The sequence below is a fragment of the Xyrauchen texanus genome, chromosome 28 (genome assembly GCF_025860055.1).
Source record: "Xyrauchen texanus isolate HMW12.3.18 chromosome 28, RBS_HiC_50CHRs, whole genome shotgun sequence".
NCBI lineage: Eukaryota > Metazoa > Chordata > Actinopteri > Cypriniformes > Catostomidae > Xyrauchen > Xyrauchen texanus.
In genome coordinates, this window is record NC_068303.1 from 32,387,529 (window position 1) to 32,459,617 (window position 72,089).

The following is a 72,089-nucleotide window of genomic DNA, read 5'->3' on the forward strand; positions in this document are numbered from 1 at the left end:
TTTGTGCATGGGTGTGGGGGTTCTAGCCACAAATCAAAATAATCCATTTAGAAAGGTGACTAGCAACTTCCTGGTCCAGGTTCAATTACTGTAGCAGGTTTTATGGGTTTTGTTCACATGTCTTTTGTTTTGTTTTTTCTCCCTTGTTAATGTTTCATTTTCCTGTCTTGGTGATTGTGTCCAGGTGTGTCATGATAATAAGTCTGGTTACCCCATTAGTTTATATACCCTCTTGTTTGCCACAGTATTTGTCAGGTCTTGTCTATGTTCGTGAAGCTCATTTAATGATTTATGCTTTGGTCCTCAACCTTCTGCTTTCTAAGGCCATGACTACACCAATTGAGTTTTTGTTTCCAGTTTCCTTACATCATCATTTTCCAAAGTACATGTACAGTTATGGTAAAGTCTCCAAAGTCTCCGTTTGCAGTGGAGGAAAATACCACTCAAGTGTAAGCATAGTAAAATCGCTAAAATACATTTTTACACAAATGGATTGTGGACATGGCCTAACACTTTGACGCTGAATGTGCACTCTTTCTTCACAGCATGTCATCAGCTGGGTTGCTTGTTGGTTGCGTAGCAGCAAGTATGCTGATCAGTTAGGACCTACAGTTTAACCACTTGGGTGATGACACATGACTTAAATCAACAATTGTTTGGCTGCAGCAAGGCAAGGATGGTGGTGGAGGAAGATGATTTGATGCATGGTAGAGACAGCTCTTTACTGAATACCTTGACAAATATAATCCCTAGAGCATAGATCCAAATGCCAAATCAATGTGCATACTGTATTCACAGTCATGATAGAAGATGTTTTGTCGCTAGTCTCTGTATCATTATTTAGACTGGTGTAATACTTTTGAAGTGCTTAGAGATCTGGCACTTATTTCCAATTCCACCCAAGTGTGTAATTGATCTGAGGGTAAGTATGGATTGTCCTGGTTCCTCTATTTGTACCACAGATGTTGGACTACTTGTGTGGCCTGTAATTAGAATAAATGGTAACACTTTACAATAAGGTTCAATTCATTTACATTAGTTAATGCATTAGGTATGATGAACTAACAATGAACAATATATATTTTTACAGCATTTATTAAAGGGATAGATCACTCAAAAATGAAAATTATATTATCATTTACTCACCCTCATGCCATCCCAGATGTGCATGACTTTCTTTCTTCTGCAGAACACAATTTAAGCTTTTTACAAGAATTTCTCAGCTCTGTAGGTCAGTACAATGCAAGTGAATGGGTGCCAATATGTTGATGCTACAAAAAGCACATAAAGTCAGCATAAAAGTAATCCATAAGACTCCAGTGGTTAAATCCATATTTTCAGAAGTGATATGATAGGTGTAGAAGAGAAACAGATCAATGTTTAAGTCAATTTTTGCTAGAGATTCTCTCCCTGCCCAGTAGGGGACATATGGATTAAGAATGCGATTAGTGGCCAACCCACTCTACCACCTGAGCCACAGCCGCAAATTTATAGTAAACAAAGGACTGATATATTGATCTGTTTCTCACCCTCACCTATCATATCACTTCTGAAGACATGGATTTAACCACTGGAGTCATATGGATTACTTTTATGCAGACAAATGTGATTTGTGAGCTTCAAAATATTGTCTCCCATTCATTTGCATTGTATGAACCTACATATTCTTGTAAAAATCTTAAGTTGCATTCTGGTGAAGAAAGAAATTCATACACATCCAGGATGGCATGAGGGTGAGTAAATGATGAGACAATTTAAATTTTTGGGTGAACTATTGCTTTAAGCTTTGTTAATGTTAGTTATTAAAAATGCAATTGTTCACTGTTAATTAATGTTAGTTTGTAACTAGTTTGTGCATTTTTTTTACTATGTTGAAATTAACAGTAACCAAGAAATAAATGCTGTAAAAGTATTGTTCATTGTTAGTTCATTTTAACTAATGTTGATAACTTACCTCCTGAGTCCCGAGTGTGACTGCTATGTGAATTCTCCATTCCCCTTTTTGATTTGAAACTAGCAGCCCCTAAGAAGCATGAAACAATTTCTTTTTTTAGACCAAATAGCTTTCCTAAAAATGTATGTCAACATACTGTATGTGGACAGTGGGACTACGCAGTGAAATATTAAATAATACCAAGCTATCATTTTTTTTTTTATCAAATTGTTTATTATTATTTATTATTATATTCCAGTGTTGCTTATTCATGTTGAGACATTACAGACATTACATTAGAAATGAGCATAAATAATTCTGTTTCAAAGTGAAGGCCAACATCTTCCAATCACTGCCAACCATGTTAAAATAAAATAAAATGTTGCATTATAAAATTCTGAATCTATGTACTGATTATCATTGTCCCATCTCTGCCAAACATGTTGACAATGTGATAGTACACAGTGAGTATAGTATATTATAAGGAAAATGTGACTATTGTCGTATTGGCATATCGTTTGACTCAAGCAGGTTTTAATGTAAAAACGTAATGAGTTTCCATACTAGATGTTGTTTTGTTTGCAGTTTCTCCCAAAGACAAAATCAGCTGAGATTGATGCCATGTGGTTTTGTCACATTACTCTGTGCGTTGAAATTTTAAGCCTTTAATGGCACCCTAGAGTCTCCTGGACAGAGATCAGTCAGGTTTAAATTCAATTGAATTATACATAGGCTATAGCAAAGCCAAAACGTAATGTCCACACATGTGGACGTGGGTCCCAGGAGGCTTATGTTAACAAAGTAAACTTTATTGTATAGTGTTACCAAATTAATTTACCCAATATGTGTATACAGGCTTTCCAGAATTCTATTCTGGACACATTTTAAACACAGGACTTCACAAGAGCACAGTATATGTAAGAAATTATGTTTGTTGGCTGACTCAACAACAAAATAAAATCAACAACGAAAATAATTTTTACCAAACAGATAGCCACTGTTTGAACTAGCAAGGGGCAGATCCATGTGTAATAATGGTTGTTTTAACTCTTTATTTTTTTTATTATTTATTATAATTTGTCTGTTAAAACAATTGTTCATTGTGATTGAGACGCTGAATCATTTCAGCACCTTGGATAGTTACACACATACAGTCTTGACTGGAGCTGACTGATGAGTTTGTTTACATAAAAAACAGGACTTTTATTTAATCACAAAGTGAGTAGACAGACGGAATGGTAAATGTTATTTTGATTATTCTTTTAAACTTCCTTTAAACTCTGTAATTACTGATGCTGTAATGCATGTAGTGTAATTCTAAGGGAAAACAGGAAAAAGTGATCCAACACTCCAACATTCTGGCCTTCATCTATGAGGTTCTTAAATTCATTTAAAAGCAGTGATATAGACCTATTTAAATTGGAAATATACCCTCAGCTCTATAAAAAGTGAGGACTTCGGATGGTGTTGTAGTGTAACAGAGACAACTCAACCACCTATGAAAACCCTAGAAACAGAAATATGAATCCATTTATCATTACATTATCTCCAGCACCATCTGCTGGACATTTTTAAGAAGGCTAGTGGAACATATTTTAAGAGAAATCTATATGTTGCCTTCTTGTGCCTTAATATATGCCTTCAGGAAGTGCAAGCAAATATCCCTATTTCAAACCACACTGAGGCAGCAATGGTAACTTGGGATATACTGTCTCTTACTCTCTAGAAAGTTTTATTTTTGTTTTTATGGAGTGCACATTGACCACATATATTTAAAAGGACTTGTTCAGAATGTATAGGTTGAGACTGTAGCTAGTTGTCATACAGGGAATTTCTCACAAGGGCTTAATCTAAAACTACTAAAAATAATATTTCAATTTCATATATTTTTTTAAGCTGTTGAATAAACAAGTGAATAAATACAATGAATCCACTCTGTCATACATTAAGGGCAAAGGTCAACTATATAATAAATCTATATTTTAACCAAAAGTTTGAACTATGTTCTCAGGAATTTCTCATAAATATTAGGTTGGGCAAGTTGTAACACTGTTATTGAGGTAGGTTGTCAAATATATTGTCAGATTAGGGATCATATAGGCGAGACCTTTGCTAGCTGTCACACGGGAAAATAGTGATAACTAGTTTTCACCAAACACTGTTAGTTCAAAACCCTCTTCAATTAGAATATGTTGGTCAATTCTACCCTCCAACGTACATTTTCACTATCATCATATTTTGTTATAGCGCTTGTACAAGTGAACATAGTTAAACCGCACTGGCAAACATTCAGGCAAGGGTCAACTACTGTATATTCTGAAGGCATATTTTTTTACCAGAAGGCTTGTTCAGGGAGTTGTCAGCACATTGGCACATTTATTTTAATATTCAATGTCATAAATATATTCAATTTAGCAATAACAATATTTATGGCCAAAATATTGTATAGATGATTTTGTATAATATCCATGCCATTTTTGTTGTTGCATGAATAATTTCTGCCTTTTTTGTATTTTTATGAAAAGCCTATAATATCGCTGTTTAATGCAAACATAAAGAGAGGAGTAGATTTTGTTTTGGTGGTTGTGACATGTGTAGAACAGATTTAATGGCAGGCTCCACTGTGAAAAATTGCTTCATATAATGTTTCCACTTGCCCAGCTATCGTGGCAAGTTGTCGCAAAAGGTCAACATGTTCAGTGATCTGCATCTTTTTTCCTGGCAATAAAGGTGAAAAAGTTTAAAGCTTTTTTTTTGTGGTCAAGAAATTAAGTGGCTATGCATACAATGACATGTAAAACTACCCTGAGAAACATGCTGTAACAAAGATTCATTTGTGGGGCAGATAAAGAGGAATGAGTCAGGTTTTATTAACAAAATAACAGAAATGGGTTTTATCTCCCCCATCTCTCACGGCGAACATAGAAATGGTAATTAGCAGCAATTCATCTAAGGTGGATGTCCTTACCGCTTTCTCTCTCCCCAGACAGGCCCTCAACCATGCCCTCACCTCCACATACCCCCACCACCCGAATCAGGCCGGGGGACCGTCCAGACTGCCTACCCTTCCCCAGTCTGTGGACCACCTCGATCTTAAATGGCTGGAGTGCCAGAAACCAACGGGTGATCCGGTCGTTGGCATTCCTTCATGCGGTGGAGCCATTGGAGCAGGGTGTGTTCCAAACCGAGGGTGAACACTCATCCCAACAAATAGTAGCGGCAAGTGAGGACCACCCACTTGATTGCGAACACTCCTTCTCTATGGTGCTGTACTTCATCTGTCTTATAGAGAGATTTGCCACATAGTGCAGCTTTTACCTGTGTGAAAGCCTGTTGGCATGGCTCTGTCTACTGGACCGGGTCTGGAGCTCCCTTTTTAGTGGGATAAGTCAGCGGGTTGGTGATGTCCGAATAATTAAGAACAAACATTTGATAATAGCCAGCCAGCTCAAAGAACTGTCTCAACTCCTTTTTGGTCTTAGGGCTCGAGCAGGTCACAATCACTGCGGTTTTATCAATTTGGGGTCGCACCTGCCCATGCCCCAAGTGGAACCCCAGACACCGTACCTCCACCCATCCAATTGAGCACTTCTTTGGGTTTGCAGTGTGTCCCGCTCATTGCAGCGACCTCAGAATGGCCCAGATGCTGCTTGTGCTGCTGCCAATCATTATTTAAAATAATGATATCAACAAGGACTCGGTCCATAAGATGCTGAAATGTAGCCGGAGCCCCAAACAAACCGAATGGAAGGGTCACAAATTGGTGTAATCCAAATGGTGTGGAGAAGGACCTTTTTTCAAGTGACATCAGTGTTATGAGGATCTGCCAGTAACCCTTTTTTAAGCCCAGTGTTGAGCAAAAGCAAGCCGTGCCCAACCGATTGAGCAGTTTGTCAGTACGATGCATTGGATTGACTTGCTTCTCATGAACTACGATTTATTCAAAGGGTCATATTACGCGTTAACGGCATTAAAAATAACAGTGTAAAACATAAAAGTTAGGTTAACTCAATTAATTTAGGTTTCTCTACACAAAGTATTTGGGTAGAGCCTACATTTTAATTTAATATCAAAGAAACTCATTTTCATTGTGTTGAACTAATGTCCACAATTTAATTGAAGTTAAAACAACATTTATTTCAGTGTACATCTAGATTAAGAAATCCAGTTATACAAGTATGTGTTTTTTCTAGCAATGGTTTTGTCATTTCAAAAATGTAGTTCAAACTAAATCCCCAAGATTTTAGCCATTTTTTTTTTTTTTTATTAAGATAAGTTTTAATAGTTCCATTTGTGGAAACTCTATACAGTATGACAACATGCACTATGAGCCCATAAATTACTGCTGTGCAACAATTTAGTTTTTGACAGTAATATTGTCACTCAATTTTTTAATCAATCAGCGATTGAGGCTATTGAACATTTCCACCGTTATTGCCCAGAAAACAAGATACAGTACATTCAGTTTTTGTAACACATTTTGAGACTATATCTGTACATTCTTTATTCTTTATCCTTTATTCTTTATTTGGATTATCATTAGCTTCCACAATGTTGCTAGTCTTATAGTTTCCAAACAAAAATGCACAACAAAAAATAAAAATATACACTCACAGAACACTTTATTAGGAACACCTGTACATCTACTTATTCATTCGATTATCTATCCAGCCAATCGTGTAGCAGCAGTGCAATGCATACAATCATGCAGATAGGGGTCAGGAGCTTCAGTTAATGTTCACATTGACCATCAGAATAGGGAAAAAATGTGATCTCAGTGATTTTGAATGTGGTATGATTGTTGCTGCTGATCTCCTGGGATTTTCACACACAACAGTCTCTAGTTTACTCAGAATGGTGCCATTCTCAATTTTGGAGACAGAAATGCCTTGTTGATGAGAGAGGTCAGTAGAGAATGGCCAGACTGATTTGAGCTGACAGAGGGTCTACAGTAACTCAGATAACCACTCTGTACAATTGTAGTGAGCTGAATAGCATCTCAGAATGCACTACACATCGCGACTTGGGCTACAACAGCAGAAGATCACGTCGGGAACTTTATTAGGACCAGAGTGTCCCTAATAAAGTGCTTAGTAGTGAGTGTATAAAAATACCAAAAAGAAAAAGAAAACTCCTGTAGTCAAAATACTTTTTTCACATTACGGTCATACTGTATGTTGAAAAGCACTGAAGAAAAATTTCAGTTTTAATAAATAGGCTACTAACACATATCTATGTTTAAAATGTATTAATGCCCAACAAAAAATATAATTCACAGGTAGTATAAAATTACATTGACATTTTATTGACATTTATGAAAAAAACACACTTAACTGTGACCACAGTTTAAAAACATATAAATATGACACATATATAAAAAAAAAGATCCTCCGCCCGGCCCCCCACCAGGGGATGGAGTGGTGTGCTTCTCAGCGCCTGTGCCTGCGGCTTTCTGGCTCCCTGGGTCGCCCATCTCAGCGACGCTTTGAAGTCATTCTTGGGTTCTTAGGTCAGTTTATTTATTTTTGTGTTTGTTTGTTATAATAGTATACAAGGTATATAAAATCTAGATCTAGACACTTTATTTGTATTTTTTGTTTTTGTTTAACACTTTGTTTGATCCAAGACACACTTTCATTGATTTATTTATATTGTGTGTGTGTGTGTGTGTGTGTGTGTGTGTGTGTGTGTCTTCTTTTTCCATTATTTTATTTTTCTTTGTGGAGAAATTTATTCAATGTGTGTTCTGTCATTCTAAACTTTCCAATTATCTGAATTGGGAGAATCATTTTTATGAATGTACATTGTCATTATTCACGCTTGTCTGAATGTGGATGGTCACCATGTGCTGCCAACTGACCCAAATAGTGCTTCTGCCACTGCCATGTCCAGCCAAGCATGTCCCTCCCGATCTCACCGCTACAGAGGTCAGACACCAAGGTCAAGCATCTGTCTGACTCCCACTACCCTTAGTCGGGTGACATCATCATTTAGAGACTCGCACAGAGCTGGTGGTGTATTTGGGAACAGATCATAACAATGGTATGGCATGCACACTCAGCCTTAGCAGTTTTACACACAACCATTCTGTTATTGATTTTATGACAGCATTTTACTGCATCTGTTTGGGAGAAGCATTCAGATCTAATATCATGTGACAGTAAATGGAAGAAGGAAGTAAATCTATAAATATCAGTGAGAACAAGGCTTAACATAATCAATATGGTTTGGACATACACTGCTTGGTGTGAGCTCTTTGATATTTGTTTGATTAGTGGATTAGCGCTATGCAATACTGACATTAAGTTGTATAGCATGAAAACGGCTTACGTTTTCATGCTATACAACTTAAAAACGGAGAAATGTTCCAACTTTACATTAGGTGTCTTTAACTACAATGTACTAGCATTAATATACATACAAACCAATGTACTTATTTCATAACTACATATTGTTCTGCAAAATTCGCACAAAATTCACATTTGCTGCTACTGAGGTTTAGGTACTGGTAGGTTTAGGTGTAGCGTTAGGGTTAGGATTAGGGTTAGGGGTAAGGATAATGGTATCACTCTAGATGTAATTAAATGTAGGTACTTTAAATGTAAGTACAATGCAACAAAACATATGTGCATAATAGGTACATTGTATCAAATAGTTAGTATCTAGCAGTTAACCACAGCTAATATAAAGTGTGTCCTGGAAAATTACTGAATCTTACAAAGGCACCAGTTTTTGCATTTCATTGCTGGTCAGCTGCCACTAGATGGAGGTACATGTACAATAAACACTGCTGGTATCTCACATCATACCACAGCACACACAAACACAAACTAACATGACAATCTCATCATGTGATTATGCCCATGCACATGTCAGAGGATAAAATTCATTGTTGCCCAAAGGCAAGTATTTAATGAGACAAAATATCCCAATTAACCTTTTTAAGAGTGCCATTTTCAAAAGATATGAATGTTGCCTCACTGTTTAAGACATTTATGGTCTGACCCGTCCACCGAAGAATTTTCCCCCTTTAGGCAAAAGATGTCGTATTTTTTTTAGTGTCGTTAATCTGTGCTTCCTCACAAGTGTAAGTTTACAAAGGACATATTAAGAACTTGACATTTTCATAAATGTGTGCCTTGTGTCTTTCAGCAGGTCGTCCAATATCAATCTAACACACCGGATGAATTTAATACACTTGAACAAAAGAATATTTGATTGACCGACTTTCTTTGAAAAGATTTGTTTAAGAAAACTAGTTATTTAAAAATGTGTTTCCCTACCAAGAAGCCACAAAATCTGTTGGGGTTTAGCATGTGACTGGCTTCAGTGAGCAAGTCTTGTGTCATGTTGATGATTAGCATGGTCCACAGAAGCCTCCATGACCCAGTCAGCCTCCTCATCATCATTATATATGACCGAGCAATGTTACCTTTGAATTGACAAATCAGGAGCTCATGAGATGTGACAGTACGTATATGCTACAGTCTGATAATGTTAATAAATACTGTATATCAGCATCTTTATGCATTTAATGACTGTATAAGTTGAACACCCTGCTGTAAGTGTTTCCATATTTGAAAATGTACTTCAGAAATATATTGAGCAGTCCAAAATATGTTTTTTTTATCTGTGCTTTGTATTTTTCGGTATCCATCTTGGTGCATTTCTCCCAGTACAGCACATTATTAAATTATTACTTCCAGGCTGATGTAGTAATAATCACAGCCAGACATCTGTGCTGTACTTTTTATCATGCAAACTGAACTGACAATAATACAAAAATATATATGTTTTCAGAGGATTCTGTGAAACTGTGAGACTCAATAAAACAATGTGTCTCATATTATCTTGTAATCTGATCTCCTGGCAAGACAAAGGTGGAGGAGGAGGAGGAGAAATATTCCAATTTAAAAGTATTTGTATTAATTGTTGTTTCACTAATAGACATATTGTTGTCATTGATGTTGTTATTGTATCATTATTTCCCAATGTTATAACTGTCATCTCAAAAGTAAAGTTTAACTGCATCCAAACCAGGATTTGATTTTTGAGATCCGCATTACCTATTACAGAGTACCTTTAGACTCTCTATCTAGTATAATGTGCACCCACTGCACTGATAATATAACAGAACAATTGTTTATCGACATATTCTGTGTACACTGGTGGCCAAAAGTTTGATGTACAGATTTTGATGTTTTGGAAAGAAATTGGTACTTTAATTCACCAAAGTGAATTCACCAAACTGATCACAAAGTATGGTCAGGACATTACTGATGTAAAAAAACAGCATCATCACTATTTGAAAAAAGTAATTTTTGATCAAATCTAGACAGGCCCCATTTCCAGCAGCCACTCCAACACCCTATCCTTGAGTAATCATGATAAATTGCTAATTTGGTACTAGAAAATCAATTGCCATTATATCAAACAATGCTGAAAGCTATTTGGTTCATTAAATGAAGCTTAACAATGTCTTTGTGTTTGTTTTTGAGTTGCCATAGTGTGCAATAGACTGTCTTAAGGTCAATATTAGGTCAAAAATGGCAAAAAAAGGAACAACTTTTTTTTCTAGAAACTTGTCAGTCAATCATTGTTTTCAGGAATGAAGGCTATAAAATGCTTGAAATTTACAAAAAATTTAAGTTTCATACAAAAGGTGTACACTACAGTCTTCAAAGACAAAGGACAACTGGCTCTAACAAGGACAGAAAGAGATGTGGAAGGCCAGATGTACAACTAAACAAGAGGATAAGTACATCAGAGTCTCTAGTTTGAGAAATAGACGCCTCACATGTACTCAGCTGACAGCTTTATTGAATTTTACCCGCTCAACACCAGTTTCATGTACAGTTAAGAGAAGACTCAGGGGTGCAGGCCTTATGGGAAGAATTGCAAAAAAAAAAAGCCACTTTTGAAACAGAAAAACAAAAAGAAAAGGTTAGAGGGGGCAAAGGAACACAGACATTGGACAGCAGATAATTGGAAAAGAGTGTTATGGATCTTAACCCCACTGAGCTTTTGTGGGATCAGCTAGACTGTAAGGTGCGTGAGAAGTGCCCGACAAGACAGCCACATCTATGGCAAGTGCTACAGGAAGTGTGGGTGAAATGTCACCTGAGTATCTGGACAAACTGACAGCTAGAGGATCTGCAAAACTGTCATTGCTGCACATGGAGGAACTCTTTGAAGTAGTTTAAGAAGTTCTGAACATTTTTTTCAAATTGTAATAGTAATTTTTCACGTATTAATGTCCTGACTATACTTTGTGATTAGTTGACTGCCACTTTGGTGAATAAAAGTACCAATTTCTTACCATAAGAGCAAAATATTTACATTATTCCAAACTTTTGACTGCCAGTGTTTTAAGTTCTACTTAAGAGAGACACTGTCCAAAAACGTGAAGTGCTGAAATGTGACCATATATTGCTGCTTGTCATTGCAACTTCATTATATTTGTGCATAACTTTAAAAACGTTTGTAATTTAGCTCGCTGGAAACATTAAAAAATATTTTCTTAAATGTACAACTTAATTTGCAATCGCTTTGTGCAGAACGATACATTTCTTTTACACAATCACTGTTTCATTCATCAAATGTGCATTTTAATATTTTGTTTTCAAAATTTGCTTAGTGGGTCGAGATTAAAACTTCCAGGATCAGTGAAGACAGCGGAAGACCTGTGTATGGTCCTGCTAATGACAATAAGCATTAATTGAATATAACGAGGTTCATCATGTTATTGCGGAGAGCAAAATAAGGAGATGCATTGACATCAATCAAAGGGAGATCTGCTCTTTTCTCCTAAAAGTTATATATATGGTAACTAGACAATATGTGCAGTACTACACAATGCGTGGTGCAGGCTAAAGCGCCCTAAGGTGTCACAGAGGAAGAGGAGATGAGAATGAGAAGCCAGTATACTGTATGGACGATTTTCATGCACAGCAGCAAGTTATTGATTTGTTTTTGTTGTAATTCAAGAAATGTACTTAAAAGAAATTAGATTACAACAATGAATTACTTTGTACATCAAATTACCAGTGTTGGATGTAATATAATTACAAAATAATTAGTTACTGTAATCTAATTACTTTTAGTATAAAAAGTGTAAAAAATGTGTAATCAGATTACAGTTACTGACTTTCAATTAATTTAGTTACTTTTAAGTACATTATAGGGTTATACTTATTTGTAATATATATTATTTATGTGAATACATTATACAAATGTGAGGTTCTAAGTGTATGACTTCTGTGTAACAGTGAACAAGAAAGAAATATAGACATTATTTTGAATTTGTTGAGCGGAAAAGTGTTTAACTTAAAACTTAAATATAAAGGAAAATAATTAGTAATGTGATTACATTCTCAATTAAGTAATTAGTAAAGTAATATGATTACAACTTTAGAGAAATAATAAGTATGTATTAATAGTAGTAATAGTATACAATAATAGTAGTAGTAATTTGTAGTGGATTACTATTTTCAAGTAATTTACCCAACACTGCAGATTACACTCAACATTGGAAATAACACAAGTGTACAGTAAGTATAGTAAATATGTACACCCTTTGCTTAGATTACAATTCTGTAGACTCTTGGCATTCTCTCAACTAACTTCATGAGATATCAACCTTCTTTTTTAATTAATAAAGACATTAGTCAGGATGGACGCCATTTTAAATTGTTTGCGATTGCAATTGAGGCTGTATGGGATAGAAGTACAGTCTGTTCAATGGGTTGTAAAATTGAATTGTTCTAGAGCACATATTACTATCATAACCCATTTTGCAGTTTTTGTCTACTTGAATTTTTTAACATGATGTATTGATGTTTTGGCAGCTAATCGATTGACACCAAGAAATTAAACTGTACACATATCCCTCACAGCCTCATTTTAATTTGTGAAAAATTCAATATAGAGTCTACCCTGTATATTGTATATGTACACTGGAAATGCTTTGAATTGACATGATTTAATCATGTGCATCAGCTCCACATGAATCAATTAAGTTACATCAACATATTTTTTCCTCTTGGTTTAGTTCACTAATTCTTTGCCAGAAAACATATTTTGGTCACGTAATTTCAACATAATGGAAAATAGTTGTTTTCAAATGACCCAATAATGTTGCCTCATAGTGTCCCTATCATGACTAATTTCTTCAGTCTTTCGTGACATTGCAAATTTATGTTATAAGGTTATGCTAGTTAACTGAATTTTAGTTAGCAAAAGCATACAGTATATAGCATACTAAATGCTAAGTAGTAATTGCTCCTTGTGTAACACTAACCCTTCCTCAACCTAAGCAAAATCTCTACTCTTCCACAAAATGGTAACCTGTGTAACAGAATCGGTTCTAAATCCCACAAACAGCTCAACATTTAACATCACATCTCCCCCTTTTCTCATGTTGCTCAAAAATGTATAAAATAACACTTAATTTCAACATGTTTACTCTTTACATCAAGTCCCCAGTTTATGTTCTGTCACCAAAGAGTATTCATGTAGACCCAACACAAAGGAATTAAGTAAACTTCTATTTTTTAAATTAAGTAGAATGAATGCAATAAAATTAAGTTTTGACAAAATGTTCGAGAATTGTGTTAACAAGCGGCAAAAACTACGTTTTGCGCATTTGTTGAACCTACTTGATTGGTTCACATTCACTCTGCATAAATTTGATCTAGTAGATTGCACATTGTAGAGAATTACATTAATCCAAAGTAGAGAAAATGAGTTTGGAGAGAAACACAATTTTGTTGTGTAGACCACAAATAATATGATTTAGTAAATTGGACAACCTCCGTTTTCCTGATTTTATTCAGTGTATATATCCGATGAGCTCACAGTAATTACAATTGTGCTTGTTTGGGTCGGTTGTGTCTTGATACAGCGCAGTGTCCTCTAGTGGATGAGAACTGAGGGGTGATTAATGTCTTCATTTCCTATTATTAAAGACCAGAGAGGGGATGCAGCCTGCAGATAGTCAACACACTATAAATCGCAGCAAAATGAGCGATCAAATAATCGCTCATCAGAAATGAAATCTCCACACAAACACACACACACATTTTGTCTTACATTCCCGGTCTCACTCAATGACAGGGTAATTACCACACAAAATTATAGTCTGTTTTATTGTATTTCACCTCCTTGTGTGATCCATTTTCCTAAACAAAACACAGAACAGCTTCACAATGGCCCTGAGACGGGTCTAACTTAAAATGTACTGCATGATCTACATGGGTCTACTATCGTTTTATCTTTTTACTGTCTCCCTCTCTCATTCACACACATACATTCAGCATATTAGCTTACAATCCCAAGAATGAGAGAGGGAGAAAGAAAGAGAAAGAGGGAGAGAGCGAGAGAGTTGAACTCTGCTCCTTTGTGCAGGGCCGATGGAGGGAAAGGACTAATCACACACACACACTAGATTGATTACAGTGATGATTAATAGGGTATATGGTTTTCATTAACAATTCGATTTATCACAGATCATGAGGCTGAATAATGGTAATGGTCTCCACTCCCTCATATCTCTCTGAGCAGATGAAAATCCGCCGCTTTCTCACTACTTTGTTCTGCCCCCCTTTTTACACGTGGAAGGATTAAATAAAACATCCCTTGTTCATTTTTCCCTAACATTTCAGCATCAACCCAGATTTTGGTTTCTTTTTTTCCTCCTTCCTGAATTTTGTGGTGTTCTTTACTGTGATTTAATAAACATATTTGTGGAGCGTGAGAAAGCATTCTGTTAATCGCAGATGTTCTTTTTTCTGTACACTCTTCCAGGTTGTTCTAGATACTTTATTACAGTGGTTCTCCATTGATCCATGTGACCCAATAATTGTATGTTTTAATCGGGTCATGGACAACAGCGAACATACAATGCTTGATATGGTAAATGGTCTGCACTTATATAGCTTCTTTAAAGTGCTTTACACTGTGTCTAATTCACCCCTTCACACACACATTCACACACCAATGATGGCACAGCGGCCATGCAAGGTGCTAGCCTACCATTGGGAGCAACTTGGGGTTCAGTGTCTTGCCCAAGGACACTTCGGCATGTGGAGTCATGTGGGCCAGGAATCGAACCACCAACCCTGCGATTAGTGGCCGACCCGCTCTACCACCTGAGCCACAGCCGCCCATATGGTTTCCATTTTTTTGTTGTTTAAATCAAAAACTGTGCATCTAGTCAAACTTTATGGTAATATGGCTTATACTAGAGATGCATCAACTTTTTGAAGGAGACGAGGGAGAGTCACCTGAATGGCACAGAAGTCATACAAATTAATATGACTCAACTCTTACAGTTTCATATGATTATGCCAACCCGCAGCCAACTACAAATCTGTGGTGCGTTCGCAAAAGCATAATTTGCCAACTATGGTCACAAGTTCCATCGTTACCAACATACAGTAGTTCAACGATTCAGTGTTCCCTGAAACCACAGCTCTTTATGTGTTTATGTAAATGTATAAGTGGCCATTATACTGTAATTTTTTGAAAAGTGCGCATGTGCATATGCTCAAGTGCGTTAGGGGAACGCCAAAGTCTAAAGTAATCCCTAATATTGCAACGCAATGCATCTGTCACATTACAAAGTGCATGCCGCTTTCGTGTCTTAAGCATCTATCTCGCATTAAACAGCTTTCTGGTGTAAGTATAAATGGGCTATTTGCCTAAAATTGTATTTTTTGTAGATGTTATTACTCCAGCCCCTGAGTAACGACATTAACGACAGCTCAACCAACGTGGTTCGAACTATGGATGTGCGACATAGTTTCTACGGTTACATGAAACAGTAGTGACTAGATAGTTAATGTCTAAAACGAAGCATCGTACCTTAGTGGTTACGCAGTGAGTTATGTCATAGTACGGGAAATGCACCCCTGTCTGTTTTCTCCATGATAGTGTGTTGGTGTGAAAGAAAATGTCTTTTCAGTGGAATTTCAGGGCTTCATCATTCAGAATTCTTTTCAGTTAATGAGAGTTAAAAAACGTTGAAAAATTATGAAATCTTACCGATTTAATGCAAGGTGCTAGCCTACCAATGGGAGCAACTTGGAGTTCAATGTCTTGCCCAAGGACACTTTGGCATGTGGAGTCATGTGTGCTGGGATTTAAACCACCAATCCTGCGATTAGTGGCCGACCTGCTCTACCACCTGAGCCACAATGTCCAGTGGATGTCCAATGTAAATATGTATCCCGCAGCAAACCCAGTTGAGAAGCTTCATTGTACATGCCTGTGACCCGTGCTGCTTTAAAGTTCTGCAGTCCTGGTGTAGAGATTTCCTTACAAGATTGCTGGTGTGTTCTGGGTCACCTGCAGATGAAAACAATGGAGGCCAAATCTGCAGCAATGTCATGAAAACATTATAATAAATATATGTATATTTTAAAGCATTATGGAACAAGATATAAAACGTTCTTGAATAAAGCCATCAAGGCTTTAATTTTCCTGGCACACTGTTTTTGTTTTTCTGGTTCTGGGTCTGGGTTAAGGCTTCTTTATGAGAGACTGGAGAGGATCTCTGTCTTGTGAGGTCAGGCTGTCAGCACATGCGCTGTAAGTCATTCAGTTGGAATGCACTCCCTATACTCCCCCAGTCCTCTACACATTGTGATGTTTGTACAGGGCTGCTCCTGTACTCTTCTTTAAGAAGACACACTGGATGTGCACACAATAATACACACACACACACACACACACACACACACACACACACACACACACACACACACACTGTGGCCTGTCAGCAAGACGAATGTGCTTTAAAAATCTTGTGCGGCAAGCCATGTGTAAGATACAGGTCACACTATATTGTCATACCTTCTGGATACCAATGCGGATTTGACATGCACATGCCATTAATGCATGCATATATGTGTACATGCTTGAATATGTACATATTTATCTGCAGCCACAAAGGAGAGAGGGAGATTGCCATCCTCTTCTGCCCTTCCTGACAACGCTAATGATTTTTAGGACAGCAGAGGATGAGGTTTGACTTTTGGCCAGACCAGACAAGTGTGTGCCTGTGTTGGGGGGGCTTGGCAGGGAATCATGAAACCTGGTTTTTGAGGATGCACACAGCCACAGGCCCAGAATATGGTAACTCATTACAGTTTAAAACAGCCTGGGTGACAGTATGAATCAGTAAGCATGCAGATCACTAGCTTACAGAGGATGGGTTTTGGGGTGGGGGTTCTTTTCATGCATACTGTAACCGAGGAGCAAAATACAAAGGAGGGGAGGAAGTTAAAGAGAAAGGAGAGTGGAAATGAAGTCAGAGTACCACGAAATAATGTGCATCGGAAGAAATTTGCCTCGGGCATGGCGCGCTCAGCCCGTGTCGGTATCATTAGCGTATTTATAATTCAAATGTATGCCTTCAATAATTCACGCGCGCTGCTTTTCAAACAGGGGCGCGCGAGATTATGGACAGGTTGATGAAAGGAAAGAAACTTTCCCATCTCTCCTGAAAAGTAAATAAACGAGCCCATCATCCCATATGCTCATCATCCCTTGCACTGGAACATTTAAGTGCACAATTACAATCATTCCGAAGTCTATTTAAAGTCTTGTTAAGCGTTCTCCAACATGTTTGTTTTTCTTTTTACGTATTTGCTATTTATTTATTATTATATGGTCGTATTTTACGTTCTTGTAAACGAATCACGTATTTGAGTGTATCTACGTTTGTGAAATTCAGCATTAATATAGCCTAATTCTTTTGCACTTTTTGCTTAAATCTGTTTGATTTAGCTGCCTTGAAGCTCTTGTGAGAGAATAAAATAGCCTATTTTCACTTTTTGCATGGTTGTCTATAAAGGCACATGCACCACCAGGTGGTGATAGAAGGTAAACTGACTTTGAAATTGATCGTTTGCACTGGAAAGCACAGCACACGTGAAACTGGAGCACAGTGGCAGGTTTGCAGGAGTCTCGCTGGATCTAAAGGACTGGGAGAGAAGTATCGCGCGGGTCAACCAAAGGTCAATACTTTTGAAATTAAAAGGGATTATCGTCATTATCAACATGAGTGAAGAACAATGACATTTAAAGGTAGATAAGTAAGCATGATGTTCAAAAATGTAATAAATAATTAAAGAATAAGAAAATAGTTTAGAAATTTCGCAAATGTTTTCTTTAATAGCCTATATTATTATTATTATTAATATTATTATTATTATTATTATTATTATTATTATTATTATTATTATTATTATAGATTGTTAATAACCTATTTCTCTTTTTACTTATGTTGATTTGATAGGTGGTGCTGAGTTTAAGGCCGTCTGTGTTAGGTGACCAGCATTCCGTTTTAAATTAAAGCAAAATAATGTAGCTATTGCGGTGAAGATGCACTGCATTTGTTCATAAGGCAATTTAATTGTAAGTCATTTGAATATTTATTTATTTATTTTTTATGAATGCCACGGCTATATAAATGACCCCGGAACTTAAACTTATTTTAAATATAAGATTGTATGCGTCTTGGGCGTCCAGGTGTTTTTAGAAATAAATGCCTTGCTTGAATTCATCCTTTAAATAATGAATAAAACGTGGATAAATAACATTTACCTTTGATGCACAGCAATCTAACAAATAAAATAAAATATTAGGTTACATTTAAAGGTTAAAAAATAACGAAGGCTGTAACTGTAAGAGAGAGAGAGTGCTGTTTTAAAATTCGTCACTAAGTCAAAGGTGTTTTTCCTTTCACCGTCTTTCACCGGTTGAAGTCTATAATTTAATACAACAAAAACAAATACATATAGTTTGTAACTATATATATATATATATATATATATATATATATATATATATATATATATATGGTTACTTTACACAAACACAACAGGATAAATGGCCAATCTATAATTGTAAGTAAATTAAATCTGTTAAAATTGAGTAAGATGCATTATTCTTTTCACATTCAACTGATCAAGTATTTTCTTCGCAGTTGATCTTGTTTCTTTTTTTAAGGGTTTAGCTCTAAATATGAAGAATGGTTTGCAGTGTTGACAGTGACGAAGAAGCATTTGTCATTTCTGCACAAAAGCGTGTTGAAAGATGAAGTGGAAACATTGCAAGCTGAACGCGGTCTACTGTTTTTGATGTACCACATATATGTAAAAAAATATTACTTACGCAGCTCCACACATTAATAAAAAGTATACAAACCAAAATATAAAGACAACCGCGTAATATCATTAAAGACTGAACGCAGAGGACAAGTTCGAAACTGAGTTTCAAGTTCTTTGGTTACTACATTAGTGAACAAGCTTGATTCGTGTGTGTGTGTGTGTGTGTGTGTGTGTGTGTGTGTGTGTGTGTGTGTGTGTGTGTGTGTGTGTGTGTGTGTGTGGGTCATATTTACAAATGCAATGAAATTATGAGAAAACAACAAACACGCTTATTTTTATAACATAATTTATTAATTAACTTATGAAGCTCAAGTTGCTATTCAACAAACTACTCTACTTTTAGAGTTTGTCGTGCAAATACATTTTCAAAGGCTCAGATGTTGTGATGCTCAGCAATTTGATGAAATAAGGTCCATTCCCAGTGCGACTCAGTGCACTGATCTGATTTCAGCACTTTTAAAAATAAAGACACTCCACCCCTAGTAACAAAACGCAGAGGTTGATTGTGCGTCATCCCAGCACGTATCCAATGTGAACACTCGTTGGCTGCTCGTGGTCATTGCACTCTGCTTTCTCTTGCTTTATGTAGGGGTGTCGGGCTGGTAACACCCACCACGCTTCCCAGGCTCAGTTATCATCAGGGGTTCAGTCCTTACAAGAACAACCTGCTCCGATCCCCAACAAAATTCCAGTTCAACGCGTGAGTCGCATAGAGGAACGATGAGATCCGGATAGTTTTTTCCATTCAGTTGACAGCATTACGCCGATGCCATGCCATACACGAACATCCCAGAATTTGGAAAGATTTTTCTGATTTGAAGAGGACTGTGAAGGGTAAACTGAATTGAATGAGACGACCCAAAAGAAGATTGGATGCACATATGTATATATAAGGTAACCGCGTCATCCTGTATTTGTTAGTCAATGCGTATTCGGCAAAACATCTTCCAAGTTTAAGCTGAAGAGGAAGCAATTAGAAACTCTTCTCAGGACCTGCACTATCATCTCAACGGATTACCGAGAGCACAGTCCTCTTAAACTGAATGCACAAAAGGAATTAAATCATTGAAATTGCTCCCTCGTTGGATAAGAACAGTTTGCACTTCAAATCAACAGAAGCTTCATATGCTGATGGCTCAAAGGGTACGTTCTCTATATTAAAACCACCGCGTAAACACTTTAACTTTACACATAAAGTTTGCTTAGATTTTGTTTTCTCCCAGATATTTACTTTTAAGTGTCCAGTAGGCTATTGGGGAAATGTATATGTTTTGAGTTGTGCCATATCTGTGTATGATGCAGTACGAAGACCTTGCCCACTATGGTGGCGGTATGGACGGAGTTGGGGTTCCGACGTCGATGTACGGGGACCCTCACGCGCCCCGGCCCCTGCCGCAGGTTCACCACTTAAACCACGGGCCACCGCCACATGCCAACCAACACTACGGGGCTCATGTACCACACAGCATCATGCCCAGCAGCATGGGCTCAGCTGGCAACGATGCACTTAAAAGAGACAAGGACCAAATATATGGGTACTTCATTGATTTAGAGTGCACTTCACGTAGTCCACAAACACAGGCTATATAGACAACTCATATTCACCGATGTGTTTAAACATTCAACTTCTATATTAATAAACGTGGTTTAGAGGCTACATGCATGGTCCAAATATATTTGTACTTTCTTGTAATCAAGAACTAGCTAAACATAGGCTATACACTTATTTAGGCAAACATCTATAGCTACTGAATTCGCCAGTATTTACGAGTGGTGTGCAGTATTATTAAACCTTCAATTAAAAAGAATAGCCTATTACCAAACGATTATTCGCTTTCAGTCACAGTTCTGCACTTGCACAGTTGCAACAATTATGTGGCCGACAGGGATATGAAAGTAAAACTCCATTCCATTCGTTTGTGGTTCTTTTCTTGAAGGCACCCGTTATTTCCTCTGCTGGCGCTGGTGTTTGAGAAGTGTGAGCTGGCCACATGCACGCCGAGAGAACCCGGTGTCGCTGGAGGAGATGTGTGCTCATCTGATTCCTTCAACGAGGACATCGCTGTGTTTGCCAAACAGGTAGCTAACTGACCGGCAAACAGCCCGAACGACCTTGTGCAATTTGTGTTACATTGTGTAACATGACGTGTTGTGCTTTACGGTTTCATTGCGAAAAACTAATTTATTTTAAGTTATTTATTTTTATATAGCCCAGCAAATAATCGTGAATAGTAATTAGCTGATCGTTTTTTTTTTCTGATGTATTTTTATTATTATTATTATTTTATTTTAGATGTGATAAACTAATGCAACATCTTCTCCTGTATAGATACGGGCGGAGAAGCCGTTATTTTCTTCCAATCCAGAGTTGGACAATTTGGTAAGTGTGTTAGTGTAAGATTCTGTCTGATAAATCTCGCGGAGAGTTTGTTCTAAAGTGAATCGCGCGCGCGCGCGTGTGTGTGTGTGTGTGTGTCTGTGTCCGCCTCAAAGCTCAATTGGAGGATTCTTTGAGGGAAATAAAGGAAGCTTTAGCGTGTTATCAGAGGTCGTGGGGGTCTTTGCCTATGGGGCACCCTCAAAGCATCGACTCTGGGAGGAACCTATTTAGACTACGGCTATTGTAAGAACAGGAAAAAGCGAACAGAAAATATAACTTGTAAACGTGTTGATTTAACCCGCGATTAGAATAGCATACGTTGTGCACCAACATGCTGAATACATTTATTATTATTATTAGGCCTATTATGATTATTATTATTTGCTGTTTAATTATTGCAAACATTTTATTTTTTTATTTTCCCCTAGATGATTCAGTCAATACAAGTATTACGGTTCCATCTTTTAGAACTTGAAAAGGTATGTTATTTATTATTTATGTATTATTAGTATTATTATTAATAATAATAATAATGACATTGTCATTTAAAAATAAATGTAGTCCCAAGATTATATCAGTAATGATTTATTAATTTATATTTAGACTATTATTTTTCACTCATCAGGTGCACGAGCTTTGCGACAACTTTTGTCATCGGTATATAAGCTGTTTGAAGGGGAAAATGCCCATCGACCTGGTAATTGATGAACGGGATGGATGCAAGTCCGACTTCGATGACCTCTCTGGATCCTCGACAAATCTCGCAGATCACGTGAGTTTTATTTGTTTTTCTATGACATAAAAAGGCCAATTAGATTGGCACTTAAGGGAAGCTGTTTATTCTAGCAGTACAAGCCAATGTTTGTGCATGTGCCAATATCAGTGCCAGTCTATTTTATGGTCAAAATTTGGCTTGATACACATAGTATAGCATAGATATGAAGTTGGAACAGTCAGCTTGGTCCTTTAAAAAGGAACATTTAAGAAACAAACTCAAACAACAAAGAAAATGCCAAATTATGTTTACCGTAGTATTGTGGAAAATTCAAGTCAACTTGGTGAATTTTTCCAATCGTGTTGCCTATTATTCAGTGCCTCAGCCCTGCATTTCCCCAAACTTTTTTCTGGCTCTCTCCATAATTCATCCCCGCAATATATTTTAGTCATGTGATGAAGCAGAGAGAGAAAGAAAGGCTGTAATTACTTAGTTACATATGCTAATTTATTTAAACAACATTATCTAAATCCATTTTTCTTTGCTTTCACATCAATCATTAAGGCATTGCCCGAGGACATATCTTATTTTAGAAGAGGTGTGATGATGATGGTGATGATGGTGATGATGATAATGATGAAGCCCGTCATGTTGGGTGCAGGTGTTGCGAAGGGTCAGGCTTTTCCTCCCACTGTCCAACCCACTGTTAGCCCTAATGATCAACGTTACATTTGCACGTGAATGCGCCATTGTCTTTGAACTGATTGGATTGTTATTGTCAAGCAGGAGGGGAGTCTTTTTTCGCTCAGAGCCCAACAGTGTGTTCTTTACAGTCGTGTTTCTTATTATCAATGCAACACCCCCTGTCACTGGAACAAAACCTGAGAATTAAAAAGAACAGAACTTTACATTCTGCTTAGTTCTGTTACAGGTCAAAGGGAAGGAGTGAAAGATGTTATATTCTTAACAATGCTCTGTTTTGTGATTTAAACCAATGTGAACATAAATTTCCATCACGTAAAACAGTAGATAACTTTCCCATTGCACAGAATTTCTGTAAATAGATCTGAACAGCAAAGGGTCATACTTTCACACGATCAGCTGAAAAAGTATTGTATAAATATGTATCTTTGTACACTTGACGATAACTGTAATCTTTTATCGATGTTCCTGTAATGTCTTATCGATTCGCAAATGTGCGGTGTGACACAAAACAATTTGAATTAGGTGATGCAAGGAGACAGTGTTCCTCTGAAATGTTACTAGCAACACACACACACACACACACACACACACACACACACACACACACACACACACACACACACACACACACACACACACACACACACACACACACACGTACTCTCATAAACACACAAACCCACATACTGCTTTTGTGTGTCCTAATGAGAAAACAGTGAAGGGTCTTATTCACACAGCTTTATTGTTGTAGCTTATCCTTGGCTGTCTTAGAGCTCTTTAGCTGATCACCATCAGGCAAACAGCTGACGCTAAGGGCCTGAAGAGGAACGGCTGCTGTTTACCTTCATGTTGAGCCCATCTAAATGCTTTATACCCAATTCTGGATAAAAAGGGGAAACCGCTGGTTAATTGTGTGCATTGAATGTCAGACATCAGGAGAAGCAGTTACCCTGGTCGTGGCAGGATATACCTTTAATGACGATTTGAGAATCATTTTTATAGTTTGTGTGGATCTCAAGCCACGTCCGTTTCAGTTGTGCTTAATTTGGCAGAGGAAAATTTGAGCACAGGCATAATGGTAACCTGGCTTTTTGTTTAAAAAAGGTCCTATAAAAGGATGCTGTTGAAAAACTTAAGTAGTGTGTTAATCTGCTTCTTTTGACCAAAAAGGACAGATCTGCTAGTGTTATTAATCAAATTTGTGTCTTTTTTATCCCTTTGATATCTCTACTTGGAATGGGGACGCATGGATTTGCATGTTCCTGAACCTCAGAATCCAGTATCCTGGAGAGACATGGATGATGCTCACTCTACTCCCTCGGTCGGCACCCCAGGACCCTCCAGTGGGGGACATGCCTCTCAGAGTGGAGATAACTGCAGTGAACTAGGTAGGAAATCAATTGTAATATTCGTTTCTATGTCAAGCCAGCATCTTCAAGCAATATTGTCAATGATGTAATGATATTCAATGATATTTCTAGACATAATTAATGGTACTCCCGTTATGATCTAGCATATACCATTTAGAATGTTTGTGGGTGTAAACAATGTTGCATTTCATTGTTCACGCCATCAATGTGGTCATTTATCTGGTTGACTGAGCTGGCTTTACAATTTAATTGTGGACACAATAGGAGTTTAATGTTCTGAAAAGGTTAAGTTTCCAGTTTAATTTACCACATTTTCCATTTATATGTCACAGGTTTTTTTCACTCTCTTTAAATTATATAGCACTCTGCAACTTCAAATTTGTAGAACCTCAACGCAGTTTATATCTTAGGGGACATATGTATTTTTATGACCTGTTTTTGCTTTTTGTATTTATATATGTAATTGCAGTAGTAAAAATACCCCTCAGGGCTTCTCGCCTCCTTTTGTCCATTAGACATCAATGGCTTGACCATTATGTAGCACAATAGAAGGATGTTCCGCAAGACATGAGCATGACACAAATCAGTGGCCAGATTCTTATTCTTTTAACTCAGAATTCCAGTAGTTTGCCACATAGCTTAAATGTGAGAGTATTAAAGCACAAAAGAGCATCTTTCAACTCCCCTGAAATGTTTGACATAACAGCAATGCCAATACTGTTTCTGCAATGCTATCTATTTAAAAGGGAGAAAGGCATTGGGGTGGCGGCATTTTCTCCACACCAAGCTTTTTTTAAACAACAGTGGGGGATATCCAAGGACCACGGCCTTTTGACCCCAAAGAGCATGCATTGAAGAAGGGGAAGAGGAATGACCCCTGCCGGCTCGAAGGACAGAACACTTCAAATACTGGTCACAATAGAGGGGTGATATCTGGGGTGATCAGAGGCAGAATTTGGGTTGGGATCAGGGACATATACCTGCTGCTCCTCCAGGAGCCAGTTTGGATCAGTGTTCCTCCCTTTCTCATTCAAGAGATGGCAAAAGCAAACACCTTTTACATTACAAGTGAATGGGGGGGTCTTACGTCATTCACCCAGCTCGAGTCCAGGGATTACTGGAGTTCTTCAAAGCACCTGTCTCTTGACAGGGGGTCCCTTTTTTGCTGAAACATCAGTCAAAGTTCCTACTGTTGAGAAACCTCTAGTCTTGTCCATGATGCGTTAGGCTATGGGATCAGGAGATGGAAAGAGAGGAAGTGAAGCCCTTGAGGGCCCTAGTGAAGGTGCTTCTCCAGGGCTATGGTTGCAGTCTAAACTGTTTTTGTTTAACAAGTGGTTTCTCCTTTATATCACAACAGCTGATACATTTCTATGGGGTGAAAATTTGTGTTTTTTTGTGATGGTGATAGTGGGTTTTACACGACTATCCTAAACATGTGTGTGTTGGTGGGAATGCATAGCCTAAGAATGTCCATCACAAAGGCCAAAAGGAACAAAGGGAATCTGCAGGACATTCCAGGCCAATGTTCACCTCTATGGCCACCGAAAGACACAGTCTGAGACAGGATGTTTACATCTATATCTGAACCTTCAATAAAGGGTAAATCCCAGCATGATATTTTACACAAGTCAAAAAGCCAAAAACAAAGTTACTACTTCAACATTGAAATGTAGAAAAATGGCTTCCAAGTTGTCAAGTCAAATATGGATTATTGAATTTTCTTACTCTGCTTTCTCTGAATCTGAGCATAGTTGAGCCTAATCCATCTGTCACAGGAGAGTTCATGGTCTAAGAGTCCTCAATGTTCACAAAAAGACGCTATGTTTCATCCTTACAGGACATTATAGTGGACCAACAACAAGTGTGAAAAGTTGATGCCTACACCAGATAACCAATACCAGGCATTTTTGTAGTGTTTTACTGTCAATACCACCCAACTGTGTACCAATCCCATGGTTCTCCAGATCATGCAATGGCCATGGGGGACAAGGGGATAAGAGCATCTAATCAATACGCTTTAAGCGAAACGATTAGCGAGAAAAAAATCATCTGCGTTCATCAGAACCGTCCAGTAATTATCCAGTCTGTTGCGTCCAGTAGTCAGAATTATGGCCCCCTTGGAAAAGTATAGTTAGTGATAGATTGAGGTCATGGTGAGCTCATTAAGCAGGCAAACAGGATTTATTCTGTGATGCATGTGGGGTGGCAGTCATCAGAGCCGGCTAGTTTGCGCCGGGCCCCTTTGTCTTCGGGACATTCATCTATCTCCAGTTCATCTAATTATCAGCATCAGAAGAACACTGAGCAGTTTAGTTTTGGACCCTGTCATATCTCAGATGCTGAAGGTATTCTGATCTGACATGGTAGCCATCAGGGTTGGATTGTAGGATGTGGAAAACTGGTCGGGAAATTAACAGACTTTCTTAACAGTTGTCGGTCTGTATTTTTGCAAATATGATGATTATCTTCCATTTATCATTTTTTTCTGAAGGTTTTGTGTGTGTGTGTGTGTGTGTGTGTGTGTGTGTGTGTGCACAGGGAAAGTGAAAAAATGGAGCTAGGTAGAAACTAGAAGCCTCTTTTCCATGTCTTAGGGTGCTGATTTTCCCTAAACAGCCCGAGGGCTTACTCCAGCCTTCCTCCAGGCTGCTGTGGCCCCCCTCTGTGCTGCGCGTGCAGACTTCGGGGCCGTGGAGTGAGGTAGGGCTCAGGGAGCTGCAGAAAGCAGCAGCCTTTAAAAAGAGTGCAGTCACACAGGCTGCATGGGCCAAGTTGCCAGGGAACAGTCAGAAGCGATTAGCGTCGGGTTGGATCAGCCCTGCGGCCTTCGTTTTCTGGAACAGGAGGAGAGAGGAGGGGGAAGAGGGTGTTTGAGTCTTCCTTAGATGTAAGAGTCTTTGGCTCACTCTCTTTATCTAGTGTTTTCCCTTTTCTTTTCTTTCTTTTCTTTTTTCTTTATTATACAATTCCATAATTTTTCCTTAATTTAAACGTTTCGCTTTAGTGCCGTTCTAGAACATTACTTGCTAATTTTATTTGCATACTTTTCAACACCTTTTTGATATTTTATTTAACACACACCTTTACCTTTTTCTGCCTTACTTTGCTTATTATTCCAGTTTACATTCCATTCTTTTTTCTATAAAAGTCTTCTCTTTCATACCCTTCCAGAAAATTTTTCTTTATTTCTATATTTCTTCTTTCTTATATATATTTTACTTTATCCTTACCACCACCTTTCTGATATTTGATTGACTTAAACGCATAGTAAAACCCTCTTTATATGCTGTTTTTGGCTCTTATTTTATATTTTTCAGTTTATTTTCTTTTCTATTTGGCACTTTTTCTCTTTTTTAAATCTGTCCTTTTTACCCTTATAGAAACTTTCTTGCTATTATTTAATCTTTAAATTCATCCTTTCCAACACATTTAAGATATTTTATTTTCATAAGCACACACTAAAACTATCATTAGGTGTAAGAAGTCTATTTTTTTACATTTTCTTTTCTTTTTTATTGTAATTTCATGTTATTCCAATTCAATTTCCCACCTTGTCTTCTCTAAAATCCTTCCCTTTCATAACTTTCCAAAACACATTGCTTTATTTCTATATTTCTTCTTTCTACATATTTCTGCAATCTGCATTTTATCCTTACCAACACCTTTTTGACACTCAAGTCTTTCTGCCAGTTCTGCCACATGCAAACTCCAGAAACGATAATTAGAGGAAAAAACTCTGATTAGAGAATCAGTCAGCCTGAATCCATCTACACCCAATATTTAAATGTCATTATTCATTAACTGAAATATTAATGCATGAATATGGTGCATACAGTCACCTTTGATTGATGCATCCCCAAAAACAAGGAGACACAGCAGGGCCAATCTTAAGAAAAGTAGGGTTTCTGTCCCGCCTCTGGGGAGGAGTCCCTCAGATACATTATTCACACACCCTCCGGGCAGACTTTCAAGGCATTTCTACCCTCAGGGCAAGAAAAATAAGCATGACTGTTAAAAGTAAATCATCTTGCCTGATGCACAGTTAATGGAAGAGGGAGAGAGGGATGGAAAGAAAGGAAGAGAAAGGAGGGTGGGGTGGGAGGGCAAGACGGAAACCTTAGTTTAAAGGCAGCCTCCTGCCTGGGTGTGTGCGTGTTCCTACTGTGATCTTAAGCTAGATTGGATGGTAATGGATTGGAAGCTGCCTTGATTTTATCAAAGAGCTCACAGTTCAAACAGAGAATAAAGGAGCTGATACCATTGGCTTAGGATGTTTAGCATTGTTTAGCATTTAGCATTGTTATGTTGACTTGACTAAGTCAACATACTGTTATTCTACGGACTTGGTTTTTTTTTCATTTTTTTTTCAAAATCATTAAACCAACACCAAAATGCCTGACTCTAAATCATTCTAGAGCTTTCTAGCTACATCCACTGAACTTGGCACAGTCCTTCAGCCTGTTCTGACTTGGCTTGCTATATCTTTGTGTATATAGTGATTGGACATACGGTTGTGCCATAGTGGATGTTCAAAAATCCCCCAAATCCCACAGACTTATTTTGATGCAATGTACAAACGTACAAAAATCTATCTGTCTGTCTGTCTGTCTGTCTGTCGGTCTGCATACATACGTTTGAAAACACACTGATTCAGCTCCTTTTACGCCTTTCATCCACACTAGAATGGCTTTTTCCTCCCACGAAAATTGAGTGTTTAGAAATCGCTCCCCTTTACTGCATACTTTGGAAAACAATGATGTTTGGAAACTGAAAACTGAGCTTTCAAATGAAACGATATCACTAGTTATACCTTGTATGTATTACACTGTACAACAGTTAGATTCGGTCCTCTAATTTGATTGGATCAACTGTGTTTTAAGTGAGCTGATATTTCTTAAAGACGTTGATCCTGCTTTGGCTTTCTTTGGAACTTTTGTCATTAGCAGATACAATATATACAAAATAACAGGCAACATTTTGGCAAAGATATTGAAATGCTGATATTGAGTACTAAAGCACTCTCGCTCACACAGTGTTCTAAATGGTAAATGATCAGCAGCAACAGCAATAACACTGTCAATTAACTTTAAGCCAGTTAGTAATATTACAGAAACTTTTGCTCTAAAGTCGAATATGTTTTTCACAACAACCACCAAAGGTCTTCAAATAGGCGTTGCTTTATTTATGTTTTTCCCAAGTTATTTTCCACAGCGCAAATGTAGATCAGATATTCTCTTTGCAGTGCCAAGTCTCCATTCCCCACTCAAACATGGAGCTTGGACATTCATTACCCCATGTCAAAGACAGAACTCGCATTGAATAAATAGACTGGGGTTGGTGCAGTGCTTTCCTCAAGATCTTAGTTATTGAGACTGAGAGAAAGATAAAGAGAGAGATCTCGCTCTGTTGATTAGCGTTCCTTCATACTGCATGGATACTCCTGCTTGCTGTGGTCCTTGTGTTACTGTTGCTAATCAAAACAAGCCCCCTGCATGGTTCTTTCACTTCATGTTTTTGAGTGACACTGATGATCGGTCTGAACAAACATTTGTGCTTGGCTGAAGGTGATGTTTTATCTCATTAAGGTGACTCTTCTTCTCTCTCTCTTTCTCGCCCGCTTTCATGCTGTTGTTTATCAGGAGATGGTTTGGATAACAGTTTGGCATCTCCGGGAACCGGGGACGAGGACGACCAGGACAAGAAGCGACAGAAGAAGCGAGGAATCTTCCCGAAAGTGGCGACCAACATCATGCGGGCGTGGCTCTTCCAGCATCTCACGGTAAGACATACTCAATTCTCCAAAATCAGTGTTATTCAATGTAAGTCTTTCAAAATGGGCCACAGTAGCTCAGCTTGGGCAATGAGTCCAAGCGTGACCTTGTTGACCTGTGTCTCTTCAAAAATTAGCTCAATTCCACTGTTCTTAGCTCAGCGATCTGAATCCAAACTGCATTAAAACTAGCCGGGTGTGTTATTATCTGTTTCTCAGCCAAACTATCCATCTTCCCTGTCAAAAATGAGGGCTATATTTGCCCCAGGGTGATGTCATTTTTTAGCCAAGTAAGTATTACCGAAACTTGCCAGTTTGAGCTTGATTTGTGGCATTTTCAACCCCTTCAAATCTCAGCAAATTTTTTACCAGTTCACCTCCTTAAATTCCCACCATTCTCTTCCTTCTTCCTCTTGTCCATTCTCTTTCTGAATTCCTGCACTTTCTAAGGGCTACACAGGTCCTGTACACATAGTAATCCTTTCCCTTTTACACACCTTTAGAGTGTAGAGATAAAAAGGAGAGCCTAATTGAATTATCCTCTCTCTGTTCCCAGCTCCTTTTCAGACCGATTTGTGAAGCAAAAGTGTTTCCCATAGCAGGATGTGTCCAATGACAAAAAGTGTTAGAGGGGACTTTGGCCTCTGAATGGCCCCTATTGCAACACCCAGGCGATCATGCATTCATTTGGGGTCGGAACTGAATGAAAGCTGCAGGATTGCATTTTGTCGGGTTCTACTTTGAGCCAGTGTGTCACATTTTACATGGGGGGGCTCTTACATATGGTCAAAGCCTGCATCTTTTGTGACCTATTCAGAGGTCTGCGATAAAGACCGCCTGTGGTGCCAATCTTAAAGAAAGGTGGAACATTAAGATTCAGTGGAACATTACAGTTATAACTGTTAGTTTCACTCGAACAAGATAGAGAGATCTCCTTTGGCATGCAAATTATGACAAGGAGGGGGCTTTTTAATGGACATAAGTGTAATTAATGCAAATATTAGTGATTCTATAAAAAGCCAGGCACTTATGGATGCTAAAAAATGCAGTGTCGTCTATCTTTTTCATTAGCACATTTTGCAAAGTTGATGAACATGTGGGTTCCTGAAGACAGTCAGCCTTTGCTATACTTAAGTATTTAATTTAGCTTAACAGCAAACAATCACAATGCATACTAAGCCCTGGTGAGTGGTTTTTGATAAGGATTTAAAGATGGAACCCAGAGCACAGCTAACATTTGACTGTCACTGGGCTGTGTAGAAAGGAGGCTGGGCTTACAGTCATTCATCAACAGAATGACAGCTCGCAAGCCAGGAGATGAACATGGAAATCGTCGGCAGCACCATCAGTGTGTATTTGAGAGAGGGTGAGAAAAAGAGGGAGACATGTAACAGGACTCATCCCTCACCGGTGACCACGGGAGGTGAGGCCGCGACAGTGACAAAATTGGTGCACACCCACGACCCGGTGCTGTCTATACAGTCACTCCTGCCTGCCATCTGCTGCCCTCCCTCCGCACTCACAGTGAGAGCAAGGGGATCAGGGGCCAGGGGCCATCGCAGGGCAACCAAGGGCAAGGCCCTATTCAACCCTAAACAAAACTCTCCATTGTCTCTCTTTCACACCCACTCGATCATTTGTCAAGTAATGTCAAATAATGTCAAACAAAACCACGAGTGCTCAGCCAATAAGACACAGGGATATTCTCAATCTCAGCACACTACATATGGGAAGTCTATCATACATAATGATGTAATTTCATGACAGAGTCATATGGATTACACATTTTTGTCCCCAGACCCACATGAGGCCAGTTGACCTGATGTTTGGTGTGATTAGTCAATGAAACATATAACTTCTTCAAATGGAGACTGCAATACTATAAATACACAACATAAAAACAATTAATGTTCCAAATATTACAATATAAATCAACAGACAAGCAATAGTATCAGATTATCAGAAGTTAAATGTGATTTTCATTGTTAAAATACTTTAAATACTTTGTCCTAGACCAGCTTCATATGCAGAGTCAACTATAAGCCATTCGTAGGTTGATCCCCTGACACTCTATTGCCCTTCGTAGTCAAAATATCGTTCTATTTGTTTGAGCATCCCAACCAGGCTGACACAGCAACAATGGCTCAATCAATGGTGTCAATTTGGGACTATTCGTTACATGAACAATGGCAGATTGAGGAAGTGTTTGGAAAACTTGTTTGAAAAAAATTTGGATTTTCGCAATTCTGTTTGGTGGAGCTATTGGTGCAGAAACTACACACTTCACCTTTAAATCAATTGAAGTTTCAGAGACATTTACACAACCACACTCACCCTCTCTCCATTTTCTTTCTAATTTGAAGCACCCGTACCCATCCGAAGAACAGAAAAAGCAGCTCGCGCAGGACACAGGTCTCACCATTTTACAAGTGAATAACTGGTGAGTAAACTTTGACCTTTGTTTTTTGACTTCCCAGTCATTGGCCTGACCTCTCAGCACTTAGAAGTAAGGGTTAGGGATCTCTGTAACACTTCCATTTCAGGTCAAGTGATCCTGATTTCCCACAATTTTATTAAATGGTGTTCAAAGCCCCAATTGAGACAAATACAAAAATATAGGGTTCTTTGAGTGTGTCAGAGGTACTATGAAATGTTATGTTGTGGTTCCCGAAACACTGCTCCACACCACGGTTTTCCTGAACATTTCTTCATAGTAACCATCTTGCTGGGTAAGAAATGTCGCTGGGTTACAGTCTTTTGAAATGTGACCCTCACTTTAAGAATGTGAGAGAACAAGCGTTGTATGACATGGTGGATTACAAGCACTTTTACTGTATGACGTATCTGTATTTGGGAGGATGAGATATTTATTGGTATAATTCTACACCCCAAAATTTGCAGCACAACTCTTCGTCAGATAAATCTGGTATCTATAAAAATATCTATAATTGTCAATAGACATGATACAGTTTGTCAATGCTGATACATTTTTAGCCTGTTGGAATTTGAAATAAGCCTCTTTTTGTTTTGATTTTGGAATGATCTATACTCACTACAATTGCAGCCATTTTTTTTCTTCACCTTCATGACATTTTAATGTACATTTTTTGTTATTTCATTTGAATTTAAATCGTGCAAATTCTATTTATTTTATTGTATTGCCTTACCAAATTCAGTCATTGACAAAAACATTTTTAAGTAATTATATATATACACCGATCAGCCACAACATTAAAACCACCAGCCTAATATTGTGTACATTGTGAATAAAAATATGGCCAAAATATAATGAAATGTGATGGGTAATGCAGGGAGTTCTGGGAATGCCAGATTATTATTTTTATTTTTTTTATTGTAATTTTAACAATAATTTACCATGAAAAGTACATGTACTCTCTTGTTTAACAGAATATAAATTCAAATTACATGTAAAATCATACTTTTTACATGTAAAAAAATATTTTTACAACATTGTACTGTAAAATTACTTGTCTTTTATATATATATATATATATTTTATTATTATTATTTTTTACTGTGTATTTTAAGGTAGCTGCCCGTTTACCAATGAACATTTTTCTATTGTAGCATTTTTACCGTTAAAATTCTGGGCATGTTTTACAGTGGGTCCCCCTTGTGCCGCCACAACAATGCCAACCCATTCTTCTCACCACAATTGTACATAGTGGTTATCTGAGTTACTGTAGACTTTGTCAGTTCTAATCAGTCTGGCCATTCTCCATTGACCTCTCTCATCAACAAGGCTTTTCCATCCACAGAACTGCCGCTCTCTGGATGTCTTTTTTGTTTTGTTTTGGTTTTTTTGGCCCCATTCTGAGTAAATTCTAGAGACTGTTGTGCATGAAAATCCCAGGAGATCAGCAGTTACAGAAATGCACATAAGATGCTTCACAAAAACATTTGTCTTAAGATGGTTATTTATATTTTCAGCTTTAGTGTGTCAATAGGAAATATACATTTTAGACTTCCAAACATTTCATTGGCATGTAGAATAGAAGAACAGGGAGCCCTGCAACAGATGTCATTGCCTCCACAAAGCCCCTCACTGAACATTGAGTCAGTCTGGTATTACATAAAGAGACAGAAGCAATTGAGACTAAATAGATAGAAGAACTGCGGAAAGTTCTTCAAGACGCTTGGAACATCCTATCTGCCAACAACCAAGAAAAACTGTGTCCAGGTGTATCTAGGAGAATTGGTGCTGTTTAAAGGCAAATGTGGTCACACCATATATTGATTTAGCTTTTTTTATCTTTACTGGACTTTGAATGACATTAATTGATAAATGAAAACTATTTATGGCATTATTTTTGAAGACATCCTCACTGTGCCACATTTTTCCCAAGTGCCTAAAACTTCAGCGCAATACTGTATATATATATATATATATATATATATTAGTTACATTTTAAATTGTAGATGAGTGATACTAAATGCTTATCAGTATGATATATATTTGAAAGGAAAAGTGAACACTGTATGCTAAAAAATACATTTGAATTTATTTCAACAAAATAAAGTGTATTGCAAACGTATGCCTATTCTTATTCTCGGAGTAATTCCTTGCCAATGTGCATGTCAGGGGCATTACCTACCTCTCTGTTACGGGCTGCTGAAGCATATTAGTGTCTGAAAGGCAGTTAGGCTAATCATACCCTGAGGCTACAAAGCCAATGCTATATCAATTGAATATTTATTGAGCAATGACCCTTTACTTGATTCAATAATATATTGCAGCAAGAGGCATAGATTTGGCTTTAGAGCAATAAAAGCTTAAAAACAGAGGTTCATTTTAGAGTGCTGAGGAAAGCAAAAATAACCCACATATCAAATAAACAAATTTTTACGGCCTGTTACAGTAAGTTTCACTTTTGCACGAAATTTGTAAAAGCTGCCGAAATCCCTTTATCAACACAATGTTTGCTTGTTTGCAGTATATACTGTATTAGAATATTTTTAAAGTCTGGTACTTAAACAGTGAATTCGATTTTTTGTGGACTCTTGACAGGTCCATTAACCCAAAGGCCCAGGAGAAATTGCAATGCATTAACAAATATTTCACAGTAAATCATAGCGAATAGCTCACAGTAGTAATAGTCTTTAAATAAGAGTAAAATATACTGTGGTCAGTAATAAAAATAGATTTAGTAAATGTGTTTTTTTCTTCTTCTTTTTGACAGGTTTATCAATGCCCGAAGAAGAATTGTGCAGCCCATGATTGATCAGTCTAACAGAGCGGGTAAAGTGCACGTTTACGTCTGCTGAATTTTGTTCTTCAATAAAGCCATGTTTACAGTGTGTGCATATATTGCATATTCACCGTGTCTTGTCTTCATGTTTAGTAAATCAAGGAACCGCTTACAGCCCCGACGGCCAGCCTATGGGTGGCTTTGTGTTAGACGGACAACAGCACATGGGTCTTCGGCCAGGCGGTAAGGCAAATCTTCACCTAACTCAATATTCAGTGCTCCATTTGTGTGTTATAAAAATGCTGAAACTGCTTAACATTTAATTGCTTTTTATCATTTTTTTCATTTGTTTCTCCTTCTCGCAGGTCCCATGGGAGGTATGGGTATGAACATGGGTATGGACGGACAGTGGCACTACATGTAAACTCCTCCCCCCTTCCAAAACCATAACGTAAGGAAATGATTTGGTATTTAGAATATCACTTCTCTCTTCCTCCTTTCACTCGGCATGTGAAATCTGATTATGGTGGCAATTCTCCCCACGACAACCCCCACCACATACATGTTTGCGTACACACACGCCTTCCTTCTGCGGCTCCATCTCTGCTAGCTGTCTCTGACAGTCCACAAATCAAGATGTATTGCTTGCCGCGGGCGGCCTGGCATGGAGAATTTTATTTAATACCCACACTGTGCTGCCCAATGAGCCCCTCCATAATGACACTTACCTTGATTAATAGAGCTCTTTATATGTAAATAGGCACGGAATCCAGTTCTCCAATCGCGCCAACACAGCCCTTTCCCCTCAAATAACAACCTAAGCCTCTGCTAATGAAGGGAGAAGAGTGGGGAGGTGAGCGGAGGTTAACACCCCCGCCGAAGACACAGACACATAGAGATATCATGAGCTTCTAGCTTGCAGGAGCCAGAAACATGCAGACGAAATCATTTCCAGACTATTTAATCGTACCTTTTTTATTGAATTATCGTGGAGTCGTTACTGTAATTGCGTCATTTAGAGGAATGTTTCCCTGTTCTTAATTCACCCTGGTTAAACACCATATGCTATTGGATCGTCTGAGTCATTATGAAGATCTGTTTTCCTGTAATGTGTGGAGGTCTAAAGCATAAAGTGGAGAACATTTGTGATCATAGAGGCAGGTTTATTTCCATTGTTCTAGGCAATTAATCTCAGCATAATGTCGTTTCTTTTACACTGTATTTGTGTAGGTGTTTTTTTAATAAACGTCTCAGTATTGCATTTTTGTGTCTATGTTCAAGGTCTTGATGGTGGCCTCAGGAATATTCCCTGTGCTCACAAGAAACATGAGGAGTGAGTCCACATCACATTCGTCCACATCACCCCCTCTCGCACGGCACCTTAAGCCCAATCGCCTCCTCTCTATACAGGACCTCCCAAATCTCTCATTGATCCCTCATCAACTGGCCAAAGTAATGTCTACAGGAGCACCGACATTAAAAACAGACAAACTTGAAGCATTTGTGCCAAAACAGAGACTTCTGAAAAGACAATTGGAGATCTTTTCTTTTTAAATTATTTATTTATTCTTGTTACCGTCAAGAAGCACGGGGACCACACCATTTGTGCACTTTTGTTCAACATAATGGCCGCCCCCCAGACGCAACTATCCCATTCCTCCTCACACACAGGTGCACGTACACTTATTAAATGCATTTGTCCTGAAAAACTCAACTGTGGAATTTAGTATTCGATGCTAAGAGCCCTCAAGAACTCTGAAATGTGAGTGTATATGATGAGATTTTTTTCTTTTCTTTTGGGAAATGTCTTCTGTTTGGGTTTGTGTCATTGACTAGTTTTTAGACTTTTACATTTATGATTCTACAAAGTTACAAAATGTGTTTAAGAGGGAAAGGAAAACACTCTAAGGGATTCACAGCATTATTGTGGCACATATCTGAGAAAAAGTCCAATATCTGAAGCCACAATCTCTTTCCAAAAACAGATGTTTTGAAAGGCATCACTGAGGAAATGAGTTGTCTTTCTGTTTGTTGAATTGGGATGGAGAGAGCAACAGTGCTTTTGTAAAGCTAAGTGTGCCTGGAGGAGTTTTTAAACCACTAGAGATGTTCCATTGTACATAATTATGTAAATGTTATTTGAAAAACACATCAATGTCAAATAGGCATTCAGTCGAGATCCTTTAAGAATGGGATAATGTTGTACATTTTGCTCGTTCTCACTCTTGGGTTTCTCTATGGAAAAAAAAGTCGATTATATGTTTGTTAATGATAAGTTTGATCGATCCTCCCGCTCAGTCCATTTCCTTTTAGAAGTCTTTTAAACGCAGTACAGTATTTCTACACAGTCAAATGTCGAATTCTTTTAATAAATGCTTCATTTTCAAAATGCTAAATCTCTGTTTCTTTTAAATTTGTCGTGTTTTTTTTTTTATTATTTGTATTTTATTTTATTTTTTTTTAACCACTGGTGGAACACACGGTTAAAATTAATTTTGGGCTAAAACATTCGAATTCAGTCGAACGCTCAATCGAAACTGAAAAATTGCTTTTGTATTTAAATTAATTCAACAATTTGTGAAGAAAAAAAAGAAAAAAGATTATTTTAAAAAATAATTTAAAAATGTAAATAAATAAATATATATATTTATTTATTTATTTTTTTTTTTTTTATTATTATTATATATATATATATATATATATATATATATATATATATATATATATATATATAAGAATAATAAAAAAAAAAAAAAAAATGTAGGCTACGTATATATATATATATATATATATATATATATATATATATATATATATATATATATATATATATATATATATACGTAGAATAGCGAACGAAACTAGTTTCTAAAATGATTTAAAATATCCGTGAGAGGAAATATTACACATTTTCGGACATATCTAAACTCTTTTAATATTAACCTACATAATTCATGTTCTACAGAAATGAACAGCATTAAGTGGGAAATGATTATTGAATTAGTCCCTCTGAAAGCATCAAGGTACTATAAGATTTGTTTGGAGGTCTTTTTTAAACGTTGAGGCTATATGTGAAGAAATAAATCACATTAATTCAATATTTTCAAATCATGCGATCGGGCCTCCCGCGTGTCATTTTTCAGAAACCGCCAAACCCCGCACACGTAGCATATTTATCTCCGGGAGATTTTTTTAAAAGCAATTTCGCGCTGACATTTAAAAATGGGGTTTCTCATGCTTTTTGATATCTTAGCTAAGACTGCTCCTACAGCCGTTTTCCCCCTTATTTCGACCTCCAGTTTGTGTTTCTGTAGCCTGCAGTACTGGTGAGAAAATGCTGTACTTTCGCGGTCATTTATCAACGTCAGCGGCGTAACGATCTCCACTGCAGTATTGATGAGGGGAATTACATTGGCGCTGGAGGAGAACCCATAGGCACAAGAAAAGAAAAAGAAACTCGCAATAACGTTAAGGCTAATGCGCTTGCGTTTAATGTAATTTCTTTTCGATAATGGAATTATTTCAATCGGAATTTCCAATTCGTTTGGTTTCTCATTCTTTTCTGTGATTTTTATATTCTTACATTTATCCTTCACCTCTTTTGTTCTTTCGCAATTAAAAATAAGGCTAGTTTTACTGCAGAATTCGTCTAAGACTAAATAATATATTTTTTTGTGCGCGTGTGCTGCTGTTTTGATTTAACAAACAATGACGTTATGTTGTTGTTCACATTTGACGACTAGATAAGCTTCTCGTAAAAGGATTTTCACGGCCCTAAACTAGGCTATCTTTATTTTCTATTAAACCAAGCATCGAATTGGCTATTATAATAAATAGTATTCAGCTACATATAAAACACGTTTTGTAGGCAAAATGGCTTACATTATCCTATCTAGACGAATAGTCGGGTAGGCTAAAAATAGCTAAATATTAAGATCATCTTATGTGTTTCTTTAACATAAAATTTCACATCCTGAATTTAACATAAATTAATTTAAAATCTGTAAAAATAAGAATACACCTTTTATTATCTTGGCCACAGCTGATGTTGATACAGATATCTCAAATGCTGAGTGTGTAGGCTATATCTTGGTCAGAGATAAATTCGTTGTGAATGATGCCGAAAAAAAAAAAAAAAGATCACAGCTAAATGAAATATGGGTCACCCTTCCTACACTGAGCAACATCACGTAGTAGTAGTAGTAATAATAATAACAACATCAATAATAATAGTAATGATAATAATAATAATAATAATATATAGGCTATGATATTATATTAAATTCAATTATATATTATATTATTATTATTATATATAGCCTGTGTAAGGAACACACCATATTCTTATAAATAAAAAAATAAAAAATAATTTTTTTTGAAGACTGCTTGGTAAATTAGGACGCCTCTTGTGACGCTAAAAACATCCCTAAAATATGAAACGGATTTTTAATATTCTTTGACGATTTCTTAAGCAAAGATCTGCACATAAATCGTTATTATAATAATTACCGACTCCAAATATATAGAACAAATACTCATACTGCCTTGAGCTGTGCACGTTGTTTAGACCGTCATATTTTTCCTTCTCGTTGAATAACGACTTTTCGGGCGGGTTTTGTTCCTCTTGCGTCACTCAGCACAGATTTGGATCCATGTCCTGCTGATTTGATTGTAAAAACTGAGGTTATAAGTTAGGGTTAGGGTGAAAGTTATCCCACCATGACTAAAACGGTGGTCTCTAATGGTGTCATCATGCCATAATAACACCTGGTACATCTAGGTGCAATAACAACTTAAAGCATGTATAAGTACATACTATTACTGTATTATAGCAATTATGATTTTATGAATCAGCCTGTCATTGCAGTAGCAACTTCTGTGCGCCCCTCATCATTTCACCAACAGTTTAGATCTCACTTTGAGTGATGTGAACCACAGCTAAGGACCAGTCCAGCCAAACCCGCTGAATTGAACTTGTCAAACACAATTTCTATTGTGCATAACTCCACTCTTTGAATTTCTTGAGTGGTCATATTGAGAACCTGGTCCACATGAGGAGATGTTTATCCCATGGTTATGGAACAGTCAGAGCGATTGGTGTTTAAATTTGATGCCAAAGGAAATTAGGTGAGGAGGCCTCTCTTTGGCTTTATTTACAGCAGTGCGTGTGCCAAGAGGTCAGGGGTCAAAGTTGAGAAAGGGGCCAGCAAGAGAGCTATCTTGCTTCTAACACTGATTGTTCCACATGCTTGGAGTTCTGTGCATTCTCTCTTTCAATCCTGGGAAGCTGATCAGCGTTAAATGGCTTCCTATCTCATGAGCAAAAGCAGAGTCTCCTTATGTTCAAGGAGGAAAACCAACCACACTTTGCTGATTGAGGGATGTCATCATAAACTGCTGACACGTGGTTGACAATTATATTATTCTTAAAAATGTTCAGTTGTTATTTGTGGTGTCACCCAAGATGAAACCCAAATCCAGTTCAATTCATGACATGACAGTGAAGTGTCCCCCAGTTAAAAAACGTCAGATTTAGGATAGCACACTGCAGAGGGTCCCCAGCTGTGGAGCTGAGAGATTTTCACTTTTATTAAGATCAGAGGGAATTCAATTCGGACAGTCATGCTGGACAGTGGACCTCAACCTTTGGTCAGCTGCACTGGAATTAAAGTGACACATGTCGGTCCAGGTTTTTGCACCTGACAACTTTATGTCCACTTTCCTTTCTTGGATTTGACAGCGTCACACACTGTATTCAGTGTCTGTTCTGCTTTTAATTTGACGTTTCAAAATGTTTAACTTGCCATTTTGTTATGGTCTATCATTTAAATTCCAGGTCCCTGTTGCAATTGTTGCATTGGAAGTTCTGATATGGTGCAAACCAATTGAAAAGACAAATCACAAAAGAGAGCTCTTTCATTTCTCAGTTAGCTTTCATTGATAATAATGAGATTTCATTGAAAATGAGCTCACATGGAGACTTTTTGCCTTTAAAGTCTTCTACTTCTCAGATTTGTTTCTAATGAGATCCAGCCCCCAGTAATCTGGACAGATTTGCCCAGATAGTAGATTAAAAGTCTGCAATCTATGAGATTTCTCATCAAATTCCTCCAAAACCAGATTATCGGAAATGTGCAATTCTCACTCATTTTTTGCTATATACTTACTGTAAGTAAAACATAATCGAGAGCACCATTTAAGTCTTCTGATCAATGGAAGAGCAACCAGTGAGTGATTAAAGTTTCCTCTGCGTACCCCCTTATGAATGATATCATTGATAAGACACATACGTAATACTTCTCCACGTTGTTTAAATATAGACATTCTGTAATGACCCGACCTTTCTTATTACTCTGTCTGAAATATGTTTCTAATACTCTTTTTTTTGTGACATGGTGTATAATTTGCAAGAGGAATTTTCACCACTCAGACCTTACAGTAAACATCACAATCCTCTTTGACTTTAGTGTGGCAACACATTTCAAATACTCCAAACAATGTGTGTAATCAATGGACGTGACAGTGTAGCCCACCACTCTCCTGATTGATACTTTAGTTCCTTGAGTCATGTTTGCCATTGGTTTGGCCTTACATTTTAGAGTGCCATCTATCAGGAGGTGTTTGTGTAAGCAACTGTTCTATAGGCCTAATTGCTCGCACATGTGTGGAGATGGTTAGATTGGACATGTGTTGATAAATTAGATATCGTATATCGGTTAGAATGAGATGATGAATTATGGGTGAAAGGGTGAACCAAGATGCATGCCTCAAATGTGACTTTGATTATAAACTAATATGGCTAGCTCAACCAAACACATAATACATAAAAACACAATCAAAACACGCTTGTTCCATTATCATCAAAATAACTGATATTACTGTCGTTGTGACTTTGTGATTAGGATTGTAATACTATATCTAAATGAAGCCATTTCTCTAATTGACCATTGGCCGTGAGAATCTAAACAGCTTTTTAAATCAATGATACTGAACACACAACAAAATACACCATCAGAGCTGAAGCAATAAACACAACCTATAAAAGTAATCTACACTCACTTAGAGGCCAGGCTAAAGTTTGACCTCCCCACCCCACACAGACACCTTTCAGGTTGTGTCAGTGGGAAGAGAATGTTTCAGGATTCAGCCAGCACATCTGGTTCTGCATTAGGGCCTCAGTGGAGCGGTCCAGCTGACAGACAACACGGGGCAGGCAGAGGTAAAGTGGGCCCTGGGTGGGGGTTGGGGAGGAGTGGACTACGGTTTGGCAAGGGGACATGACTCCAGTTGACACCTGTGTCAGATTTCTTATTGAGCAGGACCTGTCCTCCAGGAATTGTCCTCCCATGGGAATACTCTTCTGTTCCCACCCTTCACACTTACCCCAAAGTTCCCATTGTAATAAAAATGAGTAAAGACAATAGTTACGCTTGAGATTTTAAGAATTCTGTAGTTGTAAATCCATATAGCATTAACATAAAGGGGTAGTTGACAAATAAAAATGGACAAACTTTGACATTAAAATTGGAAGTATTTTTATAATTTTATAATATTCCAGGTTCAAATCAATGTAAGGGTTCAAAACAGGGACTTACAATGGAAGTGAATGGGGCCAGTCAATCAACATTAAAATACTGTTTCAGGGGGCCTGGGTAGTTCAGCGAGTTATTGAGTCATGAGTTTGAATCCAGGGCATGCTGAGTGACTCCAGCCAGGTCTCCTAAGCAACCAAATTGGCCTGGTTGCTAGGGAGGGTAGAGTCACATGGGGTAACCTCCTCGTGGGCGTGATTAGTGGTTCTCGCTCTTAATGGGGTGCATGGTAAGCTGTGCATGGAACGCAGAGAATAGCATGAGACTCCACATGCAGTGAGTCTCCACAGTGATAAGATGCGTGGATTGATTGTCTCAGATGTGGAAGCAACTGGGACTTGTCCTCCGCCACCAGGATTGTGGTGAGTAGCTGCGCCAACCATGAGGACCTAGTAAGTAGTGGGAATAGGGCATTTCAAATTAAGGAGAAAAAGGGATAAAATAATATATATATCTAAAAAAATACAATAAATACACACAGTTTCTAAGTATGGCCACGAGACATAAACATTGCACTTGTTAACATTATTTTAGTGTGGTAAAATCAGGGATATATATTACAGAGGATCCCCGATTAAAGGATTTACTGGAGTTACATGTAATTACCACAAAGTTTAGAGTATATAACATTGTGGTAGGGCGGAGGGCGGGGACGGGTCGTGATCCTACGCACCCGGTCCTGCCCTCCGCCCTGCCACAAACATACATTGGAAATAACTTTTCACAGACAAGGGTAGTACGCAATTTTCATCACACTAAAACCATGTTAACACATACGTTTACATAATCACAACTTTTGTGGTCTTTATTTTTAGGTTTTTGTTTTTTATAAAAGAGGGGTGGCAACAACGTTGTAAAATTGGATATAACTTTACACAGAAAAAGTTAGCACATCACACAAAAATCACTTTAACATTCATAATGTTTATGTCTTGTGGCCGTACTGTTAAAACAGTGAGTATATAAACTTTTATAGATTTGCCCATACACTTCCATTGTAAGTGCCTCACTGTAACCCAAAGTTTTGCTCTTTTTTTTTATTTTTTAAGAAAAGGGGGGACGGGTTGAAATATGTTTTTGTGGTAATCAATATTATCCCACAAATGCTGTCAATTAAGCTTAATTTAAACTGAACAAGGAACATTCCTTTAATTTGTTTTGAAGTTGCAGTAGTTTGAAGTAGTTTTAGAAAATAATAGAAAGTCAGTCTACTGAACATTGCTGTCACTGCTTAAAATGTCATGTTAACTACAATAATACTCTGCAAACAATATTACTTATTTCTGTGCTGATCAAAAACATATAAAAAAAGAATGTTAAATTGTTCTTGGCAAACCTATAGCTTTTACATCAGCCAAACTCCTACAAATGTCCTTCCCATGCATCCTTGTTATGTTAGATCAAATGAAAGCCATGGTGAGAATCTAACATGGATGACAAATGTTCTTGCCCTCTGTCTGCAACCAGATCTGACAAGGCCAGAGAAGGGAGGAAGTGCACACGGGCCAGTCTCATCACATAAATCTCACAAGCTGACCCCCATAAGATGGGCCAAAAAAACTACAAAAAGCTTTCTTTAATAGAACCCGCCATGACAAAACAGGCATTTTTTCAGACGGCATGGATCCTCTTCACTTTCTTTTTTACAAATTTATCATTGCCCTTTTCATCTTTGGTTTTGGTCAAACAAGAGGCTGATGGTCTATTTCTTAAGAGCTTCTCCAGACAAGTTTAGACATTTTTTGGAAAAATGGAAGATGAAAATGTTGTGGAAAGAAAAGTGTGAAAAAATGTAAGTGACAGTGTCATTAAATGAAGAGGAAACTGGGTTTAAACCAGCCTGTGGCAATATAAACTTATTTTTAGAAGGAAAACTTTTGATGGTTTGTAATGTGTTTGCATGGCAGGCCTAGACAGATAAATAAAATGCTCTTTTATTGCATTAAAGATGTAAACCAGTTCTTCTGTTAAGACAGAGTGAGCAGTGAGAAAGAACTCTTAATGGAAGCTTATGCACTCAAGATTTGTTTTTATCATGATGAGTGGTTTTAAATTGAGATTATAACCACAGCCAATCGAAATAACCAGAGGGAAATCTTATTTTTCTGAGGTTTCTCTTTCGTATCTCAAGAGACTTAATGGAGTTCTCAGTTGTTTACTTAAAGTATGGTTTAATCTTTCTTTTAGATGATTCTTAAAGGGATAGTTCACCAAAAAAAAAAAAAATTTATTCATTCCCACATGCCATACCAGATGTGTGTGACTTTCTTTCTTCTGCAGAACACAAACAAAGTTTTCAGCTCTGTAGGTCCATACAATGAACGTGAATGGTGACCAGACCTTTCAAGTTCCAAAAATCACATAAAGGCAACATTAAAAAAAAAATCATATGACTCCAGTAGTTAAATCTATATCTTCAGAATATAATAGGTGTGGGTGAGAAACAGATCAACATGTAAGTCCTTTTTATTAACTATAAATCTTCACTTTCACTTTCACTTTCCCATTCTGAAAGAGGAAGTGGAGATTTATAGTAAAGAAAAAATTACATATTTAACTTTTTATCACCCAAAGTGCCTGCATTGGTTCAGAAGACAAATATTAACCCACTGGATTACTCTTATGATGCCATATATGTGATTTTTGGAGCTTCAAATATCTAGTCACCATTCACTTGCATTATGTGGACCTACAGAGCTGAAATATTCTTCGAAAAATCTGTGTTTGTGTTCATCAGAAGACAGAAAGTCATACACATCTGGGATGGCATGACTGAGTAAATGATGAGAGAATTATCATTTTTGGGTGAACTATCCCATTAAATACCTTTTAGAGAGATTAACTGACTAAAAAGGTATTTGGTAGATGTAAAATTCTCCAATTGCTGTCCATTTGATCTCATGTTTGGGAGAAACAACTGAGATATTGAAGAGATCCTTTTCATGATTTTGTTTTGTATCTCTGTGAAACTGTGGTTGCCCGATCACGATGACAAAATCAGAGGCCAACCTCACCAGTAATGACATCATTGGACCTCACATCTTAAGCTGTCGACAACCATGATGGTATTTAGAAGCCTCATGCAAGAGTCCAATATGGTCTTCTCAGCAAACCTCTTTTGAGTCCGGATTGTGTGGTGAGACCATCCACAGTCGCTGAGTGAGTTAAGAAAACAAACCATTGGAGTTAATGGGCGAGAGGCACAGTCCCATGACTGTATATTTACTTTTGTCAACTTCAGACGCTGGTCACTGATTACATCTATCACAGCGATCTGTTGCAATTACTCAGCTGAATAAACATGGTCACCGGTTCACGCAGTCATATCAATCCAGTAACAATCGTCTATCGCTCATTTAGTCAACTGATCCTCTTACAAGAGTGTCATTCTAGGATTCTGATCTGAGATTAGTTAATAGTGAATATCAGCTGACCAATTGTATTTGCCGTTGCTTGCCAGCTTTTTTTGGGCCATGCAAAGCATGCCTTAATGAAAAAGTAATCTTGAAAACATCACTGCACCTAATTTTTTCAGTGCCACACAAACAAGTCAGAGGGGGTGATGAACGAGCGCGCTGTGTGCTGGGTCATCCATCACCTTCGCTGTCCGTTTGCCAGCGGGAACGTGACAGGAACGGTCAAATAACGTTTAGCACTCGGGACCCGGTGTTGGGGGGAGATTACTACTGTCAGGGCCATAATGGATTAGCCTAGGCCAGCCAGGAAGCAGCCAATCACAAGCCAGCAGCAGCATTAGCATAGCTATCAGAGGGCCAGCCAGTCGGCAACGGGGCAAACTTGATTGACAGATGGAGGTGGCCGCCCGGCAGACATGCAGCCAAACAGAGAGAAGCCAATTATGGAAGGATGCAAGGACATTCATCATTCAGTTAGACACCTGTCCGGCCCTCACAAAGGAGAGAACCTCCATCCCAGTGCGGAAAAGATGCTCATTAGATTGGACTGGAGGAAATAAAGGAAACCAGTGGTTCATTGTCAGAGCGCAGTGCAATAAGACAAATGGAGGGCTGGGATGCACACTGACGGCTGGTAATCCATAGATCTGAGAATGTATAAATGCTAGACCCTCCTGTTTCAACACTCTTCACATTACTTTTACTCTTTTTTTGTTTTGTTTTTTTGTTTACCTTGTAGGCATATCTCTCTCTCACTTTTATTTATCTGAATCTCCCTCTCTTAAAGGGACAGTTCACCAAAAACATTTAATTGCATCATCATTTACTCACTCCTATGTTGTTCCAAACCCGTATGACTTACTTTCTTCTGTGGAACAACAAAAGGAGATGTTCAGGGGAATGCTAATTTGAAGGTGAATGGTGACTGAGATTGTCAGTCCCTAACATTCTTATGTTTCACAGAAGAAAGTCATGTGGGTTTTAAAATGACATGAAGGTGAGTAAATATTATAAATAGTTTTTATCAGGGGAGATATTTTGATGACACTCCATGTAGGTCTAACTAGCCTGCCCTTCACTTGCTTGTGGAATACTGTGAGTTCATGCATAACGTAAAACGCCTCGACACAGAGTGATGACACTATTTAAACCGTATCCCTAACAACGAGGTGAGTTTGAATGATGGACGAATGTTGCAAAGTTGCATATAACTCAACATCCATCCATCTGAATGTGCAGCTTCCTTAACCCTCCTGTTATTGTTGGAATATTTTTTTGGAATATAACAGAGAAAGATCATTTTAAACTTGGATTCTCACCATTAATTAATAAATGAATAATGAAAAATATATACATTACATATTTATGATACTTCTTTATACATTCAATGAGCACTTTATTAGAAACACCATGTACACCTACTTATTCATGCAATTACCTAATCAGCCAATCATGTGGCAGCAGTGCAGTGCATAAAGCTATGCAGATACGGGTCAGGAGCTTAATTAAAATGTTCACATCAACCATCAGAATTGGGAAAATTGGCATGATTGTTGGTGCCAGATGGGCTGGTTTGAGTATTTCTGTAACTGCTGATCTCCTGGGATTTTCACGCACAACAGTCTCTAGAATTTACTTAGAATTGTTCCAAAAACAAAAGAGAGAGAGGTCAACAGAGAATGGCCAAACTGGTTTGAGCTGACAGAAAAACTACGGTAACTCGGATAACCACTTTGTATAATTTTAGCGAGCTGAATAGCATCTCAGTCGATCCTTGAGTCGCTCCTTGAGTCGGATGAGCTACAAAAGCACAGACCACTTCGGGCACTTTATAAGGACCATAGTGTTCCTAATAAAGTGCTCAGTGTGTGTATTTATACAATGTCAGAGTGTTTTGGGTGATTCCTGATCCCTAGACCTTTCTTAATATAAGTGTTTGGGATTTATCGCTCATTTAAAAAAAAAAAACATGATTCACAATTTTGTTTTACTCAAAATGAAGGGAAAACGACTAATAATACTAATGGTACTAAAATAATAGGGGGTCCAGTAGCTCAACTGGTATGCATGCTGCTAGCCATGTCAATATCATGTATACCATAAAATGTATACCTTTGGCATCTGCCAAATGCATAAACATAAATGTAGTACAAGCACTGAAGTATAGGTGGTGGTCTATCCAGATACAATGCTATTTTACTATGGTATTGTTTATGTTTATAATCAAAAGGGAGGTGCTGTATATTTAAAGTACTCTACAGGGTCTTTTCCAACCCGAATGAAACCTTAAATGAGCTCAAGGGAGACTTGTACTCACAAAAAGGGCACGACAGCTGTTAATTTAATTTATTATCTCTTATGGACAGGTCAGAGCTTATAAATGTTGGTGTAAAACTCAGCTTTCATTCTGCTTCTGTCATTCGGATGTCTTTATCTAAATGACTACTACCAAGGAACACTTAGTGCTGCTGCACATACATATACACCAAAAAGAAGCATACTTCTTTACCCAAAATTGATTCCTGAAGATTGATCTTGTCTGGCCCACCAATCGGTTTCTTATTGGGGTCACGCCTCATTGGTGTGGGTTCCAACCCCTCCACTGATACGTCATCCGCTGCAGAGAAATTAACAAACGTTTGACATTTGTTCCACGTCCCATTGCTCAATAGCCAAGGCTGAGCACATGTTTAATCAACATTCATGTCCCCCAGGGAGCTCAGTGCTGCTTGCATCATCACCCTCTGCCACATTACCAGCCTGTTCTTCGCGCAGCCCTGGGATTCCAGGGCGGACAGTTGGCACACACGCACCGACTGAGGGTGAATCCACATGGGACTGATGTGGGGGTAAATATTGTCTTTTCACTCCATACTGTATTGGAGAAAAAACTACACCTGGGACCCATGTGGTCTGATTAAAACTCCAATGTTCTGCTGGAGCAAATGTCACTCACGCATGAGTGCCCTGGCCAGAGCCCATGCTGAGAACCGAGCATGATGGGACTTGGTGTCCATACAAAAAATGCTGAACATTGCAAGAGGTGAATAAGCAAGTAGGTATGGGACTTATAACTGTTGTCTAATACTACAGGGGCTACAGACAGCAAGACACCGTGGGCAGATCGATCTCCAACATTTGGATGCAAGCTTCTGTCATTACAGAGCAGCCCTAAAAGAGTGAATGACAATGCTGCTACATACAAAGATGAATGGAGACTGCGATCAAAGCCGTTCAAATAAAAATAAACATCATGGGATGATTTTATGACCTGGGCTCATTAAGAACTTTGAGTTTCCGGTAGTTTCCTGCTTTGTTTAAAAAAACATTGGGTCCACTAAATCAATTTAGACCATTATGGACACATACAAGAATGCAAACATACAAACACATACAGTCTGAGATTAAAGAGATCAACCCAAAATGTAATATGACTTTAATTCTGCCTAAAAGTCAGTTTACACTGCTGAGTTGAATCTACGGTGTAGGCTTGTGGTTTGTATTTATAGCTCTGCGGTGGTTTGTCTGCGTTGCTCTGTGAGTACATAGCCAAAATGCTAGTGTATTGAGAGAAAAACATTTCATTTCTGAAATAATTATACATTTCAGAAATAAACAAAAGCTATCGAATGTGTGGGTTCAAAAGTATTCATAAAATGATTGTATCATTACCCTTTTAATGCATACCTAGTGTCTTTAGTGACCCGGGACCTCATTCCACCCCCTGATCGTCAACCATTTTTTCCCCCCACACTTCTTTTGTATTCCTCAACCTTTCTCTTCTGAATTACATAAAAAAACTAAATTGCTTGATTACCAAATGTGTATAGGATAATTAAAGATCCTAGATTTGTAATAGTGTTGTTTTTTGTTTTGATTTTTGGCTTCCTTAAATCATATTTTTATGATAATTTCATATCTACAGTATATGTAAGCGCAGCATAGTTCTAGCGGGAAGACTAGCAGCTGTACATCATCGCACCATTAGCTGGGTAATTCCCAGCCAATCACATGTAAGCCATTGCTTTATAAGTCTGCTCACAATCTATCACATTGCTGTTTCAGTGTGCTAACACGGCAACCTCCACCACCCCACCACCACCAGTTGAGCCCCGTCTCGCACAGGGGTAGGCTCCTCGCCCCTGCCTCCTATCTCCGGCAGGATATGACGGTTCCGAGTACAACTTCCTCGGCCCGCCAGAGAGAGACATTACTTTTCTGTTTTATATTCATCAAATTAATGGCATCTTAAACCTCACTCAAGCCTGCGTGTCTTCCCGATAGAAATAAGTTTACAATCACAGGATGTATATACATGTTTAAGCAAATTATAACTATATATATATATATATATATATTTATTTTATTTATTTCTTGCCTTTTCTCCCCAATTCGGAATGCCCAATTCCCAATGCGCTCTAAGTCTTCCTGGTGGTGTTGTGACTCGCCTCAACTCGGGTGGCGGAGGATGAATCTCAGTTGCCTAGTGTCTGAGACCATGCATCTTATCGCGTGGCTTGTTAAGCACGTTACCGTGGAGACATAGCAAATGTGGAGGCTTCACGCTATTCTCTGCGGCATCCACGTGGAGAATATGCGTTATTTGACGAAGAAGCAATGTGGAAGTAAACTATAGCAAGTGTAACACATGAACAGTATGATATAACTATTGTCATTTGGGTGTACTACTAAAATTATGTAAATTGTGTGTTTATTTAGACTTAAAAAGTGACTGAGAAAATACATGTACTCTATGTACTGATGCTTTTATTTTAAATTTTGTATTTGAGTGAAACAATATTTGTTTTCTATTCGAGACCTTTACGATCTGTATGGTCTTTTAACTGTATTACAGCCGTCACCTTATCAGGTTGAGGTTCTACTTGACTGGACTGTGGCAGTATCGGGCCACCTTTGTGTTTTGTGTTCCCCCTTTGTGTGAGCACACAGGTTAGGTTGTTTGGGACCGCCCTCTCTGGTGATATCATGGTCAGGTCAACCGGTCAGGTTGGGTTTTGTCTGATGAGGACCATAACATCATCATCCCTTGTCTGTCTTGTGTTTCGTGTTCGTGCTTTGAGTGGGCGCATGGGTCCGGTGGCTGTTATTGCAGTGCGCAAGTACCATGGTCCAGTCAGGTAGAACCTCAACCTGATAAGGTAAAGGTCTTGAAGAGAATACAACAAATTCTATTCAAATGTTCTGGTCCTTGCCAGGTTGTGTTCGCCTGTGGAGGACCATGGTATCATCGTTCCTTGTCTGTTTTGTCAAAGCATGTTTATGTTTTGTCATCATGTGTTCAGGTGTTGCTGGCATGCTGAATCAGTGTTTCCATGGGAACGTTGATCATTACTACCATCAACTGTTGTGGCTCGTTGGCCACAGCCATCAGTATCCCTGTGGGCTTGACTTTGTTTGAAGAAAGAACATTTGTGTTTGTTTAATAAATCCACATGATTAATTCCTCTGCTCTTGGGTCCTGTCTTCCCCGTACCTGACAGAATGATCCGACCATACACGGACCAAGCGGAGGGATCATCTCTACGCTCTGTCCTCTGAAAGCGAGAGGCCTAGCTGTGGCAGCACCAGATCCTATGAGCCTCATTCTGGGGAAAGTGTCATCGTAGCTGGAGAAGCTCACCACGGCGGTGCAGCGGCTCCGCCCATCATCTAGTCCCGGCTAGTCTCAGAACACGCCCCCATACAGTACACGTATCATTTGTAATGGATATACATGCCAGGTCTCTAAAGACCCGAGTGTGTAATCATGTTTGGCAAAACACCCATGCATTTAAGGGTTAAAACAAGTTCATCAAAGAATGTGAACATATTAAAATTTAGATAAATATTATTTGTTATACAAGTTGTACATATACTGCATGCTTGCCCTTAAGTCGCTTAAATAATAATACATAAACTGTACACCATACTGTCAAACATATGGTTAAAAGATCATACAGATCGAATAAAATACAATAAATATAGTTTCACTCAACAATAAAATTTTAAATAAAAGCCTCAAGAAAATAAGAGAATAAAGTAATAAACAGAAGTGTCTTTTTGTCTTGTAAATACAATTTGCCCCAAATACAATGTGATACAATGCATAGATCTAAAAATAGTATTGGAGGAAATGCAACGCTACCATAGATACATTTTTAGCATTCTGGGGGATGGTTTGTAGATACAAAGTGGACCAATCACAGCTGTTGTGGCCTACATTGACGCTACGTGTGATTTGCAAGTTTGGTGCAGAAGTACAAATCGGCTTTAACATTCTGCCAGACATCTTCTGTTGCATTCCATGGTTGAAAGAAATCCATACAGGTATGGAACCACGTGAGGGTGAGTAAATGATGACATAATTGTAATTTTTGCACATACAGAATATTGTTCCTCGCCGCACAAGAACATTTCCGTACACACAGACACAAAAACACACCCTCACACACACATCCTGAGGACAGACTATGGTAATTCAGCTCTCCATGTGGAGAATTACATCAGTATGGGTGTGTGGTGCAGATTCTGTATAAGTGGATGTGCCAGAGGATGATGAATGACTGAGTAAATACCCAGCATCCCAAGAGCCCTGATACAACCAGCCCAAACCCCCATCTATCTGAGCCTGGTCCGCATCACCTCATTTGTCAAGGAAAACCATTTTCTGTGCAGCCGAGCAGCCAGTTTGGGGTTACCGCTCGCTCCCTTATTACAACCGAAGGGATATGTGGAGGTCTCTTGCGCTTCTTAGGAATACCTTTCATGATTCTATGCAATGTTTCTGTATGAGACTCGGAAAATTGCATTTTTGTTTAATCGGAGACATCCCTCGGTCCCTATTTATCAGTTTGGTTTAGCCACTTGAAAATGATATAGGCCTGCAGGTGCTACTACTTTATACTGTGCATGTGTGTCTGTGTATGTGTGTGTGATTTAGGGCAAAAAGAAAAGAAAAAAGAAACAGAGGATAAAAGAAATGACATAAAAAAAGTGAAACAAAAGTTTAAAATTTTTAGAAGAAAAACTGCAATGGTCTCTGTCTGTGTACAACTTAAAATGAATGTTCTGGGTTCAATACAAGTTAAGATCAATCGATGGCTTTTATGGGATAATGTTGATTACCATAAAAATGTATTTCAACGCTTTCCTCCATTAGTTAAAAAGCAAAGCAAAAATGGAGGTTACAGTGAGGCACTTACAACGGAAGTGAAGGGGGCCAATTTTTGAAACGTTAAAAGGCAGAAATGTGAATCTTATAATTTTATAGAAGCACTTACATTCAATCATCTGTTAAAACTCATGTACTATTGGAGCTGTAAAGTTGTTTTTATTGACATTTTTACAGTCCTTTTAGGATTTGTTGACATTACATCGTCATGGTAACAAAGTTGTAAAATAGGCTGCAACTTTACACAGAAAAGGTCAGTAAGTGATTTTATCACACTAAAATCCTGATAACGCACGTTGTGTGGGTATACTTTTGAAAAAGTTAGTATTTTAATGTTAATAAAATCGGCCCTCATTCACTTCCATTGTAAGTGCCTCACTATAACCTTGATTTTAGTTTTTTTTTTAAGAAAAGGAAGGGCAAGTTGAAATTATTTTTTGTGGTAATCAACATTATGCCACAAATGCTTTCGATTAAGCTTAACCTTTATTGAACCCGGTACATTCCTTTAAGGGAGTATTCCGGGTTCAATACAAGTCACGCTTTTCTTAAGAAAATACATAGAAATGGAAGTTATAGTGAGGCACTTACAATGGAAGTGAATGGGGCCAATTTTTGAAAGGTTTAAAGGCAGAAATGTAAAGCTTATAATTTTATAAAAGCACTTAAATTACTTCTGTTAAAACTTGTGAGTTATTTGTGCTGTAAAGTTGTTTATATTGTCGTTTGTATGGTTGTTTTAGGGTTTACGGCATCAAGTGTAGAATATAGCCTATAACTTTACACAGAAAAGGTTAGTTTAGGCAATTTTATGACACTAAATCATGTTAAAATGTTTATGTCTTGCTATACTTTTGATACAGTGAATATTTTAATGTGGACGGATTGGCCTCATTCACGTCAGTTGTAGCTATGTGCCACACTGTTACCTCGTGTGGTTTTTAGGTTTTTTTTTGGCTAAGGTAAAATATAGCACACTTCTCCTCAAAAAGCGATTGTGGGTTTAAACACGTAGCCTATGCTAGGCCTACGTTTAATATCTGGATTAGGCCTCCGGCGTGTTTACATTTACGTCTGTTAGGAATAGTAGGCTAATATTGCTTTCCTTACCAAATACCACTAATGTTGTGACAGGATTTTATATTTATAAATGAAATAAACTGTATTTCAGTGTAATAAGGATGCAGGATTTCAACTATTCTCTTACAGTCGGTATGTCTGAGGTTTTATCATAAAGTCCGGGTTTGTGTGAATGGTATTTGGGCACAGCTCGACACAAGCGCAGAGAAACAAAGACTGAGAGCCGTCGTCATTAATCTTAGTCAGTGGCCGGTGCTGGCGCAATCTGCATGACCGGGGCAGTGACAAATGCCACTATGTGACTGCAGCGTCCAATCTCCCCAGCTTCGTCTCCCGTTAATGTCACATCCATCAGGGGCGAGCCGCTCGCGCCATGTCGCAGAAAATTAAACTGCTTACAGATAAGGGCTAATTGCATGGACAAGCGCGCGATGATGGCTGATTGCACAAACCGTACTCTTCTTGTGTGTGCCTTCTTTGAAATATGCACTTGCCCTTATTTTGGTGGTGGTTTAAAAGCAGCATATTTGTCACAAGGTTCTCAAAGTGCAAGTTGTGTGATTACACCCTGAATATATATATATATACAGGGTTGGGAGGATTACTTTTTAAATGTATTCCACTACAGATCACAGAACACATGCTGTAAAATGTCATTTTTAACGCATTCCATTACTCAAAAGTCAGTAACGTATTCTAAATACTTTGGATTACTTCTTCAGCACTGGTAGATTTTTTTCACTTGTTTTGACTATAAAAACTGCCAGTACAGTAAAACAAAATACACATGTTAAAAATACATTCTCTGAAAAACCTAAATATATTATGCAGTGTTGTTTCTAAAACAAGATAAATCAAACTGATCTTGTTTTAAGTATTTTCAGACATTTTTACAGGAAAACAATACAAAAATTATTATAAAGAATACGAGTAGGCCTACTTTAGTAAAAACAAAGACATTTTGATCTAACGTGAATTTACTTGATAAAAAAATATGATTGTGTCCAGTAACATGTGCATGTAAAATGGCTAGAAATAGTATTTTAGCTTAGCGTCATCATTTATATGTATAAATGTTTTCCATCTAAAAGGACTAAATATTAAATGAAACAAATTGCAATAAAATGCAAAGTAATCTCTTCAGTAATCAAAATACCTTTTTGAATGTAACTGTACCAATTATTTAAAATTTTAAACAATGTTTAAATTGGAATACAGTTACTTATGTATTGTAATTTAAATACGTAATCCCGTTACATGTATTCCATTACAAACCCATGTATTCCAAAATTAATGTACATGTATTCCAAAATTAATTATATATATATATATATATATATATATATATATATATATAAATTAATTATGTTTCAATTTAAGTAAAATGGATAGCGTTAGTTAAAGCTATTTATTCAAACTAATCCACTTTTTGCAGGGTGACACTAATGTATAGACATTAAGCATACACAATAGCTGATTATGTCCATACATTTTTGTTTTGTTTGTTCTTTTGTTTATGTCTAAGACGGATAGTGTTAGTTGTATTAATTTTTTCTTTAAACCCTGTCCACCTTATGCAGGGTGTAGTTATAATAACCTCCATCATTTCATGCTGTCGCCTTGAGCCTGTCATGCACTACGCCACTGCTGTATAACACTGCCATCTGGTGGTTAAGCACTATTTAGTTAGTTTAATCTCTTTAGAATTTTAGTTTGAAGTTGCAATAACCTCATTGCGGTCTTGGAAAAAATTATAATATATAGAACCATATGAATTCACTGAAGAATAACACACATTTCTTGATTTCCCCAGTTTGATTGCCACAAAAGTTCATCTCGATAACCACATTTTCTACAGTTGTTGTTAGTACAATATGGTATTAGCCACTACTGTCATAAAAAATACAAATAAACTTGACTTTAATGAACAACAACATAATTACAAACTGTTTCTGAGAGCTACATTGTTTGAAAGAGATTCCACATTCATTTATTGATTTAACAAATGTAATTGTAACTTTAGAAGCCAAATTATATCATTCTGGCGGAAACTATGCCACAATAATTGTCACCCATTTAAAATAATAGATAATATATGATATTATATTATTGTTGTTATTAGATTTTAGTTATCATCATGATGTGTGATGGTGCCACTGGGGGTCAGCAGCGTGTTTGAGCACATACTGTAGGAACCAGTGGTGGGAGAGAACCATTGGATACAAATGTTTCCTGAACTCTGTATTTCTATGACGGAACACAGATCAGTTTTTAAACAGGACTACCACTGAGCATGTGCTGTTACAATGCATTGGATATAATAATGAAAGAGCCCAGCTTGCAGAAGTTGTTAAGTCCTTAGGTTTAAGTGGTATGACAGTACAGAGCTGGTTAAGGAATACTTCAATAGCATTTAAGGCTCTGTTAGACTATTTAAAAGCAATAGATCGGATTAATAAAATTTAGTTTTTCTTTATTTCTCAATAACTATCTGTATTTTCCTTCAACATCAATACTCCATGCTCCTTTGCAGTACTAGGTATAGTGGAAATGCACCAACGTTTGTTTGCCAATCGCTATTAAACCCAAAGAAGAAGAAGGTTTGGAATACCAATATCTCTGGATCATGCCTCAACCAAGTGATGATTTATCTCTGATGGATGCAAGGCAAGAAAAGGGACAGTATGTACAAGAGGTGTACATAACGAGTGAATATATCTGGTCAAAATATGGTTATTACACACAGGTATTTACAGATGCATCAAAAGATCCAGAGAAAGGGCATGTAGGCATTGCTTATACTATCCCAAATATAAGAGTGGCGGAAGGTAAATGGATATCTGATCATGTATCAGTGTTGACAGGAGAACTTTTAGCCATTTTGATAGCTATACAAATTATATAAGAAAGGGGCTCAATTCATGCTCTCATTTGTTCAGACTCTATGGCTCTACTAAGTCTAGATGCCCAACAGTCTGACACAAGACAGGATATTGTGGTGGATATCCTTCCGATCTTATATATAATGCATCAGTCAAATATAGAAGTTCCGTTTTTAAAGGGTTCCGGCTCATATTGGCGTAGAGGGAAAATAAGGAGGCAGACAGGTTGGCAAAACAAGCTATGACGAAGCACGCCATTGATATGCAAATAACGTATAGTAGATCAGAAGTAAAAAATGGCAACAATGTTGGGATAATGAAGAAAAGAGAAGATATTTACATTCAATACAACCAATGGTGGGAAGAGGAAGGACTTCGGGTAGGAACAGAGGAGAAGAATGTATAATTTCAAGACTCAGATTGGGACATACAGGACTTAATATAACAATGCATTTAATAGGAAAACATCCAACAGGATTATGTGATTGGTGTAAAAAACAGCACAATCATTATAACGAAAAAGGTCATTTTTAATCAAATCTAGACAGGCCCCATTTCCAGCAGCCATAACTCCAACACCTTATCCTTGAGTAATCATGCTAAATTGCTAAAAAATATTTCCCCATTATTTCTGGGCTGAGAGGGGCTTGGAGCAAACAAAGCTGAACATGCAGCACCAGTGGTGGCTTGAGCACTGAAAGGTTCAGAGGAGGGGTATAAAAGAGGGATAGTTTCTGAATGCTTACAGTAATGTTAAAAATGCTAAAATATCCTCATTATTGCTGCCATATTTGTTCAAAATGCTTTAAAGTGCCATCAAAGCTCAAACGCCATATTTTGATCCATACAAGGCAAAAATAATTCAAGTGCACAATATGAGATAAAGCTTTTCAATAAAAATCATACTTGAAAATGTAAAAAGTGTATGGATGGATTTAGACCATAACGCTATTCCAGTTTAAGCGACGGTCAGCTAACAAAGAGCACAGTAAAGCAGAGCCCTTGTGTTCAGAATGCTGAAGAAGTTGTTGGTAAAACTGGATAATCGGGCAGAACCACATTTGAGGACACAAATGTTCACACAAGCTGTTTTACACCAAAACTGAGATCTTTCCCATCTTCAAGTCAAGTCAAGTGGTTTTTATTGTCGTTTCAACCATATACAGTTAGTACAGTACACAGCAAAACAAGACAACGTTCCTCCAGGACCATGGTGCTACATAAAAACAACAAAGGACCAACACAGGACCACATGAGACTACACAACAAAATAAAATACCTATATAAACTACCTATATATACCTATATAAAGTGCACGTGCAAACATGTGCAAAAAGTACAGGACAGTACAACAAATTACTGACAATGAACAGGACAATAGACAGTGCAGCGCCGACCAGTACTCAGTAGTGCAAAAAGATGACAGTTTCTAAAAATGTAAACATAACATACTATGAGATAATGTTCTATGCACATAGCAGTTATTGAGGTAGCAGACAGTTATAAAGTGACAGTAATTAAAGTGCAACTCAGGACACGTGTGTGTCAAACCAGTCTCTGAGTATTGAGGAGTCTGATGGCTTGGGGGAAGAAGCTGTTACACAGTCTGGCCGTGAGGGCCCGAATGCTTCAGTATCTCTTGCCAGACGGGAGGAGGGTAAAGAGTTTGTGTGAGGGGTGTGTGGGGTCGTCCACAATGCTGGTTGCTTTGCGGATACAGTGTTTTTTGTAAATGTCTTTGATGGAGGGAAGAGAGACCCCAATGATCTTCTCAGCTGTCCTCACTATCCTCTGCAGGGCTTTGCGGTCCGAAACGGTGCAAGTCCCAAACCAGGCAGTGATGCAGCTGCTCAGGATGCTCTCAATAGTCCCTCTATAGAATGTAGTGAGGATGGGGGTTGGGAGATGTGCTTTCCTCAGCCTTCGAAGAAAGTAGAGACGCTGCTGGGCTTTCTTGGTGATAGAGCTGGTGTTGAGGGACCAGGTGAGGTTCTCCGCCAAGTGAACACCAAGGAATTTGGTGCTCTTGACGATCTCCACAGAGGAGCCGTCGATGTTCAGCGGAGTGTGTTCACCTTGTGCTCTCCTAAAGTCAACAACCATCTCTTTTGTTTTGTCGACATTCAGGGACAGGTTGTTGGCTCTACACCAGTTCGTCAGCCGCTGCACCTCCTCTCTGTATGCTGACTCATTGTTCTTGCTGATGAGACCCACCACGGTCGTGTCATCGGCGAACTTGATGATGTGATTCGAGCTGTGCATTGCTGCACAGTCGTGAGTCAGCAGAGTGAACAGCAGTGGACTGAGCACACAGCCCTGGGGGCCCCAGTGCTCAGTGTGGTGGTGGTGGAGATGCTGTTCCCGATCCGGACTGACTGAGGTCTCCCAGTCAGGAAGTCCAGGATCCAGTTGCAGAGGGAGGTGTCCAGGCCCAGCAGGTTCAGCTTTCCAATCAGGTGCTGGGGAATGATTGTGTTGAATGCTGAGCTGAAATCTATGAACAGCATTCGAACGTATGAGTCCTTATTGTCTAGGTGGGTGAGGGCCAGATGGAGGGTTGTGGTGATGGCATCGTCCGCTGAACGGTTTGAACGATACGCAAACTGCAGTGGGTCTAGTGAGGGGGGCAGCTGGGTCTTAATCTGCCTCATGACGAGCCTCTCGAAGCACTTCATGATGATGGGTGTAAGTGCGACGGGACGGTAGTCGCTGAGGCAGGACACTGAAGACTTCTTTGGCATGGGGATGATGGTGGTGGCCTTGAAGCACGTTGGAACAACGGCGCTGCTCAGAGAGATGTTGAAGATGTCGGTAAGAACATCTGCTAGCTGGTCTGCACATCCTCTGAGCACGCTGCCAGGAATGTTGTCTGGTCCAGCAGCCTTCCGTGGGTTGACTCTACGTAGAGTTTTCCTCACATCTGCCGTGGTAAGACAGAGCACCTGGTCGTTGGGAGGAGGGGTGGACTTCCTCGCCATCACGCCGTTCTGCACTTCAAACCGAGCATAGAAGTCGCTCAGCGCATCTGGAAGGGAGGCATCTTTGTCACAGGCAACTGATGTTGTCCTGTAGTTGGTGATGGCCTGGATGCCCTGCCACATGCGCCGCGTGTCACCGCTGTCCTGGAAGTGACTGTGGATTCTCTGGGCGTAGCGCGCTTTGCCTCTCTGATTGCCCATGACAGTTTGGCCCTAGCTGTTCTTAGGGCTGCCTTATCGCCTGCTCTGAAGGCGGAGTCTCGGACCTCAGCAGCGTGCGCACCTCCGCAGTCATCCACGGCTTCTGGTTGGAGCGTGTGGTGATGGTCTTGAGAAAGTGACATCATCAATGCACTTGCTGATGTAGCTGGTCACTGATGCTGTGTATTCCTCCAAGTTGGTAGAATCGCCATATGTTGCAGCCTCCTGAACATGTGCCAGTCAGTACACTCAAAACAGTCCTGAAGAGCAGAGATGGCTCCTGCTGGCCAGGTTTTCACCTGCTTCTGAAGCGGTTTTGTGCGCCTGACGAGCGGTCTGTATGCTGGAATTAACATAACAGAGATGTGGTCTGAGTAGCCGAGGTGGGGGCGGGCTCCACCGCACGCGCCTGGGATGTTTGTGTAAACAAGATCAAGCGCGTTCGCCCTCTCGTTGCAAAGTCCACATACTGATGGAATTTAGGAGCACTGTCTTGAGATTTGCATGGTTGAAATCTCCGGCGACAATAAACAGTCCGTCGGGGTGAGCGCTCTGCAGTTCGCTCATAGCCCCATACAGTTCACAGAGCGCTTCCTTAGCGTTAGCTGGGGGAATGTAAACCCGGTTATGCAAACAGTGGTGAATTCCCGTGGTAGATAAAAAGGTCTGCATCTAACAGTCACAAGCTCCAACAGCAATGAACAGTAACTAGAGACTAGCATAGAATTCTTGCACCATTCCGTGTTGATGTAAACACACAAGCCACCACCGCGAGTCTTACCGCAGAGAGCTGTATTTCTGTCGGCACGAAACGAGGCGAGCCGTCTAGCTGAATGGCGGCATCCGGAACTCTGTCGCTGAGCCACGTCTCCGTGAAAACAAAGACGCAGCAGTCTCTAAACTCACGCTGCGTAGCCTGCTGGAGTCAGATATAGTCCAGTTTATTGTCCAGGGAGCAAACATTTGAGAGCAGGATAGACGGGAGAGCCGGCCGGCTAGGGTTTGTTTTTAGCCTAGCATGGACCCCCGCCCTCTTTCCGCTTCCGCTCTCGCACACCGCTACGACGCCCTCTCCCCGCCACCGGCATCAGGCGACGCCGAGGGCTGGAGGCCTGGTCTCCGCGAGCAAGCCGAGTACGCGTAGCGCCTCCTGCAGGTCATCATGCAGCTTGGTTTTTGCATGAGTCTTATATTTCAGTAGTGTCTGGCGATGGTAGACACGAACACCGGTTGCTCCGATGTCCATGTGTTGCAAAAGTCGGGCTTTTTTAACAAAAATAGCACCATTGTGGATCCGGAGTGGCCGCTGCGTGCTACCGCGCCGCCATCTTGGATCAATTAGTCAATCAATCAATCAATTAGTCAATCAATCAATCTTTTCAGTCAAACCCACTGAAAACAGAGAACCTCCAATATTTGAATCTTCCAATCTATTGTGCACACATCAACTCAAAAAGAATGTGGACATCAGTGTAGAATATGCTTGAAGATATTCAGATTTCCCTCTAAAATAACTTGATATCTATTCTTTCATTCTGACATTAATCCTTACACCTGCATCATCTGCAGGATGTCATTCAGGCAGCTCCGTCATTTCCAAAAGCACTTCAAGGTTCATATGGCAAAAATACTAAATCCTCTTAGCTTAGACGAAGACACTGAGAAGTACAGGACCAAATCACCAACACCAGGAGATATTGCAGAGATGTATGAAGCATTCAATGGTACAAAGAACTGCAAACAGGATAGGGGAAGTATTCCCTTAACTTAGATATTGGACTTTATCTTAACAGAGACCAAAATGTACCAAATACTTGACCAAAAGCTTGACCAAATTATCCCCTCACAATTGTTGACCTTGACAGACCTATCTGAGCCATGTACTGCAAGGATTAAGAGCCCAGATTAATTAAGAAATGACAAAGCACAGATCATAACCTTCAGCACAATGTACGTTAAACTCAAAGGTAAATGTGTGAATTAGTGCAGCATCTGTCTGAAGAATTTAAAGTTTCCTTCGAAGCTCTCCAGACATATATTGAGCCACACAGGCATTTGCTATGTCACCAGAGAGTGCACAAAAAAGAGGCTGGAACATAATTGCTGGTAAACATTTGGAGCAGCAAAGCGCAGTGTCCTTTGGTAAAGATAAGATATCTGAAGACCAAGTTTTGTGCTTTGCCTTTACCAAGAGGGAGCGGTAGACTTTACTGAGACCACCAAGATCAAAATATGGTTGCGCAGAATATATTATCTAAAAAAATTGTTTAAGTTGTTTAATCAAAGTGGTGACTGCAGTGATTTCAGTGGTAATAGTCTTTTAGAGAATGTTGAGATCAAGTCTGTTTGTAAGCCTCTGAGTCATAAAACTGACATCTCCATTCTAGTTGAGAAAAAGACACTATGCTTCTTGACAGGGTGAGTGACTGTACACCCATAACTGCCTCATCTGGGTTCCGGGTTTTTCTGTTTTGCTACTGTTTTAACTGTGTGTATTTTACTGTGCACACCCGTTTTATCTCTTTTTTCTTTTCCCGTTTGTCTACATCTCGTGTCTTGACTGCGTGCATTCGTTTTCTCCACTGTGTTTTACACAGATTATTGCATCAAATCGCAGACATCTACTGATCAGGAACCACATTGATCTCAAACCATCACCACTCAAGAACAACCATAACAACAACCAATTGCGGTAAGTCATGGCATCCGCTCATGTTATTTTTCCTGCATTGCATGTCACATGTTTACTATAGCTTGTTCCTTCAGCAGTGAGGCATTTACATGTGTTTAATGTAAGGAATTAGTCAGGCTGATGGAGAAGGTTAATTAGTTAGAGACACACATCCAAATGCTAGTGGAGGTCAGTGAGAAAGTGAAGGCAGTCAATTTCGGATGCGGTTAGTACAGCAAGCAACACACACACACTTTGTTTCCGGCTGAAGAGCTCCTGCAGCAGGGCATTTGGGTGACGGCTCGGTGGCATACTCGCTCAGAAAAGCGACACCACTCTCTCTTTCCTGTTAGTGTTTCCAATCGAATCTCCCCATTCAGTGATGCACCCACTGAGTATCATGTTGAAAGAGCCTTAATAGTTGGTGATTCTATTGTAAGGCATGTGGAAATACAGACTCCAGCCACCATTGCTAAATGCATTTCCGGGGCTCTAGCATCCGATCAAATTTACAAGTGCTGGCTAATGCTAAAAGTTAATTTACATTTACATTTACATTTATGCATTTGGCAGACGCTTTTATCACTTTTATGTGCACTTATTACAGGGACAATCCCTCCGGAGCAACCTGGAGTTAAGTGCCTTGCTCAAGAACACAATGGTGGTGACTGTGGGGCTCGAACCAGCGACCTTCTGATTAACATTTATATGCTTTAGCCCACTACGCCACCACGCCACCACCACTCCACCACAATTGTAGATTTTCTAAAAAGTTGGAGATCACTGAAGACAATGTTGAAGAGGTGCATGAACTTGCAAAAGCAATGTCAGACACTGTAATATGCTCTGGCCCCCTCTCTGCTCATCATGGTCATGAGGTTTATAGTAGATTAGTTTCACTGAACAGCACTCATGTCTGAGTGGAGTCCGGAGAATAGCATAGGATTTGTAGGCAACTGGAAGAGTTTTTGGGGTAGACCTGACCTGCTAAAGAGAGATAGACTCCATTCCTCCAGGGAAGGAGCCCCCTCCTCCCAAGTAATTTGGCTCATTGTCTTAATAGTGATAGTATTTTACTAATTGGGGCCCAGGTCAGGAAGCAGACAAACTGGTTAATCCGAACGTCTGCTAGCTGCCTTGAGACATCACAGATCACATAAACTGTATCACCTAGATATAATTTTTTATGATGCACTTTAGATGATGAACTGATATTGACTCCAACTGTAAGACATCAGATACTTCATATGCCATTGCCTGAACCTTGGATATAGGATGGACCCCCACCAAACCTCATGAAATGACCTGCTGGTTGAACTGCTATGCACCTCATTGATCTCTGCCTGCATCACCTTTGTCTATTGATGGACTATATTCTTGAAATAGAAAGCATAGACTATCATTTAAATGCCAACAAAAGCCTTCATCAGCCAACTAACAAAGGGCAATGCTTCTATGTGAACTTCTGCAGTTAATCCAGGATGGACTTCAAAAGACATTTAATGACATTAGTCATTAAACTTACAGTTCATAAATAATCTTTTTTTTTTTAAACACTGGACAGTAACACTTAGTTTAATAATCTTAAATCATAAAGTGCACTACACATAAATAACTAATATTGGCTTCATATAGATGCTGGTTAGCTAGAGGGGAACTGGCTCCCACAGTGAGCCTGGTTTCTCCCAAGGTTATTTTTCTCCATTAACGAACATCTTATGGAGTTTTGTGTTCCTTGCCACGGTCGCCTACAGCTTGCTCACAGTTATTATTCACTTATTATGTATTGAATTTTTATACACAATTTACAATCATATTTAATCAAACTACACAATGATCCCTCTAAAACATTATAGATATTACAGTTAAATTGTTTTTGTTAATACATGGTTTTCTGAAAAGCTGCTTTGAAACGATGTGTTGTGAAAAGCACTGTACAAATCAAAATAACTTGACTTTTGAACAGAGAACAGAGGAAGAATGTTCTCAAGACGTGGATGATTTTATTGAAAATTGTGCCATTGTGGACTCAGACACAACTAAATACAGTATGCCCCTGATAGTTATGTGCCTGATTTTGATCAGTATCATCAAATCGATCCATCTCATGTCCCTGGGCTAAAAAAAATTAAGTGGTTCAGAGCATTTGGACTCCCATGTTCTAACAGGACGTTTGATTGAACTACCAAAGTACCTCCCCAATTGCTCTGGCTCTAGTCAGTGTTTCCCCACATTAAAGACATTACATGCACATAAATGTGCCATAAAATGCCCTCAAGAGTCAATTAAGGAATTCTACCAGTGTGACATCTGCTTCAAAGTCTATAAGGCTCTATCCAAATAGAAGATACACTGTGTTATTCACACAGGCAAGAAGCCTTTCCAGTGCACACTGTAACATATAGGAAGGAAGTTCAGGAGCTGGATCTAGGTGCAGCAAAAGAGTTTAATGAAAATAAATAAACAAGAACAAAATAACGGGTAAACACAGGAACAAATAAAACACCCACGATGTGAAACAATGACATAAACAGGAGAAACCATCCACAACCGGCACGGGCAAATCATGGTTGGTCTAGATACATTCAACAACTGACAAAGAACAAGCAACCAACAGGGCATTATATGCAAAAAGACTAATGAGTAAATGAAACACAGGTGAGGACAATAGAAGACAGCTGGCAGTGACGAGGGCAGGGAAATATGGGAAGTGTAGTCCATGGGGAACAGGTGACAGAGGCAAAACACAGGGCAGACAACAGTGAATTCTGTTGTCTATGGGTGATTATATAATTAGGGGTACATTTCAAGTCCATGGGTTGTATTTATCATTTTTCCTGAATATTCACTTCAAGCAATGATCACTTTTATATTTGGGCACATTTCTCTTTATTTCATGCAGAAAAGTAAACCAGTTCCATAATTTAATTAGGAGAAAATGCATATGCTGTACTGGAAATTGCCATTTTTGTGCTGTCCGATTTGCTAGAAGTCCAGTTTTGCCTTTCAAATTAACACTACAATACATGTTTTTATATATTATTTTCATCATTATTTGTTAAAAATAATCATTAAAACAAGGCAAATGTATATTAAAAACTAATTCACTCGTTTATATCTATTAAATTATTAACTTTGTGTGTGTCCAAGAAATCTTTGTCAACTGTGTTACCCATTGACAAACCCCTATAAATCAGCAGTGGTTTGTTCCAAAGTCACATGTCCAACATCATGTGATGTCACACCCTTCAGTGGCGGGAATTTTAAATACAGTGTGGTAAGTTTCTACTCCTCCTCTTCAATTTGTAATCATTATTATTGTCTACACATAGAGTAGATGAATTGCTCATCAACCGTGTTATCAACATGGTCTTGTGTACTTACTTTAGATATTATATTTACAAAAATGTAGAGAAAATGTATAAAAACACGAGTTGATCAAGGTAATGTGGGGACATGTTCAAGGTCTACAGTTAGCACAAGATCCTAAAATGGAAGAAATGTCAACTGTGTTACTTGTCAACTGTGTTACCCATCAAGTGTAACACAGTTGACAGGGATTAACACAGTTGACAATGTTAGCTGGGTTTCTTGTCATAGTTTATGCCTATATTGCGTATTGTTGATAAAACAATATTGTTATTACACAGGAATGACATGGTAAAATATGAACAAGTGTAATTACATAGTAATAGTTATTTTATAAAAACATGTGATTCACATTAAGGGATTAATTTAACTAATCTTAACACTATTATACTATCTATATATTACACTGAATAAATCATTACACTCTAACTAGACTACATATGATTAAAGGAGCATCCCATAGCATTTCAGCAAAATCTAAATTATCTCCAGAAATATACATGTATCAACAAACAAGGATTTCAATAAGTATGGTTCATTTTTATATTATTTCATAGTTTGGAATGGTGGGTTTCTGCTGACATGTATTTAATGTGATCCCTATCAAGCAAGGTTGAAAAACTATAAAGTGCTCTTAATATTTTTTTAGGGAAATGAGGTTATCTGCTGCTGAGAAGCAGCGCCAGTACAGGGCTCGCGTGATGCTGATCCTGAGAGAAGGGCTGCGTATTTACAGAAACACAGAAGGACGTGGCATGAGGACAAAAAGCTAGGAAAGGTGAAGACAGTGAAAGATTTAAGTGAGAGGGAGAAGAGAAGGAAACGAGCATATTGGAGAAAAGCCCAACACCAGTCCAGAGAGAGAAAGCAAGTGATAGATAACCAGGTTACTCTGAGTCCTGAAGTTGATCCGCAGCCTCAGATGTCAAGGTAGAGATTTTGTGAACAACATGCAGAAAATATTTTAACAATAGATTTGATTATGAAATTGTGGTGAAAAGACTAGTGTAATTGCTGGTCAACCTAATTCTGTCCAGTGAGCATAAATGAAAACACATGATCAATGAAGTAATGCTTTGTGTATCATATCAGACAGAGAATTGCTGGAAGGAAGAAAGTCCAGAGAAGGGAGTCAAAATTGTACAGGGAGATTCAGGCTTTGAAGGAATCACTCAAACAACAGAAAAGACAAACAGACAAATACAGAAAAAGATATGCAAGACTACAGAAAGATTCAGACTCACCCAGATCAAAAACCAAGCGCCTTTTAGGAAGGTTTCCTGTGCCTCGAGAAGTGCACAGAACGTTAGTTTTCCACCATGCCCTAGTGGACAACATCCACAAAAAGTACGCCTCTACCAAACACAAGAAATCTAGACAGGTAATTGCAGCTGTAGTGTCAGGAAGAATTTTGAAAAAATACAAGTTAAAAAAAGATTTCAGGAGACTCTAGCAATTTCAAGAAAACAGCAGAACCACACGTGATATATCCATAATCTCCAAAAGATGAAGTACAGATCCCTATGTTTTAAACAGCATGACAAAGTTATGTCCTTCTGGACAAGGGATGACAACAGTCAGCCTAACAGCTGGAAAATCGCAAACAATTACAAGAGGAAAGATAAAGAAACAGAAAAGGTTCCTAAATGACACTATGAAAAACCTGCATAGGAAATTCCTCCTTGAGAGCCCCAACAACAGCATTTGCTACACTTTGTTCTGCCGTATGCGGCCCTTCTGGGTGGTCCAGCCATCCATTGCAGACAGAGAGACCTGCCTCTGCAAGGTACATGAGAATCTCTGTTTTCTTGTAGAAAAGCTACATTCTCTCCGACTCATTGGAAGCACTGACTTGGAGAAAATGGCAGAGTCAATATGCTGTGACTCAAACTTGAAGGACTGCATGTACAATGAATGTCCCAACTGCAAAGTTAGAGACTTTCCAGTTGCAACTGAGGGGGATTTGCAAGCAAGTGTTTTTTTCACACAGTGGACAATAGAGAATGTTCTCAGAGAGAAAAAGAACAAGGAAGGTGAAAAGGAGAAAGTGTCTGTCAAAACAACAGTGAAAAAGACGAAGGAGACGACTTTGGAGAACCTGCTAGAGCTCTTCCAGTGCCAACTTAAAAACTTCAGAAGACACCTATTTAACATAAAACGGCAATTCACCTACCACCAGGAACTAAGGAGAAGTATGAAAGATCATGAATGCTTAATTCATGTAGATTTCTCCGAAAACTATGCTTGTAAGTACTCCTCTGAAATACAAGCTGTACACTTCAGCTCGAACCAGCAGCAGGCAACACTTCACACTGGAGTTCTACATGTTGGTGGAGTGGAAGAACATGTGTGCTTTGGCACAATCAGCTCATCAAAAGAGAAAGGCCCAGCAGCCATATGGACCCATCTTTCCCCAATCCTCGATCTGGTCAAGTCTTCCTATCCCAATGTGACTGTGGTGCATTTCTTCAGCGATGGGCCATGCACACAATACAGGCAAAAGGCAATTTTTATCTGTTTTGCACTAAGCTGCAGCAATATGGGTTCCAAGCAGGCACCTGGAACTTTTTGAGGCGAGCCATGGCAAGGGTGCTCCGGATGGAGTCGGAGGCCTCCTCAAAAGGACTGCTGACCGACTTGTCAGCCATGGGAAAGACATCCCAAATGCTGAGATCTTCTTCAATGCACTGGTGGATGCACAGACCTCAGTAAAACTGTTCTACATAAATGAAGATAATGTAGACGAAGTCACAAAGAATATACCACATAGTCTTCCGGTGGTACCATCAACCATGCGCATTCACCAAGTGGTAACAGTTACCCCAAGAAAAATCAGTTACCGAGATGTGAGCTGCCTTTGCTCAACGAGACAGATCATGGCGTGTCAATGTGATGACACCAAAACGTTTACCTTTGAGGTTCAGGCAACAGCACCCACACAGAAGAATAACAGTGAAGACCTGCCTGAAATTTCTTGGCAAAACTCAGACATCATTGGCCAGTGGTGTTCTCTCAAATATGATGATGATATTTATCCTGGCATTATTCAAGAGGTGACTGAAACACATGTCAATGTCAAATGTATGCACCGGATTGGAGTCAACCGCTTTTCTGGCCAACACGGGATGATGTCCTATGGTATTTGCATGATGACATCATCAAGATGATTCCTCCTCCAACTTTTGTGACCTCACGTCGAGATCACGTGGAGATTGACAGAGACATATGGTCCAAGATCTCAGAAATGTGAACATTTGGAAATCAAAATAAACACGAAAGGACAAAAGAAACTGGAAGATGAAATAGTCCTTTCCAACTCATCCTACTTATAGTCTGTTTTGTGATTGAGACTAATTTAGTATTAACAGCATTTTTTAAAGATGATGTTTGTTTTCTCCATTGTTTCAAGAGAGTTAATTAATTACTTGTTGCTGACACTTGTCAAAATAAAAAGGTTTTATTTTAAAGAAAGGTTTCTCTTTTTCTCCTAATGCATCCTGTCAACTGTGTTACTCCTGTCAACTGTGTTACTTTATCTGTCAATTGTGTTACGTGTGATTTTTGTATCATAAATCTTTAAATGTAGGCTAAAATTTAATAAAATGATAAAAAGGACATCTCTAGAGTGAACAGTATTACATAAAGACGTTTAATAAATCTAAATTCAGTGTAATGGAGAATTATGTTGAAAAAATATCCATCCTTGATGATAGTATACCAAAGAATATCCGTTATTCAGTTTAAAATTCATATTTTTTAAATCAGTTAGACAGACAACCTCAAAACCCCTGGTGAATAGACTCAAGAACTTTCAAACAAATGTTTTATCATATGTGTAGTACTTCATTTATGTCTTCTATGACATCACTTTTGTCTGTAACACAGTTGACAAAACAATGAATCAAATATTTATTTTCATTTAAATATTTAAAAAATAATTCGAGCTTAAGCTTGCCAACTAATGAATTTAGAACAATATGGGGGTATATTATGGAAACAACTAGATTATTTTGCAGAAAATCACAATGATTTTTTCACTTTTTTGTTGATCTGAAATGTACCCCTAATTATATAATCACCCCTATGCATTGTGTTATGGTCATACCATTGAAATAAAGTGTGGTGTTTGTGTTAGTTCCGTTTATATCCACTAGATGGTACAATTTACTTTCTCACTCTCAAAACTTGATCATCAGAGTTAAAGGGAAAAATATAGAGCACTTTAAATGTTTACAGCAATAAAATGATACATCAATATGGCATTTACAGATTAAGCGGTCATATTCCCCAATAAATATGGTTAAAATTAAAAGCTATATAATCACCAAAATTGAATTTCATTTTCTGTTAGATGCATATGTTGCTTCTTTGAATCGTCAGTTCACCTCCATACAGTTCATGTGAGTTGAAACGTAGCTACCTTCTCTGTCATCAGAGTTCATGTAGGAAAGCTGGGGAAAATGTATCCTATGATTCATTTGATTTCATTTTTGCAATCTAACCAAAAATGTTCTGAAATGAGAAGTGTTTATTTATTAACTTATTTCATCTTAGCAACCCAAAGTCCAATCAGAGTTATACCACATCACTAACAGCAGAGCACTGAGTGTACCTTTTCACTTTATCCAAGTTGAATAACTGTCTGCTGTACTAGGGAACACATTCACCGCACAGGGCACACTGAATTATTCTATGTCAAGTATTAATGTTATATATTAAATTCTGATTGGTTCTATGATTATATCTTACTTTTAATTTAAAGGGAGAGTGGGGTAACATGAGCCTGCAGGTTAAATTGACCCACCCCTTGTATCTGTTCCTGGATCCCTCCCTGTTGGGGAGGGGGTCTAGTGTATATATATATATATATATATATATATATATATATATATATATATATATATATATATACCCATGATTTGATTAGCATAATATTAGCCCTAAAGTAATAAGTTTGGTGCTTTTTCCAAAATTGTCACTATTGGGGAAAAAAATGTGTTGTATGTGGAAAGATGAGCCGCTGGTTTTTCTGTAAAGAATTGTTCAAATAACTAACTATTCTGTTTATAATGTTTGTGTGACAGGGCGGAGGGCGGGCCGGGTCGTGATTATACACACCCGGCCCCTTATCAGGCTAATCAAGCCTCCGAGAGGGATAAAGGCCAACTGTGGACAGTGGTGCGACAGAGAGAGAGAGAGAGAGAGAGAGAGAGAGAGAGAGAGAGAGAGAGAGAGAGAGAGAGAGAGAGAGCGAGAGAGCGAGCGTTTAGGGGCAGCTGTCCATCATATGTGTGTGTTTGTGCCATTTGTGTCATGTAATTAAATATAAATGATATTGTCAAGCCCGTTCTTGCCTCCTCCTTTCCATTAATCCCGTTACACTGGTGCCGAAACCCGGGAAAGGAGGAGGGATATGCCGTAGTGGAGATCTCGCCACTACCATCCACCCCAACGGAGCAGCCTCAGCAA

General features: G+C 38.5%; 1 protein-coding gene across 1 annotated transcript; it reads left to right on the forward strand.

The window, feature by feature from the left end:
• Positions 1-17,884: 17,884 nt before the first annotated feature.
• Positions 17,885-37,622, forward strand: LOC127622058 (homeobox protein Meis2-like). Its single transcript, XM_052095973.1, has 14 exons — positions 17,885-18,022; positions 19,697-20,250; positions 20,410-20,642; positions 21,045-21,186; positions 21,437-21,487; positions 21,916-21,966; positions 22,113-22,259; positions 24,181-24,295; positions 29,920-30,059; positions 32,414-32,490; positions 35,252-35,310; positions 35,414-35,503; positions 35,626-35,711; positions 36,542-37,622. Exons 2-13 carry the CDS (start codon positions 20,233-20,235, stop codon positions 35,682-35,684), a joined length of 1,182 nt encoding a protein of 393 aa, XP_051951933.1. The 5' UTR covers positions 17,885-18,022; positions 19,697-20,232; the 3' UTR covers positions 35,685-35,711; positions 36,542-37,622.
• Positions 37,623-72,089: the final 34,467 nt, after the last annotated feature.

Excerpts from the sequence above, each read along its gene's own strand:
- LOC127622058 (XM_052095973.1), top strand. Across the intron at positions 20,643-21,044 it reads GACAAGGACCAAATATATGG|GCACCCGTTATTTCCTCTGC; the intron begins GTACTTCATTGA and ends CTTTTCTTGAAG. Across the intron at positions 35,311-35,413 it reads TGATCAGTCTAACAGAGCGG|TAAATCAAGGAACCGCTTAC; the intron begins GTAAAGTGCACG and ends CTTCATGTTTAG.